This window comes from Schistocerca americana, chromosome 2 (genome assembly GCF_021461395.2).
Source record: "Schistocerca americana isolate TAMUIC-IGC-003095 chromosome 2, iqSchAmer2.1, whole genome shotgun sequence".
Classification (NCBI taxonomy): Eukaryota; Metazoa; Arthropoda; class Insecta; order Orthoptera; family Acrididae; genus Schistocerca; species Schistocerca americana.
In genome coordinates this window covers 430,238,512-430,310,600 of record NC_060120.1, presented here as the reverse complement: position 1 = coordinate 430,310,600, position 72,089 = coordinate 430,238,512, and the positions used below count along the sequence as shown (strand labels likewise).

General features: G+C 40.3%; 1 protein-coding gene across 1 annotated transcript; it reads left to right on the top strand.

The window, feature by feature from the left end:
* Positions 1-19,945: 19,945 nt before the first annotated feature.
* LOC124594071 lies at positions 19,946-64,600 on the top strand. Its single transcript, XM_047132421.1, has 5 exons — positions 19,946-20,074; positions 27,966-28,106; positions 28,387-28,511; positions 55,817-56,101; positions 63,640-64,600. The coding sequence occupies exons 1-5, from the start codon at positions 19,946-19,948 to the stop codon at positions 63,863-63,865; spliced, it is 906 nt and encodes a 301-aa protein (XP_046988377.1). The 3' UTR covers positions 63,866-64,600.
* Positions 64,601-72,089: the final 7,489 nt, after the last annotated feature.

Here is a 72,089-nt window from a genome sequence, read left to right as displayed (position 1 = left end):
AGACTATGTATCGACCTGAAGCTTTTATTCCGTTACGGCTTGATCACCCCAAATTTCTTTTTGGCCCACTACTACCTGTATATGCTGCATTACATTACTGACCAGTAGAGCGGCTCAACCTTTTCTAATATACCTGTCCTTACAATAAACATCATATTATTCCCATAAAATGAGTTTGTACCAAATTTCGGTTGTTGCGGCGAATGCTACTTACCTCAACCATAGTTCACGATGTGGAACCTATTCGTCTGCAGAAACAGATTTGACATTCTGTGGCAGCTAAGGTCCATTACTGAAATACAGCGCATTTGGTACTTTTTGATTATGAGGCCTCTAGTTAATATTATCTGATGATGGTTATCAGAGCCTGTCTAAATACTGCCACAATTCAGGGAATATACAGATTCTTAAATTTTGATTATGAGGCCTCTAGTTAATATTATCTGATGATGGTTATCAGAGCCTGTCTAAATACTGCCACAATTCAGGGAATATACAGATTCTTAAATTTCCTCCTCCAGAGAACTGAACGGGTGTGAAATTAGTACTAATTGCTGACTGGCATCTTAGAGGGAAACAAATTAGCCTAGAAACTTGGATTTTGTTGTTGGTCGATTTGTACTTGCTGGTAAAGGGTAGTCCATGGTCACTGCAGCACTCACTGATTACGAGGTGCTATCCAAAATTTTCGGGACTGGTGCTGCCATCTGTTGGAAACCTTACCTTTGGACTAAAGGTCACCATCACCCTCGAAGTAGTTCCCATCTTCATGTACACACCAGTCCCATCACTTCTGCCACTGGTCAAAAGTTTTCTGGAAGTCCTGTCCTTTGAGGGTGTTTATCACTGCCAGCAATGCTTCTTGAATCCTCTTTAGTGTCGAACCAATGGCCTTTCAACTTGAGTTTCAGTTTGGGAATAGCGCCAAGTCGCAAGGTGCCAAATCTGGTGAGTACGGTGGGTGGCTTACAACCGCCATGTTGTTTTTTTGGCAAAAAGGCCCTAGTGAGCAAGGACATGTGACAGGGTGCATTGTCGTGATGCAGCAGCCAGTTCCCTTGACGCTAAAGTTCGGACCATCGTCGCCACACGTTTTCATGGGGCCGTCGCAATACGTCACAGTAGTACGCGGAATTCACTGTTTGGTTGGGTGGGACGAATTCTTTGTGGACAATTCCCTTGGTACCAAAGAAAACGATGATCATGCTCTTCACCAGTCTCGCTTTTTTGGGTCTTGGAGAGCCCGGTCTCTTCCACTGGGACGATTGTTGCTTTGTCTCTGGGTCATACCTGTAAATCCAGCTCTGATCACTGGTGATAACCCGTGACAAGAAGGTTGGATCATCAGATGTGCTCTGGCGAAGGTCCATGCACACTTCAACACGCTGTACCTTCTGATTGGCAGTCAAGACCCTTGGCACAAATTTTGCGGCGACACGATGCATGCACAATTCGTCAGTCAACATTCATTGACACGTCCCATAACCAATACCCACTTCATCCGCAAGGTCTTGAATGGTTCGACGTCGATCCTCACGAACCAATTGTTGAAGTTTGGCAACGGGCCTTCCAGTGTGAGCTTAATCTTCGACGTCTGTACGGCTGGCCGTGAACTGAGCATGCCACTCAAACACATGTGTACGGCTCATGATCTGTCCCCCAACGACTTGTTGAATCGTTGAAAGGGTCTCCGTACCACTTTTCCCGAGATTCGCACAGAATTTGATACACATGTGCTGTTCTGTTCGCGGATCCATCGTAAAATCGCCACACACAAAACACAGAGTATTTCGGAAATCACTGTAGACACGCAACACGTCCTCCCAGCAGAATGCCACTCTGCACACTGACTCATCAGATATGCGACTCTTGCCGCATAGCGGTGCAAAGATCTACTACTCCTACTTTCCAGATGGCAGCAACAGTCCTGAACATTTGGGATTCCACCTCGTAGCTGTAGGAGCCTACTGATGGAGAGTGCGTTGTTATGTGTAGTGAATATCATGGGTGAGAATTCATGCACATTTTGAAAGTCAGGCGAAATTTGTTGGTTAATAAGAACCGATACCAGGTTAATAAGAACCGATACCACCTTCATCGTAATGGGGCCACTGGCGGGGTAGAGGCAGGGATGAGTGATCACGATTTCATCATAGCCACGACGGTTACACAGTCCATAAATGTATGTTTGAATGAGCAAATAGTCAACTGTTAGCATTTTACGCAGAGAGTGAATTTACGCCATTTAGTTCCTACGTGACGGGCCTAGAGGAATTATGGTCAAAGTTTAAACTGATGGTAAGTCGCATTCTGGACGAATATGTGCTGGGTTAGTGGATTAAGGATAGAAAAGAGCAAAAATAACAATAAAATCGAAAAATGCAGAGGAAATAGAGATTGTTGTTTTCTTGATTCTAAAAAGAATGCAGAAATGTCTACATGCAGAAGATAACGGAAATTAGTGCTCCTATAAAAAGATTGTTGCGCGATGCATACAACTCCCATCGACATACTTTCGCAAAAGATCTTGCTGAGAGTCGTAGAAAATTCGGGCCCTATGTAAAATCACAAAGCGGATCGAAGGCTTCTTTTCAGTCACTCGTAGACTAGTCTGATGTGACAACAGGAGACAGCCAAAGGGGAGCTGATGTTTTAAATCCCATGCTTAAAAATCATTCACGCAGGAGGATCGCACAGACGTTATCATCGGTTGACCACCGCACAAACTCCCGTATGGAGAACGTAGAAATAGGCATCACAGGCTTTGAAAAGCAGCTGAAATAGGTGAAAGAAAAAAATAATAAATCGCCACATCAAGATGAAATGCCAGTTTGGTTTTACAGAGATAACTCTTCGGGATTGGCTACATACTTGGCTTTGGCTTAATGTCGATCACTCATCCAGCGGGAAAAAAAGAAAAGGCCTAGGAGACTCACATATACAAAAAAAGTAAAAGAACTGACCTGCAAAATTACAGCCTAATATCCTTAAAATCTGTTTGCTAGAGAATGATTGAGCATACTCGAATGTAATAAATTTCCTTAAGGGAGAGAGACTTAGTCCACAAAGCATCACAGTTTTGAAAAGCTTCGCTGTTGCAAAACTTAGTCTGCCCTTTTCTCATACTATGTCCTGCGAACCGTAGATGAAGGGCATCAGGTGAATTCTATATTTCCACATTTCTCGAAGGTGTTTGACCCAATGTCATAATACAGATTGTTAACGAAGGTGTGAGCATGCAGTACAGGTTCTCAGATACGCGAGCGGCTCGAAGAATTTTTAAGTAATAGAACCCAGTACGTTGCCCTGTACGGCGAGCAATCATTAGAGACAAGGGTATCATCAGGAGTGTCCCAGCGAAATGTAATAGAACCGCTCTTGTTCTCTGTATACATAAACTATCTGATGGTAGGATGAGTAGCAAATGCGACACCTTGCTGATGCTTTAGTGTATGCCTATCCCAGATATTATTGAATCTGTATATTGACCAAGCAGTTAAGGAAACAAAATAAAATGCGGAGTAGGTACTAAAATCCATGGAGAAGAAATAAAAACTTTGAGGTTCGCCGATGACATTGTAATTCTGTCAGAGACAGCAAAGGACTTAGAAGAGCAGTTGAACGGAATGGATAGTGTCTTGAAAGGAGGATATAAGATGAACATCAACAAAAGCAAAACGAGGATAATGGAATGTAGTCGAATTAAGTCGGGTTATGCTGAGGGAATTAGATTGGGAAATGAGACACTGAAAGTAGTAAATCAGTTTTGCTATTTGGGGAGCAAAATAACTGATGATGATCGAAGTAGAGGGGATATAAAATGTAGACTGGCAATGGCAAGGAAAGCGTTTCTGAGGAAGAGAAATTTGTTTACATCGAGCGTAGATTTAAGTGTCAGAAAGTCGTTTCTGAAAGTATTTGTATGGAGTATAGTCATGTATGGAAGTGAAACGTGGACGATAAATAGTTTAGAAAAGAAGAGAATAGAAGCTTTCGAAATGTGGTGCTACAGAAGAATGCTGAATATTAGATGGGTAGATACATAACTAATGAGGAGGTATTCAATAGAATTGGGGAGAAGAGAAATTTGTGGCACAACTTGACTAGAAGAAGGGATCGGTTGGTAGGTCAAATTCTGAGGCATCAAGGGATCACCAGTTTAGTATTGGAGGGCAGCATGGAGGGTAAAAATCGTAGAGGGAGACCAAGAGATGAATACACTAAGCAGACTCAGAAGGATGCAGGTTGCAGTAGGTACTGGGAGATGATGAAGCTTGCACAGGATAGAGTAGCATAGAGAGGTGCATCAAACCAGTCTCTGGACTGAAGACCACCACCACAACAACAACAACAACAACAGGAGAATACAAGATGGCCTGGATAGAATTTCATTTGGTATGGCGATTACTTTAAATGTGGGAAAATATGAGGTAACGAAAGTGAGTAGTAAAAACCATCCTGTAGTGTTGGAATACAGTGTTAGTAGAGTGCTCCTTGACACATCTATAAAATATGTAGGCATAACGTTGCAAAGCGACATAGGATGGAAAGTTCGTGTAACGTCAGTTGGAGGGAAGGCGACTACTCGACTTCAGTTTATTAGGGGGAATTCTAGGAAGCTGTAGCTGAGCTATAAAGGAGACAACATACAGGAGCAACCCATTCTTGAGAGTTGCCTAAGTGTTTGGGATCCTCAGAAAGTAACAATTCAGAGACGTTTTGCTAGATTTGTTATCAGCAGGACACGTAAATGCTCCGTGAGCTCAAATGGGAATCCCTGGAGTGGAGATGTTCTTTTCGTGAAACACTGTTTGAAGAAGCTTAGAGAACCAGCATTGGTGACAAAGTGCAAAACGATCCTACGCCACTAACATACTTTTCGCATTGCGAACGCGAAGACAAGATAAGAGATACTAGAACTCGTACAGAAGCATATAGACAATTGTTTATCCATCGCTGCATTTGTGAATGGAACAAAAGGGGGAATGATAACAGTGGGACAGAGTACTTCCGCCATGCGCTGTATGGTGGCTTGTGGAATATATACGAGGGTCATTCAGTAATTAAAGCGACAAATTGCACTGGAGAAAACGGCATATATTTCTACAAAACAATACTTTTTCCACTATTCAACATAATCCCCTTATCATTTATGCACTTGTTCCAACGGGCTACAAGCTTTTTTATTCTAGCTGCAAAAGACTCTTTATCTTGATAATTGAACGAATTTCCCACAAACTTTTTCACGTCCTCGTTATTGTGGAACCTCTTCCCATGTAATGCCTGCATCAGTGCACCAAACAAATGGAAGTCACTAGGTGCTGAATCAGAACTGTGAGGGGGATGAGGCAGTACTTCCAAGCCCATTTTGTCGATGGTTTCATGGGTTAGATCCACAACATCTGAGATCCACAACATCTCTCCCTCATGGCTGGTTTCACCTTGTTTATTCTACGCTGCTCTTCGAGATAATCATAGAAAACTGGACCTTCAGCATTCCAAAACACCGTCAACATGACTTTTGCTGCTGATGCTTGGGTTTTGAATTTTTTCTTGACAGGTAAGTTGGTGTGCTTCCACTCTGTGCTTTGTCTTTTTGATTCTGGCTCGTTTCATCACAAATTAAAATTTTGTTGAGGAAGTGGACACCTTCTCTTTCATAACTTTCCCTTAACTCTGTGCACACTCTCAATCTTATTTCCTTGTGTAGCCGTGTCAACTCCTTTGGGACCCATCTTGTACATGTTTTGTGGTACTTCAGCTTGTTACAGATAATGTGAACTGTACCTGTACTAATTTGAACCTTATCAAGTATCATTTCCACAGTCACACGGCGGTCGGCACGAATGATACCATCAATTCGACTTTCAAGTAAGGGAGTTGAAACTGCAACTGTTCGACCAGAATGGTGTTTTATTCAGTCACTGAGTCGTGACCATTTTTGAACTGCTCTGCCCACTTGTAAAAATTTGCACGATTTACACAACCTTCACCATAAACCTTAGACATGCTACAGTATATATTCACTGGTTTCTTGCCTTCAGCAAGTGAAAAACGATTAACAGTATGTTGTTCAACTAATGTGGATGTTTCAAGCGGACTCGCCATCTTGAAATGTATTTTTGAGGTTATAAACAAAACAATGTTGATACATCAACTGATCAGGGCTCATACCAGTGATGCCAACTTAAAGCCATAAAAGTGCCAAACTTGCCCTACTGACAATTTTTTCCCCAGACCAATTTATCTCCAATCATTGAATGACCCTCGTATAGAGATGAAGATATAAATGTTTAAAACTTAGCCAGCGATGTCCGTGTATGGTTTGGCACGTCAAGTGTGTCCCACATTCAGTGCTGAGCTAGAGCACGAAAGGCGACCAGTCGATGAGCGACAACTGTAGCTTTCTTATGTTCAGCTGTATAAACGAAATCACCAAACGTAGAAGCCATTGCTCGCCTGCCGAATTCTCACGCCCCATTCTGTCCTGTTGTCGCTGAAAATCGTTCAAACCAAACCTTGAAGCAAACTTGTGCTTTCCTACGCCATTGTACCAAGTGCCTCTTCACAATCTCCAAAAGCCGTAACTACCTGTTTGATCCAAGTCTGCAAAACCCGTCTGTCAACTATAATGGTGCGAAATCAGCCTACTCCAACACATACGTAATAAAGTGCACAAAATAAATTTCCTGCACGCAAAATAATTGCGCAGTAGAGGAGGGGACAATGGTAGTGTTGTGAAAGGCCACCGTGCGACAGGGGAGACGAAGTACAACAGCTGAAGTATAAGCACAAACACATATCTTGCATAATTTGTAACCTACATCTAGCAGGTCTACAAATGATCGTATTAATATGCTATGACATTAAGACCAATATTTCGACGATTATAGACATTCAAAGTCGATAGTTATCGTTAGTGTACAGAAAAAACAGTTGCATAAACAAAGGATTGACCGAAGCAAAGCATATCTAAGGACTGCCAGGAGGAAATCTCATAAAACGAAAAGGGGTAAAAATGTAGTGTAGCTGCTGATGTTGCTTAGTAGGATACTGACAGAGTAAAATGAAGAAAATGTATCATGTGGAAGTTCGGTCCCCTGACAACCTGTTCATCTATATTACATATACAGTGAGATTCAGCTGCCCCTGCTGATGAGTTTTATGCAACCCGCAACACCTTCAAATCCACGCGATAGATTTCCACATTCTCTCGCTCGTTATGTGCAAGTTATTAGTACTACAGAAAAATAAAGATGCCCATTTTTGTATGAAGTTTAATGTAGTTAAAGTCTGTACTGGGATACGATTTCACTAGAGTCATAGTTTTCGAATTATTAAAGAAAAACATATGAAAGTGACCTTCAAACGCGTTTTTTTTTAATAACTCGACAATCATGGCCTCCAGCGAAAATCTATCCCAGAACAAAATTTAACCACATTACATTTCCTACAGAAAAGTCTTGCTCATTTTTTTCTGTAGGAGTAATAGTTTGTGCATAGCAAGTGAGAGAATACAAGAACACTACAGTCGTTTTTGAAGTCGTTGCATGTTCTGTAAAACCCAGCGGTAGCGGCAGCTGAAACACTCCAGATACAAAATTTTCTTTGCCTTCTTCCACATATTTCCCAAGTACTTGTAGCTACATTTGTTCCCCTGCCCCAGTTTCTTTTCTTATTTTCTTTGTTGTATCATTGGAATAAATTAAAGTACTATGCTTGTTAAATTTTAAAGATGTATAAGTATTTGAAACCCTCCCCATCACAGTTTTTAATGAAGTTTTTGCTTCTTCATTTGTCCTGTATACTGTAGTTTTCACTGTTAACTGAAAACTGATATGAGTTTTCACTATCCTGACTTGTGTGAAGCTGTCAAAAATGTTTTAAAGGTTTAAGTAGACGAATAAGAGATGTGCATGTATGTCGGCCCTGAGTAATTTGGTTGCATTCCTCTGTGTCGTAATACAGGTGATACAAACAGAAAGAACAGATATGTCAGTTGTTTATTGCCAACAAACCATGAAAGTTGGAAATACATTGCGCATATCACTGGAAGTTTTAAAGTTTTATGTTTGCGCAGACACTATACCATACACTCAACGTCACCACCATGCATTGCTCCAGAAACATCGAAATGGTAGTCCATTCAATCCAGACACGAATCAACAGGTCTCTGGTGATTGAATCGACAGCTTCAACAATTCAATTTTTCAGCTCTTGAAGAGTAGCTGCCTAGGCAGAACAAAGATTCTGTCTTTTACGTACTCCTACAAAAAAAAAGGGGTAGATCGCAAGGTGTGACAGGAATGCACGTTGCACTTTAACAGTGGATTGACTTTGGGCAACTTCCAACACATAATGATTTATCTCGTAGTGTAGTGGCCACGTTGCTGCAAACAAGCAACAGCACAGCTGTGTCAAAACTTTGAACTTCCTGTATCTAGTGATATGCGTAATGTGTTTCTGTCTTTTGTAGTTTGTAATAAACGACTGAAAACTATTCTTTCTTTTTAAACACCTAGTACCTAAAAGCCGATCTCCTTACACATAAAATTATGGCAAGCATGTTAATGAACAAAGGTATCCTCAGTATGCCAACTTTTGACCTATCAATTTCCTAAGACTAGGTATTACATTTATACGAAATGTTGTACGTTTAATTATTACCTGCCAAGCCATGTTTAAGGTATACATACTAGTAAAGGGATTTTACTTGTACACACGAAATGAGTATTTCTTTGATGAACCTTATAGTTAGGGGTGAAAAAACTTCTGGCAATGTAAATTAAACAGCAAGATCTTATAAAAGAGTTGTTCACTATACTGTTGTAGTCTGACAAAACTGAATGCACATATTGGATACACTTTAAAATTATGCTTGAACTCAGCGGTTTGCAGAGCAACACAAGGTTTATGATATACTACCACCGTCTGAGCAATGGATGCCATCGCCAACCACAAGTCCGCCTATCACGATCAGCCATTCAGCTTTGGCTCAGCTATGGCGCCAACAAGCCAGGAATGCGAAACGTCTGCAGCCATCATGTTATCTCAGCGACCAAGGATATATGGTGAGACATCTGCACTGAGTGGTACGACCTATCCTTGTAGCATATTTTACGTAATGTTATCTCTTTGCTAGAATATTCATTGAGTAATTTCAGTCATTAACCTTATGTCCAGAATGAAATTTTCACTCTCCAGCAGAGTATGCGCTAATATTAAACTTTCTAGCAGATTAAAACTGTGTGCCAGACTGAGACTCGAGCTTGAGACCTTTGCCTTTCGCAACCCAAGCATTACTCATGACTGTTCCCCACAGTTTTACTTCCGCTAGCACCTCCATGTCTCCGTAATGCCCTTTCTTCCAGGAGTGCTAGTCTTGCAAGTTTCGCAGGAGAGCTTTTGTGAAGTCTGGAAGGTAAGAGATGAGGCACTGGCGAAAGTAAAGCTGTGAGAGGACAGGTGGTGAGTTATGCTTGGGTAGCTCAGTCGACAGGACTTTCCCGCGAAAGACAAAGGCCCCGAGTTCGAGTCTTGGTCCAGCATACAGTTTTAATCTGCCAGAAAGTCACATTTATCTAGTGGGCGTACATGGCCACATGTCCACTGCAGTGGACAGCTGTTAATGATCGCTTTTTCCATGTTTTCAACCAGTCCTGTGGCTGCAAATGCATGCAGTCCACTCCAGTGGACACTTCCTAATGGTGCTGTGCCCTGCATGCATTCGAGGCCTCAGAACGAATGAAAACGTGAAAGAAGCGCTCATTAATAGCTGTCAGCTTCAGTGCACGTGTGCACCTCCTGCGTGTTGGTTTTCCAATAAAAGTGCAACAGTACGGTCATTAGCGGTAGAAAATTTTCGTTTGTTGTCGATATTGGTTACATATAATAGAAAATTATATTTAACTGTGAATATTCATTATTTACTCACTACCTTATGGCACGTGTTTTTCTTACAAGCTGGAAATAACCAGTTTACGCTGATGTTTTGGTTCTCTCTCTCTCTCTCTCTCTCTCTCTGTCTCTCTCTCTCCGCAACGTTGTACATCTTTGGGCACTACGACTGCATACAGTTTCAGTTAATACGAGGCCTGTTCAGAAAGTAAGCTCCGATTGATTGCCAAATTGAAACCACAGTGAACATCAGAAATGTTTTACTTGTAACAATTAGCTACACTTTTCAGCTACTTCTCTACGTAGTCGCCGTTCTGACTTAGACTTTTGTCATAGCGTTGTACCAACTTTTCAATAGCCTCATCATAGAAGGCAGCCGCCAGTGCTTTCCGCCAATTCTCCACGCTGGCCTACACCTCGTTGTCTGTGTCAAAATGTTGTCTTCAAAGACAGCGGTTCATGTGACCAGAGATGAAACTCAGGGGGAGACAATTGCGGACTGTATTGTGGGTAATCTCACATTTCCATTTGAAAACGATGCAGGAGCATCTTCATTGCCCCTGCAGAATGCGGCTGAGAATTGTCTTGAAGAAGAAACAGCACGACAGTTATGTAATGTTAGCTGCATAGCTTCAGGCGAAATTTCTCACCAGGCCCTCGTACTTGGCGGCAGACACTATTTTCTAGACATCTTTACGCACTCACTGCGAGCTCAGAAATGAGAAGAGCGACGTGATGCTAACTGGGGCTATACTAGAGACACTACCCAACACATCTGTGCAAAGCTTTATCGGATTTTCATAGTCGTTTCCATTTCGCGACCGATCGGAGCTTACTTTCTGAACGCCCCTCGTACATTGCATCTGTTGATTTTTGCGATACTTACTCCGCTTAACATAATCTTGCATATTCTGCCACTACGAGCAAGTATGAAAATAGTAACATTATCCCATGGACAACAACGCTGATCTTCTCCAAATACCTCTCATTATATGAAAGCGAGCCTATGTTCAAGAAATTACACATTGGTACAGTACTATGATATTTGCTACCACACAATGTGATTTTCAACTTCAATTCTTCACATTATGGCTACGCTTCATATTCCGGAAAACATGTTGCTGAAACATTGCTCCAGCTTTACCCATATCAAAATTAAGACTTGCTACGAATAGCGACGACTGTTTGTTTTACTTTTTTTCCTTTTTTCTAAAAGGAAAAAAAGAAAAACATGAGGAATACTGCACTTACAGTTCGCGAAAAATATAATGATCACAATAATGAATAGCTCCCCACGAATTCATCATAAAACCCTAATGACATTATCTTGTGCAGACAATAATTAATGAGATAAATGCATTTATGAGGAACCCACATTCACAGCTTGTGAAGCTGGCACCTATCTTTCCACAAATACACGTATTCTTTCAGAATTCTTGGTAGATACGCAATATTTATAGACTTTTCTGTGCAAAATTTGAATTATTCTGAAGAATTTCGTGAAAAAAATTATGATCACAACTCTGAATAGCCGAATGGCTGTTATACATTAGAATGCAGATCATTTTAAGCTTTCGCAGTTGCTCGTGGGTTTTATAGTATACATAAATTAATCAGTTTTTGGAAGACAGGATGAATCGAAATGCTGAGAATGCCTCCATCATCGATCACTTTATATTCTTCCAAGCTGAGAAGATGTTTCAGTTCCAGTAGAGTGTAGATAGTTGTTATGGTTCATAAAAAGACTAAAAAAATATAATCACACTGTTCAAATGAGCGTGAGTAGTGTTGTTGCATTTACTCCTCACATCCTTTTAATAACACTATTTGTCTCGACCATGGTGTTTTATTGACTTTACTATCTGACTGCCCTGTGCTGCCTGGGTTTGTATTTATTCTAGTTCTATAAATCCATCTCCTCATCATTCCCTCTGTCCATCTCCTTCTGTCCCATCTCTCTGACTACTCCCTCCTCCCATCAATATCGATCCCCCTTCTCCTCTCACTACTCTCTGTCCACCTCCTCCTGCATCTCTCTCTGTCCATCTGCTCATCTTTGTCCATCTGTTCCTTCCCTTTTTCTCCATCTGCCCCCCTCTAAGTCTATTTTCTCCTGCCCCCTCGTCACTCCTTCTAAGGCTATCTCCTCGTGCCCCCTCTGTCTCGTCTTCACACTATCCAAGCCCGTCTCCAAAATCTCTAGTCCCTCCTCTTTCTGTATATCTCCTCCCCCTCTCTGTCCATCCCTTCCACCCCCCGTCCCTCTGTCAATCTCCTCTTCCTTCTCCTCTCTCTATCTCCCCCCTCCTCCTTCTGTAAATCTTCTCCTCCCCCTCTCTTAGTCCATCACCTCTCCTGTCTCTGTCCACCTCCTCCTATTGCCTTTCTCTATCCATTTTCCCCTTGCCCTCTGTCTGTCAGTCCATCTCCTTCTCCCCATAACTATGTCCAGCACCTTCTTCCCCCCCCCCTCTCTCTGTCCCTCTCTTCCTCACCCTCTCTCTCTCCACATTATCACCCCCCACCCCAAAAGGACATTGCTGGTTCTTACCCCCCACAGTATTTCTTTCTGTGTAGTAAGCAGTATGATCACTGAGTTTAGTTGAAATCAATCCACGGATTTACTAGGAGTTTTTTACCTGCAGCTTTGCCCACACACACTCGCATATTTTTTAAACAAATAAACTTCCATTTGGCTGTGTATTACTGTGTTTTATCTTCTGCACGATCTACATTTCCAAAGCAGCTGCTTTGGACTACTTTAACAGATGTGAAATGTTAATGGTCTAAGAATGTTTAGCATTGTACTCGATAAAGGCATAAAAGTAAAATCTAGATAATACAGAAGATAAGTACAGTAATACACAGCCAAATGGCGGTTTATTCTTTCAAAAAATATTGCATGACTGTCACTGAGCACCATCGGAAATATGCCACGTATATCTTACATATATCACACTTTTCAAGAAGGGTCGTCGAGCAGATGCGCAAAACTATAGGCCTATATCTCTGTCATCGAACTGTTGTAGAATTTTAGAACATGTTTTTTGTTTGTGTATCATGTCATTTCTGGAAACCAGAATCTACTCTGTAGGAATCAACATGGATTCTGGAAACAGCGATCGTGTGAGACCCAACTCGCTTTTATTTGTTCATGAGACCCAGAAAATATTAGGTACAGGCTCCCAGGTAGATGCCATTTTCCTTGACGGCGTTCGATATAGTTCCGCAGTGTCGCCTGATAAACAAAGTAAGAGCCTACGGAATATCAGACCAGCTGTGTGGCTGGATTGAAGAGTTTTTAGCAAACAGAACACAGCATGTTGTTCTCAATGGAGAGACGTCTACAGACGTTAAAGTAACCTCTGGCATGCCACAGGGGAGTGTTACGGGACTATTGCTTTTCACAATATATATAAATGACCTAGTAGATAGTGTCGGATGTTTCATGCGGCTTTTTGTGGATGACACTGTAGTATACAGAGAAGTTGCAGCATTAGAAAATTACAGCGAAATGCAGGAAGATCTGCAGCGGATAGGCACTTCTGTGCAGGGAGTGGCAACTGACCCTTAACATAGACAAATGTAATGTATTGCGAATACATAGAAAGAAGGATCCTTTATTGTATGATTATGTGATAGTGGAAGAAACACTGGTAGCAGTTACTTCTGTAAAATATCTGGGAGTAAGCGTACGGAACGATTTGAAGTGGAATGATCATATAAAATTAACTGTTGGTAAGACGGGTTCCAGGTTGAGATTCATTGGGAGAGTCCTTAGAAAATGCAACAAAGGAGGTGGCTTACAAAACACTCGTTCGACCTATACTTGAATATTGCTCATCAGTGTGGAATCCGTACCAGGTCGGGTTGACAGAGGAGATAGAGAAGATCCAAAGAAGAGTGGCATGTTTCATCAGAGGGTTATTTGGTAAAGGTGATAGCGTTACGGAGATGTTTAGCAAACTCAAGTGGCAGACTCTGCAAGAGAGGCGCTCTGCATCGTGGTGTAGCCTGCTGTCCAGGTTTCGAGTGGGTGCATTTCTGGATGAGGTATCGAATATATTGCTTCCCCCTACTAATAACTCCCGAGGAGATCATGAATGTAAAATTAGAGAGATTCAAGCGTGCACGGAGGCTTTCTGGCAGTTGTTCTTCCCGCGAACAATACTGAAACAGGAAAGGGAGATAACGACAGTGGCACATAAAGTGCCCTCCGCCACACACCGTTGGGTGGCTTGCGGAGTGTAAATGTTGATGTAGATGTATTTGTGCACATATTCCAGAAAGTTAATCAAGAGCTGAGCAAGCCTTTAAGATCCAGGCTATAATTTTTGTGCTCAGTGGACTGGATAACACGAATAATTTACAACCTTAGCTATGTATCCTAATGTGGAGAATTACAAAGAAATAAATTTGGTATGAATGGAAGGTGTTAACAAAAACAAGCTTTGGATTAACACATTACTTTACTGATCTGTGTATAAGAGAATATTGACATTACAAATGTCCCTTACAGGAATTCTGTCAAGTAAAGTTATTAGTGTTCAGTGTTATTGGAACGAACAAGAAACTATATCTGTTAGATGCAACTGACTTCATGAAAATTACTCAAGAACTTTTGTCTAAACAAAAGTCGTGACTCATGCAGCTACTAAAGCATTATTGGACCTGAGACTAATGATCGCAATGACTTGAGAAAATGCAAACCAAGAGTTCTCCTATGATGCCAGTGCTGCTAATTATGCCATCATAATTAATCAGCATGAGAGGTGCAGAACACCATCATCATGGATGTGATTCTGCAGGTACAGGATGAGGGCTGAACTTCTGTCAAGACGAAGTCTGGACCCCACTTGTCTGCTAAGATGCACACCAAAGGCACACAATTCTCCATCTCCAAATGAAAACTAATGATGCGCTCAAGATGCACACTTTTCTTGTTTCCCTGCGAACTCCTTGATTTTTAGCTGAAATATACAGTCTTCCATTCCTTCCTGCTAAACAGGACATGCCTGCCAATCACAGAATGTGAACACTCAGCTTCCCAATGGTGAGGGTTCTTCATACACAAAAAACCTCCAAAAAGAATGTGCCATGACAAATATGCCAACGACTTTTCCATTCACCCATCTTCTTCCAGTAAGCTGCTGCTTCTGTTTAGTCTCTGTGACATCACAAATATTTTTATGAACCACACATTTTTGCACCCAGTAACTAGCCTCACATGAGAGGTCATCTCAAAGTACAAAACTGTGCTTGAGGCTAAGCTCTTATCTTTCTGCAAGATGTGTTTCCTTAGGAAAGTTTGTCTGCCCCAGATCCAGCATTCTGTCCATTCCCAGACACATAAAACATAGAGAAAAACAAGGAAGACCAGCACCATGTTAAATATATTTGGCCTACCTTTTACAGGGAAGTGGCTCTCATCCTGACTATTTCTTTCCAGGCAGTATGTGATATACAGGGTGTTACAAAAAGGTACGGCCAAACTTTCAGGAAACACTCCTCACACACAAAGAAAGAAAATATGTTATGTGGACATGTGTCCGGAAATGCTTACTTTCCATGTTAGAGCTCATTTTATCACTTCTCTTCAAATCACATTAATCATGGAATGGAAACACACCGCAACAGAACGTACCAGCGTGACTTCAAACACTTTGTTACAGGAAATGTTCGAAATGTCCTCCTTTAGCAAGGATACATGCATCCACCCTCCGTCGCATGGAAACCCTGACGCGCTGATGCGGTCCTGGAGAATGGCGTATTGTATCACAGCCGTCCACAATACGAGCATTTGGTACCCGGGTTGCGTAGACAAGGGCTTTCAAATGCCCCTATAAATGAAAGTCAAGAGGGTTGACGTCAGGAGAGCGTGGAGGCCATGGAATTGGTCCGCCTCTACCAATCCATCGGTCATCGAATCTGTTGTTGAGAAGCGTACGAACACTTCGACTGAAATGTGCAGGAGCTCCATTGTGCATGAACCACATATTGTGTCGTACTTGTAAAGGCACATGTTCCAGCAGCACAGGTAGAGTATCCCGTATGAAATCATGATAACGTGCTCCATTGAGCGTAGGTGGAAGAACATGGGGCCCAATCAGGACATTACCAACAATGCCTGCCCAAATGTTCACAGAAAACCTGCGTTGATGATGTGATTGCACAATTGCGTGCGGATTCTCGTCAGCCCACACATGTTGATTGTGAAAATTTACAATTTGATCACGTTGGAATGAAGCCTCATCCGTAAAAAGAACATTTGCACTGAAATGAGGATTGACACATTGTTGGATGAACCATTCGCAGAAGTGTACCCGTGGAGGCCAATCAGCTGCTGATAGTGCCTGCACACGCTGTACATGGTATGGAAACAACTGGTTCTCCCGTAGCACTCTCCATACAATAACGTGATCAACATTACCTTGTACAGCAGCAACTTCTCTGACGCTGACATTAGGGTTATCGTCAACTGCACGAAGAATTGCCTCGTCCATTGCAGGTGCCCTCATCGTGCTAGGTCTTCCCCAGTCACGAGTCATAGGCTGGAATGTTGCGTGCTCCCTAAGACACTGATCAATTGCTTCGAACGTCTTCCTGTCAGGGCACCTTCGTTCTGGAAATCTGTCTCGATACCAATGTACCGCGCCACAGCTATTGCCCCGTGCTAATCCATACATCAAGTGGGCATCTGCCAACTCCGAATTTGTAAACATTGCACTGACTGCAAAACCACATTCGTGATGAACACTAACCTGTTGATGCTACGTACTGATGTGCTTGATGCTAGTACTGTAGAGCAATGAGTCGCATGTCGACACAAGCACTGAAGTGAACATTACCTTCCTTCAATTGGGCGGTGAATTGAGGAAGTACAGCACATACTGACAATACTAAAATGAGCTCTAACATGGAAATTAAGCGTTTCCGGACACATGTCCACATAACATCTTTTCTTTATTTGTGTGTGATGAATGTTTCCTGAAAGTTTGGCCATACCTTTTTGTAACACCCTGTATGTACCAAGATTGGTGGAAATCAAACCAGTGGTTTAGGAGTAAACATGGAACATACATACATACATGCATACATACACACACTTTTATAATATGTATGGATATGGATTATACCTTATGCATTTCATTATTTTGCCATTTTCAAAAGCTCTATAATAAATTGAGTATCCATGAGAAACATATGATAACATCCAAAAATCGTGTGATAATATCCAAAGTAGTAAGAACACCATGATTAGTGAATGAAACTTAACACTTACCCAAACAAAAACACATTGTTTTATGGATTTTAAACAGCTGAATGTATTTGTTTGTACGGAAATCTCAGTGTGCGGGTCTTTCTGGCATTTGACGAACTCCATCACTACAAAAAATCAAGCTGTGACCATGCGAACGTGATGATGGTGTTAATTGTTTTCTACAGATTCACCCTTTAATGTGTTGTATTTTTCCCAAAGATGAATGACATACTAGAACCTTGATTGTAGAAGTCAGCATTTTGGAAGTCTTGTTCAGGAAATGCTCCACCTCAAAAGCCACCCTGCTATTCTTGTGGAAATTCCATTCGCACCACAGTTTCATCATTCAAGGAAAGAGGAAGAATTCACTGTGTGCCAAGCCAGTAGGATAAAGACGTGAAGCAAAATTAGACAGTGTAAAGAAGCAGCATGTGTGACTGCCCTGTGTAGAATAAGCTCACATGTGTTTTGGAGCAGAAACACCTTCTTAGACAGCTTCCATGACACTCGAATTGACAGGATCTCGTAACCTCATCAAGAGACTTCCATTGTATGTTCCTGTGATGGTTTGCTCCTTATTTGCATAATCTGTTAGCATCACAGCATGGTAGTTCCAAAACACATGCAGCCTCATCTTGCCCAATGACTGCTGGGTCTTTGCCTTTTTTGTCAGTGATGAATGTACATATCCACTGCTTGTTTTACTTCTTTGTCTGCCGTCAGACTGATATATCTAGTGCTCATTCACATCTTTAGGCAGTTAAAGAAGTGATCTGGATTGGCTTGACACAGCTGCAACATTTCTGCTGTTGCCTAGGTTTCCAGTGTACTTTTTGAATGGATGTGAGCACTTGCTGAACACTGTGGGTGGCGACCTCTGTTAAGCTGAAAATGTCATGCCAGGTGATGAAAACAGTTCTAAGACTCAGTTTTACTTTTTCACCTGTGATGTGCTGGTCTTTGACTGTTGGAGGCTTCACTTTCTCTTGCAATTACTGTGTTTCTTCACAGTGTGATGGTTTGCTACTTCATTTCATCATCATTCAGATTTGTTTGAGCACACTGTCAACCGATCCACACATGGAGTGACTCAAATGTAACCCACTGCTGATGCAGATTGATAACCAGTTGACTGTGAAACACTTCCTGTTTAGTTAAAAAAGGGCTCTGCAGTTGGCATGACTGCAGAATGACTCACCAGTAAATCGCAGTGTGGTACCAACTAGTTGCCAGTGGCCTAGTGATCACATCGCCAAGTGATCTGAGATGCGCTATTTCCTTGAGTACAGCCATATATTGGCTTGGTTTGGAAATGAAGGAGCAGGTTGTGAACATTCATATGGGAAGTGGAAAAATATCCTATTTTATACAACTACAAGCTCTCAGGCTACTGAAAAAAGTTCATATGACAAGTATGTAGTGTACTATATATCTGCTGTTTAAAATAAAATTACTGGCACGTCAGTGGGAGCAAACGTACAAAAAATGTAAATAATACTGAGACTATTCTGACAGCGGTTTTGTCATTCCATAAAATTACATTGTTCTGTGCAAACAAATAGTGAAAAGACAGGAAAATGATGGAAGAGTCACACTTCTCCAATACATGTAGACACAATGGTGTTCACATACTAAAATTCAAGGAGCAGAAACCACCATCACCATGTCTGCTTGCACATAAATCTCAAGATATCTGTGGCTGCTAGGGCGGCAGCTCTGTATCCTTCCAAGCAGTGTGTCGGAACTGCCTTTCGCCAGCAGTGTGCCACCTTATGAAGACAGTTGGTGGATGTATCTGCCTGAACTACTTGCGATCATGCGCCTGGCGTAGCAAAGTAGTTCCTAGGCTAGCTGCGACCTCTGGTGAAGCTGTTCTGCAGGCTCTGCAAATGGGTAGTGGTCCCTGGCAGCCATTGGTGGAGACCTGGTGGTGTGTTTTGTTGTGGCTGTCGGTAGGTCTTTGTTTTGACAACACAGACAACATAAGTTTTCCTGGTGAATATACACCCTGTGATGCAGGCATCCTTTGATGGTCGGAAGTAAAGTGGGATGCCAATGCAGTAGGCACTACGATGTCTGAAGTGTGCGGCCACACCAGACCTCCTCCCCCCCCCCCCTCCCCCACCACCACCACCCACGCCCACCCCCAGGGGGGGAGTGGAAGGCCCATCTCAATGTCAGGCCCCACGGCCATGGGCAACAGGAGTCTGGGGGCAGGCACAGGATCCATCTCCATGGGCGTAGGGCCCCCTGCCAGAGGGTCCACCTGGGGTGTGGAATAGTAGGAGGAAAGGAAGATGGTAAGGACATAAACCAGGGAGTGTTGGGGACACAATTTCGACATCTGGACTTTGAATGTCCAGACAAACTGCCCTTTAGATGCAGTATGAAAGGGAACACTATGAATCAATTGGATACACTGGGAGGTGCAGGAGGAGGTAAATTCAGGCTTTGGTCGGTCAGCAACGTCTCCTTCAGTGGCAGATATGAAGGAAAGAAGGAAATGGTATAGGTGGCGGTCATGGAGGACACGTGGGAGACATACGGAAACCCACTGCCAGCGTCCATGAGGATAAGCCAAGAGGAGTCGAGAAACGGGCCTGCGAAATCCCAGTACAAACGGGACCAAGGAGACGGAGCAGGAGGCCACAGGAACAGGTGGCAATGGAGTACCTACTGGTGCTGTTGATAAGAGGGATATGAGGCCACCATGCGGCTGATGATGGTGTCCATCCCCCTCCAGTAGACGTGCTGGTGGACAAGCCATTCCGTCAGAACAATCCCCCAATGACCAACATCAAGGAGCTCCAAGGCCTGCTTGTGGAGAGAGAGCGGCAGCACCAACCACCAGCGATCATTATCACCCAAGATGAGGAGGACCCCATCTCTGACAGACAGGTCATGGCGGCAGTGCCAGTACGCCCTGCCTCCGGCTGCAGCAGCAGACAACAGTCTGACGGCCACCCATGATGAACGTGGTGCATCAGGACGAGGAGGGTTGGTCATCCGCCATGTGATGTGTGACTAGCTTGGCATCCAGTGGCAAATCAGCGACTGCCTCAGCAGTGGCATCATCCAGGTGGAAACAGGCAACTGGCTGAGCATCGATCTCTGGGTCTGCACCCACTGGGAGACAAGAGAGAAGATCTGCATTGGCATGGAGAGCTATGGCCCAAAAACGGATGTTGCAGGAATATTCTGTGAGGAACAATTCCCAGCACTGGATACGGTGAGCAGTCCTTGTGGGGATGGCAGCCATAGCGCTAAAGAACGAGATCAGAGGCTTGTGATTGGTGTATAAGGCAAAGCGACGGCCGTAGATGAAATCGTGGACGACAGCCGTAGATGAAATCGTTGAATTTCTTAAACCCAAAGATGATGGCCAAGGCCTTCTTCTCAATTTGGCTGTAGTTACACTGAGGCGGGGATATCATTTTGGAGACGAAGGCCAATGGGTATTCGACTCCGTCGATGATGTGAGATTAGATGGTCCCAACACCATAGTCTGATGCATTGGCAGCCAAGGTGAGAGGCTTGGTGGAGTCATAAGGGACAAGACGAGCTGGCGTCGGGAGAGAAGACTTCTGATGGTGGAATGCCGTATTACAAGTTGGCGACCACTCCCAGGGAACATTCTTACAGAGCAGGTGGAGGAGTGGTTCCATCAGAGCTGGGGCATGTGGGATGAAATGCGGTAGTAATTGAGTTGACCCACGACTGACATGAGCTGGGAGATGTCCTTTGGGGGGCAGCAGCTGCTGAATAGCCTCAAAATACAAGGGCGTTGGTCGAATACCATTAGCACTCAAAACATGGCTGAAGTAGGTCACATGAGGAACAAATAAAAGACATTTCTCCTTGTTGCAATGTAAGCCGGCACCCTGAAGGGCCCTCAGCTGCCAGGCGACAAAGCTCCTCCTATAGTTTGTCGTGCAGGGCAAATGGTACCAAGCGAGCCTTGTGGAACTTCGGGATTGCTAAGGGGAAGTGTTCGATATGGGCTTTGAATCTGGACCCCCGGAGACATGGCAGAGAACACGTCTAGGATATCAACCAGAAGCTGCTGCAAGTGACGGCTGGGTCCAAGTCATGTATCTTGAGGCCCAGTAAGGGAAAAAGATCCATTCCCAATAAATTGGTGGCCTTGGGGGCAAGAACCAAAACCTGAGCTGTGGCATCGTGAGTGAGGTACTGGACCCAAGTCAAGAACCACTGCTGTAGTCGTTGCTGTAGCTCTTCAGAGAAGGATGGAACAAATGAAGTAACGGTGACCCCAACTGATGGTGGGAATCCCCATCGATGATGTGTCCTTCCTTTTCAGAGCACACTTGATTAATTACACAGTGATTAAGGCTTCCCTGTATTAAGTGACACTGTCAGCGAGGATGGCCATGAGATACATCATGTTAACTGCTGTGGCCGCACACTTCAGACATCATAGCACCTACTGTATCGGCATCCCACTTTACATACAACCATCAGGGGATGCCTGCATCACAGGGTGATGGTCATGGAGGACCTCATATCCAATGGAAAAGGGAGAGCAGTGCCGTTTAACTGCACGGTCAGAGTGATTGCCGCTGTCATGTGTGGAAAAACTGACTGCGTGAAGGAAATTGGCGGCAGTGGGTCCATCTCATCCACCACAGAGTCAGAGGCATCAACAGCAGTGTGTGGTCCTCAGTCATCAATAAAGATGACCGACAGACCTTGGCTCTCTGGCACTGCTTTCCGCAGACCCTCCGGAAGTGGCTATCTTGCCTCTGATGTGTGACAAAGCAATGACTACAGGAGGGCAACCATTGTTACTGCTGCTGCTACCACTGCAGCCACCGTTGGTTCAGGTTGGGGCCGGCGCTCTGGTCCTGGAGGGTGGGCACAGCCTCAGGAGGGGGCCCCCGGCACCGCTGTGGTGACGGGAACCAGTGACGCAAGGGGCGGGCGGTGAAGACCTGCACCGGGGACTGCAGCATGGAAGAAGAGCGAAAGGACTGTTCATGAGCATGGATAATGGATAAACAGGTGTCTAAAGAGGGATCTTTCAGCTTCAGAAGATCAGTCCGTAAGGTATCATCAGGGGGCATGGACAAGAATCATATCACATATGAATGCCGAACCGTAAGACTGCTTGCAATGGGGATTGCCACAAAAGAAACGACAGTCACGGGAGAGACCTTGCAGTGTAGCAATCCATTCCCTGTATGACTTTGCGGGAAGTTTCCGACAGGAGAACAACTTGTGACTTGCCACTTCCACATGGAGCTGAGAGTCAAAATAATCCAATAGGCTAGAAGTCAACACCTCATAGGAGAGAGCATGAGGTTCCGTATCAGGCTGCAACTGTTGCAGAAAGTGATAAACTTCCGTGCCCACATAGTCGAGGAAAAATGTGCGTCGCTGAATGTTGCCAGTGACATAATGAGCAATAAAGTGTCGCTCCAGATGAGCCACATAGTTGCGCAAAGGCTCAATGGATATGTTCAACTTGGGAAACGCAGGGGGCAGGCCACAGAGGCCCAGAAGTGGGGAAGCTGGGTGGGACCCCTGCATAGGCACCTCAATGGGGAAGGTGGATATCACCTGTAAGCGCTGAATAATGAGCTCGTTTGTTTGTTCCATACATTCCAACAGCGCTATGACTAGTGCTGAGGGTTCAGCAATACCTGAAATACCTTTTGCCATAGCGGATAACAACCGAGCAAATGTGAGAAACTCGTAAACCAACTCGTCGCCACTGAAGTATCTGCACTAGCAGAATAGAAATGCAGATAACACAAGTCTGAAAACAATTTATTGGACTCACAAAAACGAAACAATAATACAATATCCTAAAGAACAACTGACTTAATCCCAACTGTGGAGCGACACAAATAGAAAATAACAAATAATAATGATAATAAAAAAAGACCCGACTCTTCACGGGAGTGAACACAAACAGTTGTACGATGTCGAGAGGTTTGTCGACTATGCCAAGAGATTGGCCAGCTAGAAGAGGTGTCTGCCCATGGCTGCAGCTCTGTATCCTTCCAAGCGGTGCATACAACTGCCTTTTGCTGGCAGTGCACCGCCTTATAAAGCCAGTTGGTGGATGTATTTGCCAGAACTATTTTTGCCTGGTGTAGCAAAGTAGTTCCTAGGCTAGCTGCGACCTCTGGTGAAGCTGCTGTTTTGCAGGCTCCGCAAACAGGTAGCGTCTGTTGGGTGAGACCTGGTGGTGTGTTGTGTTGTGGCTGCCAGTAAGTCTTTGTTTTGACAGCACAGCCGACGTAGTTTTTCCTGGTGAATATACACCCTGTGATGCAGGCATCTCCTGATGGTTGTATGTAAAGTGGGATGCCGATGCAGTAGGTGCTATGATGTCTGAAGTGTGCGGCCACAGCAATTAACACGATGTATCTCATGGCCATCCTTGCTGACAGTGTCACTTAATACAGGGATGCCTTAATCACTGTGTAATTAATCAAGTGTGCCCTGAAAAGGAAGGACACATCCGAGATGTACAACTGTTGTATGACTGGAAGCTGTAGCTTAATGTTCACTGTGCGGTCATTTTGATTACTTGATACGGACGTTGATATCAGGTGACTTAATTTTTTAGCTTTTCCCTTTGGCGTGTACAGACTTGTTAACATAACCCAATGCTCTGCACAGAACTGAGGTAGCTTTGTACTGCACTGCCTCACTCATTTCCGATGTTTGAGGGTCTTTGTATTGGCTTTGTTTACCTGCTTGCACCTCTCATCATGTCCTAAAATTTCACACTGACTTTCCATTCTTCCCCACTATAAGTATGATTATCTCAAATGATGACAGCATCTTACAGCCATACACTAATTTGTATGGTAATAGATCTATACCTGTGGTCTAGGGGTAGCGTCTTTGATTCATAATCAAAACGTCTTCGGTCCCGGGTTCGATCCCCGCCACTGCCTAAATTTTGATAAATAATCAGCATTGGCGGCCGAAGACTTCCGGCATAAGAAGTCAGCCTCATTCTGCCAATGGCCTTGTCAAAGAGGGCGGAGGGGCAGATAGAGGTTCAGGGCACTCTCTTGTCCTAGGGGTGGGAAATTGCCCCTAAAGGCGGAAGAATCAGCAATGATCAACGACATGAGGATTCAGAAGGCAATGGAAACCACTGCATTAAAGACACGTAATGTGTATCCACAGGACATGTGGCCTGTAATTGAAGAAGTGTCATGATGATCTCTCCATTGGCAAAAGATTCCAGGATAGTCCCCCACTCGGATCTCTGGGAGGGGACTGCCAAGGGGGAGGTAACCATGAGAAAAAGATTGAATAATCAACGAAAGGATAACGTTCTACGAGTCGGGGCGTGGAATGTCAAAAGCTTGAACATGGTAGGGAAACTAGAAAATCTGAAAAGGGAAATGCAAAGGCTCAATCTAGATATAGTAGGGGTCAGTGAAGTGAAGTGGAAGGAAGACAAGGATTTCTGGTCAGATGAGTATCGGGTAATATCAACAGCAGCAGAAAATGGTATAACAGGTGTAGGATTCGTTATGAATAGGAAGGTAGGGCAGAGGGTGTGTTACTGTGAACAGTTCAGTGACCGGGTTGTTCTAATCAGAATCGATAGCAGACCAACACCGACAACGATAGTTCAGGTATACATGCCGACGTCGCAAGCTGAAGATGAACAGATAGAGAAAGTGTATGAGGATATTGAAAGGGTAATGCAGTATGTAAAGGGGGACGAAAATCTAATACTCATGGGCGACTGGAATGCAGTTGTAGGGGAAGGAGTAGAAGAAAAAGTTACAGGAGAATATGGGCTTGGGACAAGGAATGAAAGAGGAGAAAGACTAATTGAGTTCTGTAACAAGTTTCAGCTAGTAATAGCGAATACCCTGTTCAAGAATCACAAGAGGAGGAGGTATACTTGGAAAAGGCCGGGAGATACAAGAAGATTTCAATTAGATTACATCATGGTCAGACAGAGATTCCGAAATCAGATACTGGATTGTAAGGCGCACCCAGGAGCAGATATAGACTCAGATCACAATGTAGTAGTGATGAAGAGTAGGCTGAAGTTCAAGACGTTAGTCGTGAAGAATCAATACACAAAGAAGTGGGATACGGAGGTACTAAGGAATGACGAGATACGTTTGATGTTCTCTAACGCTATAGATACAGCAATAAGGAATAGCGCAGTAGGCAGTACAGTTGAAGAGGAATGGACGTCTCTAAAAAGGCCATCACAGAAGTTGGGAAGGAAAACATAGGTACAAAGAAGGTAGCTGCGAAGAAACCATGGGTAACAGAAGAAATACTTCAGTTGATTGATGAAAGGAGGAAGTACAAACATGTTCCGGGAAAATCAGGAATACAGAAATACAAGTCGCTGAGGAATGAAATAAATAGGAACTGCAGGGAAGCTAAGATGAAATGGCTGCAGGAAAAATGTGAAGACATTGAAAAAGATATGATTGTCGGAAGGACAGACTCAGCATACAGGAAAGTCAAAACAACCTTTGGTGACATTAAAAGCAACGGTGGTAACATTAAGAGTGCAACGGGAATTCCACTGTTAAATGCAGAGGAGAGAGCAGATAGGTGGAAAGAATACATTGAAAGCCTCTATGAGGGTGAAGATTTGTCTGATGCGATAGAAGAAGAAACAGGAGTCGATTTAGAAGAGATAGGGGATCCAGTATTAGAATCGGAATTTAAAAGAGCTTTGGAGGACTTAAGGCTCAAATGAGGCAGAAGGGATAGATAACATTCCATCAGAATTTCTAAAATCATTGGGGGAAGTGGCAACAAAACGACTATTCACGTTGGTGTGTAGAATATATGAGTCTGACGATATACCATCTGACTTTCGGAAAAGCAGCATCCACACAATTCCGAAGACGGCAAGAGCTGACAAGTGCGAGAATTATCACACAATCAGCTTAACAGCTCATGCATCGAAGCTGCTTACAAGAATAATATACAGAAGAATGGAAAAGAAAATTGAGAATGCGCTAGGTGACGATCAGTTTGGCTTTAGGAAAAGTAAAGGGACGAGAGAGGCAATTCTGATGTTACGGCTAATAATGGAAGCAAGGCTAAAGAAAAATCAAGACACTTTCATAGGATTTGTCGACCTGGAAAAAGCGTTCGACAATATAAAATGGTGCAAGCTGTTCGAGATTCTGAAAAAAGTAGGGGTAAGCTATAGGGAGAGACGGGTCATATACAATATGCACAACAACCAAGAGGGAATAATAAGAGTGGACGATCAAGAACGAAGTGCTCGTATTAAGAAGGGTGTAAGACAAGGCTGTAGTCTTTCGCCCCTACTCTTCAATCTGTGCATCGAGGAAGCAATGATGGAAATAAAAGAAAGGTTCAGGAGTGGAATTAAAACACAAGGTGACAGGATATCAATGATGCGATTCGCTGATGACATTGCTATCCTGAGTAAAAGTGAAAAAGAATTAAATGATCTGCTGAACGGAATGAACAGTCTAATGAGTACACAGTATGGTTTGAGAGTAAATCGGAGAAAGACGAAGGTAATGAGAAGTAGTAGAAATGAGAACAGCGAGAAACTTAACATCAGGATTGATGGTCACGAAGTCAATGAAGTTAAAGAATTCTGCTACCTAGGCAGTAAAATAACCAATGACGGATGGAGCAAGGAGGACATCAAAAGCATACTTGCTACGGCAAAAAGGCATTTCTGGCCAAGAGAAGTCTACTAATATCAAATACAGGCCATAATTTGAGGAAGAAATTTCTGAGGATGTACGTCTGGAGTACAGCGTTGTATAGTAGTGAAACATGGACTGTGGGAAAACCGGAACAGAAGAGAATCGAAGCATTTGAGATGTGGTGCTAGAGATGAATGTTGAAAATTAGGTGGACTGATAAGGTAAGGAATGAGGAGGTTCTACGCAGAATCGGAGAGGAAAGGAATATGTGGAAAAACTGATAAGGAGAAGGGACAAGATGATAGGACATCTGCTAAGACATGAGGGAATGACTTCCATGGTACTAGAGGGAGCTGTAGAGGGCAAAAACTGTGGAGGAAGACAGAGATTGGAATATGTCAAGCAAATAATTGAGGACATAGGCTGCAAGTGCTACTCTGAGATGAAGAGGTTAGCACAGGAAAGGAATTCGTTGGTTGTTTTGGGGAAGGAGACCAGACAGCGTGGTCATCGGTCTCATCGGATTAGGGAAGGATGGGGAAGGAAGTCGGCCGTGCCCTTTCAGAGGAACCATCCCGGCATTTGCCTGGAGTGATTTAGGGAAATCACGGAAAACCCAAATCAGGATGGCCAGACGCGGGATTGAACCGTCGTCCTCCCGAATGCGAGAAGGAATTCGTGGCGGGTCGCATCAAACCAGTCAGTAGACTGATGACCAAAAAAAAATATCTCTAATTTCAAAGGTCTTAGAGTTATAAGCTGCAACGGTGTTTGGCAATAGAGTATCCCTATAATTCTGATGGCTACTCGCATAGTGGCTTAGAATTTTTCCTGTTGTCCAGTGTAACCTCTATGTCCTTCCATTTGCCTTTTAATGATGTCACATTTGCGTGAGGATGGTCTGTTTCTGACAGAAATGGGTTGCTTGATAAAGTGATGATACTGTTGTGTGCAAACCATGATTTTCCAAAAGGAAAACTGAATCTGTTCTGCAACATAAAGTAACTGCATGAACCAATAACTAATAATTAGCTATCTAAAACTGATATTATTAACATTTTGATACCATCAAAAATTATTGGTACCTCATTTAGCTCCCTATGAAATGTTGAGAACCACATACACAATGAAGTCACTAATTGCAGGAAAACTGGCGTGAACCTGATGCAGATGTGGGCATAGGAGCAGCTGTAGCAACACCACATGGCACAATATCACTTTGGCTTCGAGAGCGAGTCAGAATTGACATGACAGTTGATCAGGCCATAAGGATTATTAATCCAAAGGTACCTTATATTTCATATAGCTTGTAAGAAAATCTTCATCAATGTGTAAGTTTGTACAACTAGTTCCTTTGTAGGCATGATCTATTGTTCAATTTACAGACATAGAAAATGAGGACTAGCTTAATGTGAAACAAAAGATGAACACACTATCTTTCAAGCAAAAATCATAAGTACCACTATATGTATTTTAGTGTCCTCTTTCAGAAAGCTGAAATGTCATTTTAAAACACGTTAAATTATTTTTACAACACAATTTCTTTATCTAAGTTTTCTTTTCCAGAACAATATTGTCTTGACACTCAGCAGCAGTGGCTCTACATCTTCATTAATTCACCCAAATGGACGTGTTTACCAGTATGGTAGTCGTGTTGAAATTATGGCTAATGACCCTCATGGAAACAACAAGTAATACTTTTGTCCACTTTTCCTCTACTTTAGTATATAGTATATTCATGTCCAATGTGTTTTGTTCTAATGCTGGGTCTGCAAGTGAAATGTTGAAGAACTTGGTGATTTCAAGGAATTATTTCAGCCAGGAATTCAGATCTAACAGTGACATAAAAACAAGCTTTCAGATGTCATATGAAAAATGCAATGTAAAATACATAAGATACTCAGATTTTAAGACACTGAAGAGAGTCTGCAATTACTTTGTTTCTTCCAGGTTCACCAGACTATTCGGTTAGCTCTGACTTCTCAGAGAGTTATTCATGTATATTGCACACTTATATATTTGCCTTTTTTTGTCTTCTGTCTGTGCATCTCTTCCAGAAAGAAAATCCAAGAACTGGAGATTTATTACTTGTCATTTATACAATCATGTTTTCACAGTAAAAGTAGAAACTTTAGTATTCATAGTTATTCAGATAAATTCAATCAACATAAAAACTTGTTGGTGTAAATTATGAAATATAGTAATTTGTTACTGTTTTTAGAAAACAAATGCTATAATATCACAAATGATTCTAGGTGATTTCCCTGCTGAGAATAAAACACCAAGCATTTATATTCAGATTTGCAAAAAGAAAAGTAGTGCATAACAAAATTGTAAAAAATGACTGAGTCATTCGTTTAAAGTGAACTTACTAAAAGAAAGTTGGGAAGAGATTCACAAAGATGGTATTGCTACTGAAACAAACAATGGAAAATCCAGGATGGAATAATGCCAATATTTACTCACTTTATAAAGGAGTTGTTGAGTCACAGAGAGGGACAACAAAAAGACTGCTATACATTTGAGCTTCAGCCAAAAGGACTTCCTCTAAAGCAGAAAAAACACACACATTCACATAAGCACAACACACACACATGACCATTGTCTCTGGCCACTGAGACTTACCTGAGTGGCCAGAGACCGTGGCCTTTTGATTGAAAGCTCAATTGTACAGCAGTGTTTGTGTTATGCCTGTCTGCAACTCGCCATCTCCTCTACATGGTGAGTAGCAGTCTATCCCTTTAATATTATTGTTAATAAAAATTATGTCAAAAAGTTATGATGGTGTTTCTAGCACATAATTGAAATCTCATATTGGTGTGGTTCCTGTTGATTCTCTCAGTAGGTGGGACTATACCAGGCATGGCCTACATATCAACAGGAAAGGGAAGGGGAAACTGGCTGGGGTAATAGCAGGAAATTTAAGGGGGGGAGGCACTGCCATGAATGGTAAAATACCGGTGGTTACAGGTGTTGGAGCAGCACCTCTTTTAGGATAGGTAAGGCAGAAAGATGTCAAGTTCTACAAGAGGTCAGGATTGAAACAAATCTTCAGTTTAGGAAAGAAATTAAACAGCACAATTCTAGCACATTGGATCACCAATCACAGCTGTCAATTATAATTTTTCACCAATCACCAGAAATTTTATCTCCACCAAGTTGTATCTCAGTCCTAGGTAATTGTATTGATGAATTAAAGTCACCCAACCCAGTTGACATAATCTGCCTCTGTGAACACCATGTGACCACTGGTATAGGAACTAGGCCTAAGCACAATGAGAAACTCAGACAGTAGAGTACTGCAAATGTTAGAATAAGGAAAGGTTCTCATAAAAGTATAATTAAAAATAATGTAAGTATATTTCATCAAAATATTGGGAGTTTAAAGAATAAAGTAGATGAGCTTCTGGTTTGTTTAGAAGATTTAGAAGCTGAGGATGAAATAGATATACTATGCCTGTCTGAGCATCACATTGTTACTGATATGGATAAGGTAAATGTAAGTGGATATAAGCTCTCTGCACATGTAATGAGAGAAAATATGGAGAAAGGAGGAGTTGCGATATATGTCAAAAGTTATCATTGTGCAAAAAGTATAGAAACAAAAAAGTTTTGTGTAGAGAAACATATAGAAGCATGTGCCTGTGAGCTTAAATTAAATAAAGGCACATTTATAATTGTAACTGTATATAGGTCCCCATCAGGAAATTTTCATCTATTTCTGAAAAATTTTGACTCCTTGTTGTGCTATCTGTCAGACAGGGGGAAGCAAATTATTATTTGTGGGGACTTCAATGTAGATTCTCTGAAGGAGGGTAATGGGAAAAATGACCTTGAAGTATTACTCGGTTCTTTCAATTTGACACCCGTTATTGATTTTCCTACTCGGGTGGTAAAGGATAGCAGCTCACTGATAGATAACTTCTTTATAGACCAAGATAAGTTTAACCAGATAAATGCTCAGCCTGTTGAGAATGGTCTTTCTGATAATGGTGCACAGCTAGTTACAATATATGACATAGCTCCATTCAGCAATACTAAACAGTTCTCCAAAGTAATGCGTTCAGTCAACGATTTAACAATTGCAAATTTCAGGGAAAGTCTACAGCAGTTAGACTGGGATGAGGTGTACCGTGAACCTGATGCCAATTTAAAATATAATTTATTTCATGACATTTTTGTAAATGCATTTGAAAACTGCTTCCCCAAGAAAATAGTTAAATATACTCGTAAGAAACTCTGTAACAAACCATGGCTTACTAAGGGTATAAAAATATCTTGTAACCAGTAAAGGGAAATGTATCTGACAGCAAGAAAGAGTAGTGACCCAGAAACTATCAAACATTATAAAAACTACTGTGTTATTAAGAAAAGTTATTAAAAAATCCAGAAGTATGTGTATCATGTCTGAAATCAGCAACTCTGATAATAAAATTAAAACAATTTGGAATATTATTAAAAGAGAAACAGGTCAACCTAGAGCACAGGAAGACAGTATTACCATCAAATTGAATAAAAACTTTATGAACAAAAAGTCAGAAGTTGAAAATATTTTTAATAATCATTTTCTAAATGTTGTGGATATAGTAGGATCCAGGTGTTAAGATGCTAGGCTGTTAATGGAAGAGGCCATACCTATGCAATTTGATACAATTGAAATCTCACCCACTTCTCCCTCTGAAATTAGGAAAATAATAAACTTGCTTAAAAGCAAAAACTCACATGGAATTGATGGCATTTCCAGCAAAAGACTAAAAGTTTGTTCTCAACAGATAAGTAAGATTCTCAGCCACCTGTGTAATAGCTCTCTGGAACAGGGCATTTTCCCTGATAGGCTGAAATATGCTATCGTTATACCTTTGCATAAAAATGGGGATAGATCTGATGTCAAGAATTACCGTCCAATCTCCCTTCTAACAGCTTTATCCAAAATTTTTGAGAAAGTAATGTATTTAAGAGTAGCTTCACATATCTGTAAAAATGAAGTACTAATAAAATGTCAGTTTGGTTTCCAGAAAGGTTTTTCAACAGAAAATGCCATATATGCTTTCAACAATCAAATTTTGAATGATCTGAATAACCGAACACCACCCATTGGGATTTTTTTGTGGTCTCTCAAAGGCTTTTGATTGTGTAAATCATGAAATTCTGCTAGACAAGCTCAAGTATTGTGGCATGAGTGGGACAGTGCACAAATGGTTTCATTTGTACCTAACTGGAAGAGTGCAGAAAGTTGAAATAAGTAGTTCTCATAATATGCAAAGATCAGCACATTCCTCAAACTGGGGAACTATCAAGAATGGGGTTCCACAAGGGTCAGTCTTGGGTCCTTTGTTGTTCTTAATATATATTAATGACTTGCCATTCTATATTCATGAAGAGGCAACGTTAGTTCTCTTTGCTGATGATACAAGTATAATAATCACACCAGACAAACAAGAATTAACTGATGAAATTGTCAATACTGTCTTTCAGAAAATTACTAAGTGGTTCCTTGTAAACGGACTATCACTGAAGTTTGATAAGACACAGTACATACAGTTCCGTACAGTGAATGGTATGATGTCATTAATAAATATAGACCTTAATCAGAAGCATATAGCTAAGGTAGAATATTCCAAATTTTTAGGTGTGTCCATTGATGAGAGATTAAATTGGAAGAAACACATTGATGATCTGCTGAAATGTTTGAGTTCAGCTACTTATGCAATAAGGGTCATTGCAAATTTTGGTGATAAACATCTTAGTAAATTAGCTTACTACGCCTATTTTCACTCATTGCTTTCATATGGCATCATATTTTGGGGTAATTCATCACTGAGGAATAAAGTATTTATTGCACAAAAGCGTGTAATCAGAATAATAGCTGGAGTCCACCCAAGATCATCCTGCAGACATTTATTTAAGGATCTAGGGATATTCACAGTAGCTTCTCAGTATATATATTCTCTTATGAAATTTGTTATTAACAACCAAACTCAATTCAAAAATAATAGCAGTGTGCATAACTACAGTACTAGGAGAAAGGATGATCTTCACTATTCAAGATTAAATCTAACTTTGGCACAGAAAGGTGTGAATTATACTGCCACTAAAGTCTTTGGTCACTTACCAAATAGTATGAAAAGTCTGACAGATAACCAACAAGTATTTAAGAAGAAATTAAAAGAATTTCTGAATGACAACTCCTTCTACTCCATAGAGGAATTTTTAGATACAAATTAAGAAAAAAAGAAAAAAACAGACAAAAAAATTATAAAAAAAAAGTAAAAAATAAAAAAAAAAATAAAAAAAACGTAAAAAATAAAAAAAGTTGTTATATTAACTTAAGTATGTTGTTAAATTAACTTAATTATGTCATGTATTGGAATATTTGACCCGTTCCACATCATTACGAAACATCGTATTCATGATCCATGGAACTAGTATTAATCTAATCTAATCTAATCTAAGTGAGTAGCTTAAATGAAATACTGACTCATTTACACAGCATAACTTGTCAACTACGTTTCCACCTCAATTCCATCAAAGATTCTCTTCAGAGAAACCCATATATGATCTCAAACTTTAATTTTGAAAATTTGAGGTAAGTTGTATGGGACCAATCTGCTGAGGTCACTGATCCCTAGGCTTACACACTACTTAATCTAACTTATGATAAGGACAACACACACACCCATGCCCAAGGGGGGAGCTGCGAGAACCATGGCAAGGCGCCTCAGACCGCACAGCTACCGTGCGGCTCCTCAAACTTTAAATCCTGGCAAAACTAAACAACAAAACCTATCCTGTTAGTATATTCTGTAACCTTATCAAGGTCTTTGATTGTATGGAACAACAAGCACTGATGGGATCCCTCTTGCATAGATGGAGTCTTACCTTCATAACTGGCATCAGACATTACAGTGAAAAACTGCACCTCTTCCACTTCTAGTGCAACTAACAGGCCTCACCAAATAGTTTGGGTGTCTAGTAACCCTGAGGGAACTAATAATAATGTTGTACATCAGATTCTTCAACAGCACGTTTTTACTGAACACCAGTTAAGTTTAAATATCAGACTGGTGTGTAAGTTGATAGCATTTTTCCATAAGTTTCATAAAAACAACAGATACGCACAAGAGACTTTACTCATCAGTAACATATTCTCCTCCACTATTTTCAACAGTCTGCCAAAGCTGGATTAACTTTTTGATACCACAACAGTAGAAATCATGTGGCTTTGAGTGAAGAACTTATTGAACAATGTTTGTAGGGCATTTTCATCCAGAAAGAAAATTCCTTGAAGGCTGTGCAATAAAGAGCAGAAAAGGTGAAAATCTGAGGGTGCAGCATCAAGTGAATAAGATGGATGTGGAGTAACTTCCCAACCCAACTCCTGTAAAGTGCAAATCTAGCAGAATACAGGCAGGCACTATCATGGTGTAGCATCACTTCACTCTGTCTTCCTGGTCATTGTTCTTGGATTGTGCCTGCAGGACATCTCAGTGTTGACAGTAATTGTCAGCAGTGATCGTTACACCTTGGGGAAGCAATTCGCAATACATCACACCAACGCTGTTCCATCAGATGTATAACATTATCTTTTGTGGACGTGCGCATGTCTTTGTACAGGGTTGCTGCTTTGTTCAGGCTCAACAATTCCTTTCTTTTTCATATATTAGCATACAGAAACCATTCCTCGTCACCAGTAATGATGCGGGATGGAATGCTTGGTGCTGTTCACAACATAATTAATGACAAGCAAGCAGAAATACACGCATTGCCACAGACTGATTTTTGTAACTTTAGCTTAGAGCATGCATTAGCCATACTCCTGATTTTTTAACCTCCCCACTGCATACATATACCACATGATGGTGGAATGATCACAGTTCATCACATTTGCCAGTTCTCAAATATACTGATGTGGGTCATTATGGATTGATTGATTCTTCAGTTTCTCCAGTCTATTTGTTGATCGAACAGTTCACAGATGTACTCTCAGTTCATAGTGTCCAACGGGCACAATATTTCAGTCATCAGACATGTTGCCATTGTTAAGTCCACTGATGAACTGTGTTCCTAAGGGTGCATGGCTGACTTATATCCTCTGCCCTCATGAGCTGCTCCGTGTACACCTGTGACCGCATGCCAGTGGTCGCAGAGAGACTAGCATCAGTGTCTGCGATGGTGTTGATGTAAGTTCTCTGTCTGCCTTGGTCACCAGATTGTTTTGTTCACTGAGAGTCTTCTTATTTAAACTCAATGCTGGTTCCCAGGCCTTGTTACAATTACAGCCGCAATCTTGGTTGATGAGATTGGTCTTGGTACAAATTTTCTATGGCCTCTCTAATGACTCTGTCCCATTATCTAGAAGTCTGTGCCAAGATCCTGGTACACTTGCACTCTATGGGATGATTCTTGGACAAACAGTGTTCTGCAACTGCTGACTTGTTGGGATAAATCAGTCGTGTGTGCCTGCGGTGTTCTCAGATCTTCAATGGTGCACACTGGCTGTCTAATATATGTCTTCCCCCATTGACATGGAATCTGGTATAAGCCGTCTTGCACAAACTGAGATCACCTTTTTGACTTCCCAGTAATGCTCATGTCTTATTGGGCAGGCAAACAATGGTTTTTACTCGATGCTTCTTCAATATGCCTCTGATTTTTTCCAGTAATATGTCAGTGTAAAGTATTAAGACAGTGGCTGGATCTTCCTCCATGGCTTCTTCCATCTCCACAGAGTGTACTGTTGTGTTGGGTGGAGAGCGCGCCTAATCTGCCATTCTGGGTATTCATTTTCTGGGAATACAGTTCTGAGATATTCCAGCATCTGGGGCAGACTCTCTGCATCTGAGTGGTGCACACCCTGTGTAATAGTGTTTTAGTACCCTATTCCTCTGTGAAGGGTGGTGGCAGCTCTCTGCATGCAAATACAGGTCAGTGTGTGTTTTATTCTGATACACACTGTGGCCCAGGGTACCATTAGCTCCTTCTCCTGACCATGACATCCAGGAATGGTAATGTTCCTTCTGCTTCGGTCTTCAAAGTGAATTTGATATTGGGATGTATGGAGTTCAAATGTGTAAAGAGGTCGAGGAGTTCGTCCAATCCATGGGGCCAAATGACAAATATGTCATCCACATAACAGAAAAAAACACGTGGTTAGTTAGTTAGTTGGTTGTGTGTTCCATTGATCAATCCAACGGTACAGAAGCCGTTATGATGTGGAACGTGTCAAGTGCACAAGAAATGCACATTTGAAACAAAATTTTTTAATATATATATATATTACAATACAGAGTTAAAGATCAATATTTCTATTGTTAACCCCATTCCCTTAAATGGCACAAATGCGTATACTATATTTATAGATTTAATTACTCCTATTCAAGAATTCATCTATAGTATAGAAGGAGTTGTCAAGGAGATATGATTTCAATTTATTTTTGAAGCTATTACCACTGTCTGTCAGACACCTTATTTCATCTAGTAATTTGTCAAAAATTTTTATAGCAGCATATTTTACCCCTTTCTGTGCTAAATACAGGTTGAGCAAAGGATAGTGTACGTCTTTCTTTTTTCTGGTATTATAATTATGAATGTCACTTGTTTTTAAACTGGTCCATATTGTTGAGAACAAATTTCAATAGTGAGTAGATGTATTGTGAGGCTGTTGTAAGAATTCCCAGTCTTTTAAAAAGATGACTACAAACTGTGTGACTATGAACCCTACACATTATTCTAACCCCTTTCTTTTGAGCAGTGAGTACTTTTTGTCTAAATGTTGAGTTACCCCAAAATATTATTCCATATGACATCAGAGAGCGAAAGTATGCAAAGTATGTTAGCTTACTAATTTCTATATCCACAAAATTGGCAGTTATTCTGATCACAAAAGTTGCATAACCTAGTCACTTTAGGAGATCCAAAATATGAATTTTCCGATTAAGATTCATGTATCATCTATATGTACACCCAAAATCTTAGTATGCTCTATCATGTCTACTGACTTCTGTTGATGTGTTATATTTATTGAAGGAACTGTACCTTTTCCAGAAGAAAATTGGCTGTACTGTGTTTTTTCAAAGTTTAGAGCAAGCCCATTTGCAGAAAACCAATTAATGACTTTTCCAAAGACCTTATTTGTATCATTTTCAATTGGACTTCCTTTTACTGGATTAATAATGATGATGCTTGTATCATCAGCAAACAGTGTCAGTTGAGCTTCCTGTTTCAGATAGGAAGGGAGGTTGTTCACATATATCAAGAACAGAAGGGGACCCATGATTGAACCCTGTGGAATACCTAATGTAATTTCACCCCCTTTAGATGAAGTGGCAAACTTATTTAAATCTCTTGACCTATATAAGGAGACTTTTTGCTTACTGTTCTGTAGGTATGACTTAAACCACTCATATGCTATTCCATTTATACCAAAGAATTGTAATTTCTGTAACATAATCTCATGGTTCACAATCAAATGCTTTGGACAAGTCACAGAAAATTCCTATTGGTGACATTTTACTATTTAAAGACTCTATTATGTGGACAGTGAAATTGTATATTGCTGTCTCAGTGGAACAGCATTTTTGAAATCCGAACTGTGATTTACTAAGTATCTCATTACTGTTAGATGGCTCACCACTCATGAGTACATGACTTTCTCGAAGATTTTGGAGAATGCTGTAAGCAAGGATACTGCCTGATAATTATTGACCTCTGCGATGTCATCCTTTTTGTAGAGAGGCCTGACAATGGCATATTTTAACCTGTCTGGGAAAATATCTTGAGTTAGTGATGCATTACGTATGGCACCCAGAACATCAGCTGTAATTGCTCCACATTGTTTTAATATCTTATTAGAGATGTCATCTACTCCAACAGAACATTTATTTATCAGAGATTTAATAATTTTACTCATTTCACAAGTGATTGTTAGGCGAAACTTAATCTGACAAATTTTTTTCAAAACAGACTCTTTCATGTACTGCCTAGCTTTTTCTTTTGAACTGGTCTCACCAATTTTTTCTCCTACACTTAAGAAATGGTTGTTAAATACATTAGCTGCTTGTGTACTGTTGGATAGGATAGTCTCGTTTTCTTTAACAGTAATACTACCTACCCCCGTGGTTACTTTTCCTATCTCTCTCCTAACAACATTCCATATTGATTTTATTTTATTGCCAGAGTTGTTAATTTCTTCTCTAACATACATTTTTCTTGATTTCCTTACAACTTTTCTCAGTATGTTACAATAATTTTTATATTGTAAAACTACTTCTGGATCTTTACTAGTTCTTGCTGTCTCATACAGTTTTCTTTTTCTTCCTGAAAACACTTTAATACCTGTAGTAATCCAAGGTTGTTTTGAAAAGTGTGTGGTGTTACACTTGGTAATTTTCTTTGGGAAACAATGTTCAAAGAGGGATATAAATGTATCAAGAAATATTTTGCACTTATCATTAGCATTTGCTCATGATATACATCTCCCCAATTAACATTTCTTAAGCTTTCTCTGAAGTGCTGTATAGATACCGGGTTGAGCGACCTCACATTTTTACTTAATGGTTTATGAACTGTACACCCTGTTAGGTTTTGTAAGTTAATTAGTTGTGCATCATGGTCTGACAATCCATTTACCACAGGGAAAGCTCGGGTTTATTTACATCCTCTTTCTGTACAAATACATTATCTATTATCGTGCTACTCTCCTGAGCTATACATGTAGGGAAATTGATCACTGATTCTAATTTATATGTTGTTAATAACACTTCTAGTTCACTTTTCCTATCAGAATTACTTAGAAAGTTTACATTGAAATCACCACAGATTAATAACTTCTTCTTTTTGTCTGACAGACAGCATAATAGGGAGCCAAACTTTTTTGTGAACATCTCCCAGTCTCCTAATGGGGACCTGTACAGTGTTGCTAATATCAATACTACATTATCTAGCTGAAGTTCACATGCACAAACATCAAAGTGCTGATCAACACAAAATTTGCTGATTTCTACAGTTTTGCTTTTATACCCTTGTTTTATGAAAATGGCAACTCCTCCTTTATCCATCCTAGATCTACAAGTGTAAGATGCTAAATTATACCCACTTATACTGACACTATCCATGCCCAGATGATGATGATTAGGACAAAACAACACACAGTCCCTGAGTGGAGCAGAGAAACCCGGGCCCTTAGGATTGACAGTCTGTCGTGCTGACCACTCAGCTACCAGGGGCGCTTGGATGGCACCAGGGCTTCCTCCTTAAAGTACTCCAGATTCAGATTCATGACTACAGGTGACAGTGAACTGCACTTTGTGACTCCTTTCATTTGTTCATTGTATTCTGCATTAAATACACTCCTGGAAATTGAAATAAGAACACCGTGAATTCATTGACCCCGGAAGGGGAAACTTTATTGACACATTCCTGGGGTCAGATACATCACATGATCACACTGACAGAACCACAGGCACATAGACACAGGCAACAGAGCATGCACAATGTCGGCACTAGTACAGTGTATATCCACCTTTCGCAGCAATGCAGGCTGCTATTCTCCCATGGACACGATCGTAGAGATGCTGGATGTAGTCCTGTGGAACGGCTTGCCATGCCATTTCCACCTGGCGCCTCAGTTGGACCAGCGTTCGTGCTGGACGTGCAGACCGCGTGAGACGACACTTCATCCAGTCCCAAACATGCTCAATGGGGGACAGATCCGGAGATCTTGCTGGCCAGGGTAGTTGACTTACACCTTCTAGAGCACGTTGGGTGGCACGGGATACATGCGGACGTGCATTGTCCTGTTGGAACAGCAAGTTCCCTTGCCGGTCTAGGAATGGTAGAACGATGGGTTCGATGACGGTTTGGATGTACCGTGCACTATTCAGTGTCCCCTCGACGATCACCAGTGGTGTACGGCCAGTGTAGGAGATCGCTCCCCACACCATGATGCCGGGTGTTGGCCCTGTGTGCCTCGGTCGTACGCAGTCCTGATTGTGGCGCTCACCTGCACGGCGCCAAACACGCATACAACCATCATTGGCATCAAGGCAGAAGCGACTCTCATCGCTGAAGACGACACGTCTCCATTCGTCCCTCCATTCACACCTGTCGCGACACCACTGGAGGCGGGCTGCATGATGTTGGGGCGTGAGCGGAAGATGGCCTAACGGTGTGCGGGACCGTAGCCCAGCTTCATGGAGACGGTTGCGAATGGTCCTCGCCGATACCCCAGGAGCAACAGTGTCCCTAATTTGCTGGGAAGTGGCGGTGCGGTCCCCTACGGCACTGCGTAGGATCCTACGGTCTTGGCGTGCATCTGTGCGTCGCTGCGGTCCGGTACCAGGTCGACGGGCACGTGCACCTTCCGCCGACCACTGGCGACAACATCGATGTACTGTGGAGACCTCACGCCCCACGTGTTGAGCAATTCGGCGGTACGTCCACCCGGCCTCCCGCATGCCCACTATACGCCCTCGCTCAAAGTCCGTCAACTGCACATACGGTTCACGTCCACGCTGTCGCGGCATGCTACCAGTGTTAAAGACTGCGATGGAGCTCCGTATGCCACGGCAAACTGGCTGACACTGATGGCGGCGGTGCACAAATGCTGCACAGCTAGCGCCATTCGACGGCCAACACCGCGGTTCCTGGTGTGTCCGCTGTGCCGTGCGTGTGATCATTGCTTGTACAGCCCTCTCGCAGTGTCCGAAGCAAGTATGGTGGGTCTGACACACCGGTGTCAATGTGTTCTTTTTTCCACTTCCAGGAGTGTAGAAAATGGTGGAAGTCAGGACATGGCTGGAAAGGTCAGTGGTTTTTCATCAAACTTCTGACCAATGAGCTCTAGTGGCTCTTGTAGAGGTACCCTGGTGAGTGATGAAACAACATCAATACTCACCTGGATATCTGAGTCTTTCACAGTGAGATTGTCGAGATGTTTTACAAAATCCACAGAATTGTGGGTATGATGAGTGCATTTACCCACATAAGGGCTTAGTATTTTCATCGGGCATTTTGCCAGCAAATGTGTAGGTGCCCTAATGTTGCTGAGTATGGAACGCAATGGTACCCCATCTCTGTGAACTTTAGGCAGTCCATAAAGTCTTGGTGGTACACGTCCTTGTGTAACAGTTTTCTGGCGAGACTGTATGGTAAATCAACATCCTCAAATGGGCCCTAGTCTTTTTCTCTACCTTCTTTGTGGAGTCAGCATTGATCTTCCTGTAGGAGTCATCATCCAGCAGGCCCTGCATCTTCTTAAGATAGTCTTTGTGGGAAAGAACCACAGTAACATCGTGTTTGTCAGCAGGTAAGATGGCAACCTCAGGGCACTCTCTCAGGTCCTGAATCGCCCTTGCTCTCTGCTGGTAATGTTTGATTTTATAGGCTTAGTTCTTATCAGAACACAGCATGCTTCATGATGTACTTCTTCCACTGCTTCAGGCAGTAGCCATGCCGCGACTTGTTCATCTGTACTAACCATGTCTGCAACCAGTATGTACTTAGAGATGGGAGCAAAGTTAAGTCCCTTCTCCAGAACTGAAACTGCATCATCACTCAGCTCCATGTCAGTCAGATTGATGATTAGACAATCATGTTGCATGGGGCCTCCACTGATGATTTGTCAGAGAGACTGAGAATTTTGATATTTGATATCCTGTGGCCTTTCTATGAGGAGACTGCCATCGAGGCAACACCACCAATCCAATCGCAGGTCCAGAAATTAAAATGGTCAGTTGTAAACATAGTCTATATAATTCTTGGGGATTGAACTCAGTGCTTCGGTGGGTAAAGTGCACTGTCTAACATACCAAAGCAAGGCTGGCCCACGTCTTAATTCTCCTGGTTGTTGCAGAATTGATGTGATGCGAGACCTTAGCAAAGTTCGGCACAATATGCTCAGCAATACATCTCTTCGGTAAGGCAAAGGCACTCTGCAGACAGCATCTTTGGTGGTGCAGCTTGTCGAATTTCTTTGTGCTTTGATACATCTCTTCCCCATAAAGGTATACTCTGTGATTCTTCAGTTTCTCCCAGTGTATTTGTTGATCAAATAGTCTACAAGTATACTGCCAGTTCGTAATGTCCAGCAGGCACAATATTTTGGCAGTCAAACATGCCATCACTGTCAGGTGCACTGAAGAACTGAGCTCTGAGGGCACATGGCTGACTAATATTCACTGCCCCCACAAGCTGCATTGTCCATGGTCTGTACCTGTGGCCATACTTTGGCGATCGTGGAGACACTAGCATCGGCGTCTATGGTGGCGTTGATGTAAGTTCTCTGGTCGCCCATGTTGCCAGATCATTTACCTGCTGAAGCCTTGAATGCAATTCCCAGGAACTGTTTAGGCTACACCCAACTGGCCAATCATTTTAACTCCTGGATCTGGGATTGGATTGATGGTGTTACCTAGATGGCAGCTGATTCCACACATAGAAAGTCCACAGGATACCGAATACAAAAATTCTCACATCTCTCTTGACGAACAATCACTGGAGGCCCCATGCAAGATGATCATCAGTCTGACTGACGTGGAACTGCTGGCAAAATACCTGACAGAAATACTAAGCCCTTATGCTGGTAAATGCACTCATCATGTCTGCAATTATGTGTATTTTGTAAAATGCTTCAACAACTTCAGGGTGAAAGACTCAGATATCCTGGTGAGTTTTGACATCATTTCATTATTTAAAATGGTACCCTTATGGGAGTCACTAGAACTTATTGGTTAGAAATGTTATGCGAAGACCACTGCCTTTTTCAGACACACCATGACCTCCACATATTTTCTGTTTAAGCAGGATGCTATGAACAAATGGAAGGAGTTGCAATTGGCAGCCCACTCTTGCCTGTGGTCATGAATTTGTCTGTGGAGTACTTCAAGAAGGAAGCCCAGCCATCATCCAAATGGAAACCCACACGTTTTCTGTGTTATGTGGATGACACGTTAGTCATCTGGCCTCATGGAATGGACAAACTCCTAAACTCCCGTACGTATTTGAACTCCATGCTTGCAAACATCAAATTCACTATGGAGACTGACGCAGAAGGAAGATTACCATTCCTGAACATCACGGTCAGGAGAAGAGCTGATGATGCCCTGGGCTACATTGTGTATTGAAAGAAGACACACACTGACCTGTATTTGTATGCAGAGAGTTGTCACCACCCTTCACAGAGAAATTGGTTACTAAAAGCACTAGTACACAGGATGTATACCATTTTAGATGCAGAGAGTCTGCCCCAGGGGCTGGGACACCAAACAACTGTATTACAAAAAAACAGGTACCCAGAACGGCAGATTAGGTGTGCTCTCCACCACACCAAAACGGTGAAATCTGTGGAGATGGAAGAAGCCACAGAGGAAGAGGCAGCCACTGCCTTTCTACTGTCCACTAGAAAACTATCAGGGAAAATCAGACACATGTAGAAGAAGCACCAAGTATAAACTGTCTTTTGCCCCCCAAATAAAACACAAGCATTATTGGGAAGTGTCAAAGATGACATCAAATTGTGGAAGGTCAGCATATACCAGATCCCATGTCAGTGTGTGGGGAGATATGTTTGACAGACAGTGTGCACCATCAAAGATCATTGCCAAGAACACCAAAGGCACACTCGACTGATTTATCCCAACAAGTCAGCAGTCGAGAATCATGCAATGGAGTACGAGTGAACCCGAATCTTGGCACAGATTTTCAAATACTAGGACAGCGTTGTTAGAGAGGCCATAGAAATTCATACCACGGACAATCTCATCAACCAAGCCTGCGACTGTAATCGTACAAGGGGAGGCCGCGACGTTGGGATCACAGATTTACCTCAAACTTTGTACACCTTCAGTAGGCCACTAAAACAACATAATATGCAAGTAGGTTCACTACTCTGGCAGTTCCAAAAAATTGCAATTGAAGTTTTAAGTGTCTGTTATGTAATTGATTCTGTGCATAGGTGCCGCATGTTATAGTTCATGGTGGTCAAGTGGTTAGCGTTCGAGTGTTGAAAGACGAACATGTATGAACAGATGGTTTGAGGGTCACTCAACTTAATTTTTTAATCTACTTTTTTTCATAATTGGTCATATTATTTAATGTATATGAGATTTGAGAGGTAATATAATTAAAAAGAAAAACACACACTTGTATTTGCGTGAAGTTTTAGTGAATTCATTATTTGACTACTTACTATTTTTAATTTAATTTTACACACATATTTATAACTATTGATGAGTAAATGAAGAAACACAAAGAGTTTTCCTGAGAATGCATGCCTGTTGTGATTTGCAAAAACCCGTGCACTTGCAATCTGGTAAGGTACCCGGAACTACTTTGCACCTCGATGTTTCAAGCTGCAGACATAGAGGTAGGCCCCATTTGGCAGTTATCCTGCATACTGGTGAGAAATTGCTAATGTAGTGAGAATGAATAGTGTAGGTGCAAATTTTTTGAATACTACAGAAATTACACTTGCACTACAAAAATGAAAGTTTGAGCGGGATTTTAACCACTGCCTCATACATGTTCGTCTTACAGAGTTCGAATGCTAACCACATGAACTCTAGCATGCAGCACCTACATGTGGATACATTAGTTACATAATAAATGCCTAAAACTTCTCTTGCAATTTTCTCGGAATTGCCAGAGTAGTGCACTTTACTACTTGCATATTATTTTGTTTTTATGGCCTACTAAATATGTACAAATTTTGAAGTAAATCTATGATCTCAATGTCATGGTCTTCCCTTATTAGCAAGGCTTGGGAACCAGCACTGGGTTTAATGAAGAAGACACTCAGCAAACAAAACGATATGGCGATCAGGGCGCACAGAGACCCTACATCAACGCAGATGCCAAAGCCAGTGTCTCCGTGACCACTGACACAGGGCTGCAGGTGCAAACCATGGATGGAGCAGCTTGTGGGGGCAGGGGTTATTAGTCAGCTGCACACCCTCAGAAGCTTAGTTTGTCTGTACACCTGATGATGGCATCAAAATTACACTTGTGCTACAAAAATGAAGGTTTAAGCGGCAGTCAAACCATTGCCCCATACATGTTCATCTTACAAAGCTGAATTCTAACTGCTTGACCACTCTAGCATGCTGCCCCTACACGTAGATACATTAGTTACATAATAAATGCCTAAAACTTCTATTGCAATTTTCTCGGAATAGCCTGAGTAGTGCACCTTACTACTTCCAAATTATTTTGTTTAATGGTCTACTAAAGGTGTACAAATTTGAAGTATATCTGTGATCCCAACATCATGGCCTCCCCTTGTTAGCAAGGCTTGGGAACAGGAACTGGATTTAATTAAGAAGACACGCAGCAAACAAAATGATCTGGTGACCAGGGCGCACAGAGAACTTACATCAATGCCGTAATAGACGATAATGCTAGTGTCTCCATGACCGCTGACACAGGGCTGTGGGCACCGACCACGACAGGCAGAGCAGCTTGTGTGGGCAGAGGATATTAGTTGGTCGCGTGTCCTCAGGAGCTCAGTTCATCAGTGCACCTGATGATATCATATTTGATTGCCGAAATATTGTGCCCGTTGGATCATTATGGAATCCTGAAGGTCTTCCTGAATGTGGAGAGTCATTAATGTCAAAATGATCATCTCTAAAACCAGAAAACCATTTGCTTGCTGTGCTGGGTCCAGTAGCATTATCCCCGTACATAGCACAAGTGTTTCTTGTTGTATCCATAGCTGTCACCCCTCTATTTAACTCAAACAGAAGGAGAAGTTAGAAATGTTCCAATTTCTCCACTTGACACTCCATTTTCTAGTGTCCACAGTTCTACTCATGATCTCCAAATGAGAAAATGACAATATGTCAACTCAAATAGCAACAGTGAACTACAAATAAAAAATGACAGACAATAAATAAACCACAGCAACCAGAATAGCAACATGCACAACGTAAACGCTACAAACTTATACACCAGCCTAATACATTACAGGAAATAATAGATCCTGAATCTTTTTGAATCAAACAAAAACAAAGATTTTTAGAGGTGGCCTCTGGAGATTTACTGAATAACTCTTGACATTAATGCTGAGGAACACTGTAGCTCTGTTGGGATGAAAATCACTCCAATAAAACTGCTCTCTCGGTGTACACACATGCCACCGATGCCTCATGGTCAACACAACGTGAGGTTGAATGGAGTACAGGAACCACACTGCATTAGGGAACTAGACATGTCCATGTGCAAGTCAAAAGTCAGTGACCAGAAATAAGAAGAGTCTGAATCAATGTCCAGTAAATAGCCAAGTATCACAAGGTTGTTGTAAATATGTTAGCCGGAAAGCATGTAGTATGCCTCAGCAAGCTGAGACAAGTGTGGCCAAGACAGTCTCCAGCAATCTTTAAATCTGCAGTTGTGTTTGTCCATGTGATTTGGGCTGGCAGACGTATCACACCTTGCTGCACATAGTGAGCTCAGTAGACTTAAGCTAAATTATAAATACTGAATAATTGATACATCGAGAGGGTTTAAAAAAAAACAACATGAAACCTACAATTGTCAACATGTTTTTATTATAATGGAAAGACAAAACAGGAAACTTGAAAATGTATCTCAAATCTACATGTACAGAAGTGTGAAGGTGTCCACTTTCTGGAACAGGTAATGTCCAGTAACTAAGTTCACAACCTGATGTAGAATAAATGTCTCATAGTTCTTCTTAACAAGTCCATATGTACCAAGCCATCTTTCGAGTCACTTCCAGTAGGTCCACTTACTGGCGGTGATACCAACCACTAATGACTGCCATAGGCAGTAGTTTGTTGACTTCTCAGTGTAGACCAACTGTGGACTGATCATGCATGAACTCACTGTGAACTGACTGTAGAGGCCTACATTCAATCTATGTGATTGGCTGCCATTGGCCAGGATGATGAGCTTCTTGCTCATTGGCTCTCCATGTAACATGATGTCATCCAACAGGTGATCGGTGTTTACAGAAATCATGGCAAAGGAGTTCCATCAGCTGTGGTGACCTCTTGAGGCAGCTGTCACTGTCAGATTTGCCGAACAGCCACCTCTGCTGATTATGCAGTCATTGACACCACATCATACGAAAGGATGTTATCTGGAGGACAAAACAGACTGTGCAATAATCAAGATTTGTGCATGATAATTCTCCTCAAAAATGCCACATCAAATAAGTCCTTTCCCTCTAACTCTGTACATGCTCTTGTAACAATGACTACAGCTCCACTAATTTAATGGTCTCATCACATAACTGCACAAAAACTGGCAGGCCAGATGGAGCGCTGGCAGAGCACTGCTGTACCTCAGGAGGGGAGTCAGGAGAACCAGGAGCATCGTCACAGTGGAGCATAGGCCCAGATGAAGCTGGTAATTGAAATAAAGCGTGTAGTAAATCATTATTACCAAAAGTCCTACATCAGTAACAAAAATCTCACTCCCTGAGTCTAAAATAATGGGAGCTGTTATATGGTTTAGTGAGCCATCAACTTTAGGCTTAAAATACTCTTTCAGTATATATTCTTTCTCCTCTGCTGAGGATTGCTTCTTATTTTCATCAAACCTAATGAATATACTAATGCTTGTTTGTGGCTCATCTATATATGCTTCTGGAGACTGAACCACTACCCAGAAACCTAAGGGTTTTCCTCTTTGTCATTACCTCTACTGTAAAGTGTGTTATCTGGGTTGTCTCTTATGTATGGTATTCCTCCACCATGTCCTTAATTGAAGTATTCATTCCTACTGTTTGTTCTTGTGTCAGTTTGTTGGTTGTTATCATTCATATTTCATTTATTGACGTTATTATTTTGCCATCTGAAAGATAACTGTTATACTATATCTATTTGCTATAAGTACTGTATTAATGATGACACTTTTGCCCAATCATTTCCTACAAGCTTATCTTTGACTCTCCAAGGTAATTTACTAATGATTATCTCTACTAAATGTTCCTCCCAAATTGCTTTATTTAGGTGCCAGCCTACAAATTCTCTATATCATTTCCAATTGCCACTTTTGTATGGTTTGAACCAAATAATTCCAATTTAAACTTCTTTTGAGCACCCTCACTTCAATACCTGGACTTAAGCACTATCTCAAAACTGTGATATGTTGTGAAATCCTGTAGCTGTAACATTCTCCACTGAGCTATATCACCATGCATATGACTTAACACAAATCTTATTTTATCATAATTGTGCATGTGTCAAGCAACATGCCTTTGAATGACTTTAGAGATAATACTGGGTGTATGTGTCTAGATAGTATAAACTTGGGAAATTTGTGTTTGATCCTTTGTTTAATGTGGTATTAAAATTGTCACTGCTAGTAGGTTGTATTATGTTTCCATCTAATAGATGTACAAATTCTTTTCTGATTTCATTTTTGGCGTATTCTATGTATAAACTATTAGGAAGTGTGGCTTCTTTTAGAGTACACTTAAGAGTGTTATTATTATGTAATATGGACTTTGCATCTAAGAGTATTGTGTTGATTGATGATGACTTATTACTTTGTAGTTCTCTCTCAGACTCTACTTTCTCTAATCATGGTTCCATTTTGTTAATAATTATCAAAAGAACATCTGTATTTTTATTCATACACTTTTGTAAACTATTCTTGGTTTGTAATGACTATTTCTCTAAAGCTTCAGTTCTTGTTTTTCATTTACCCTGTTCAGATTTAACAATGTGTACATGTTCTACTTTACTATCTAGCTTTACTTCTACCTTTTCAATATGTTTATCCATTTCTTCCATGTAACTAAGACCTATATGTAATTATGTGAAGATGGTATCTGTTCTTTCGGACATGTCCGATGCACACACATTGCCTGAACTCTTACGGGACTCGGTAAGATTGTCTGCTGCAAATAATGAGTGTTGAGGGCAGGGGCACTACGAATGTAGTGTGTGGACATTAAGTTGGGAATGTTGGTCTCACTGGGAGAGTGCAAGGGATAAATCCCTGCAGTCGCACTATCCTCTGTGCCCTTGGTGGCTCAGATGGATACAGCGTCTGACATGTAAGCAGGAGAGCCTGGGTTCGAGTCCTGGTAGGGTCACACATTTTCAACTGTCCCCGTTGATGTATATCAATGTCTGTTGGCAGCTTAGGGTCTTGATTTAGTTATCATTTCATTCTATATGTAATTGTTTCTCTGACCTGTGCATCCAACCATTTACTTGAGGGATGAAAATACTTATTGCCATTATTTCAATAAAAACAGTATTGATCACATTGAAATTGTTTATTTTCTTTGATGATCAGCTTTGATGTCTTATAGCATTATCATCAGGCCACATTTACGACAGCAGGAAATGGTGGCATGGAGCAGGCTGTTCTAGAGAGGTGTGAAGAACACTGATGACAATCCTGTAAGATATCAAAACTGGTTACAAAATGAAATGAGTAGCTTACATGTGAGCAAGACTGTTTTGAAATAATTTTATTATAGTTTCATAGACCATTGCTATTCCATGGAAAATGATCCAAAAAATACTTGACCATACTGGATTCCAAGTACCTAACATAGTTTCAATTTGTAGAAGGTTTTTATTCGTAACACCAAAGTTGTGTCCTATTTGAACAAATCTACTATTAGTGTTGGCCAATAAATTCTTCCATTGACATATTGTCAAAGCCATGTTTGCAGTCTAATCAATTCTTCATTAAAATAGTGAAAAATAAATAAATATGCTGAAATACGTGCATATATTAGTACCATCATTATTGATGTTATGCATGTTTGTATTATTTATGACATAGCACTGACTCTTCTGTAAGGGGCTTGGTTATTTCTCCAAGTATTTTTGTTTGATCCATTCAGATTAGAATTTGTCTTGATGATAAGCAATTGCAAATGACTTGATTATAATAGCTGTCTTAAAATTTCTATCTCATGCACAAAGGTCAATAGTTCTGTAACAACATCATCACAACACTTCACTTTGTAAATTAAATTTTGTTTGCACCCAGCAGATAGTACTGCTATTGGCAGGTGTTTGCTGTGTAGTGGTGTCATAAGCAGTAGCTCTTGTCACGGTGTGTAGGCTGGTGGCAGCTAACTGGGTCATATCAATTGTAGTTCTCACAGCATTCACAGCTGTATGTGGGTTGAACTACTACCACTGGTGGTGTAATGTGTTGGCCACAGTTATCTTAGCGGTCGTCATTGCATGTTCGTATTGCCTCACAGCAAGTCATTACACTGCAACTGTGTTGCCTGTTGTCAACTTGTGCTTGCTGTCATAATGCAAACTGTGTTGCCTCATAGTGATGTTGATTATGTTATGCTAGTGTGTACTACTAATTACAAGCACTAGCTCTTCTATAATGTGCTTGGTTATTTCTTCAAATATTTTTGTTTGAGATACTTGGATTACTATCTAATGATCCCTGTTCTTTTTCATGTTCTACTTCCTTCCATAAACTGCACTTGCTGTGACATGATTATCATCAGCTGCTCTGCTCCGATGCTGCCTGTAGCCCAACAAATACCTCAAACAGAATGTGCACAAAGCCAAACTGAGAAAAATGTCATATTCAGTATACAACTAAAACATGAGTTTACAAAACAACATTAAAGAATACAAGAGCAATGCTGTAGCTTGATAATGTTTACTCATTCATTCGCACATATTTTAAAGTTTCTGTAGTCTCTAAATTTCTGCACCCTTTCAAAGTGTTCAACAAATTCAAAAGCAAGCAAGAGGCCCAAGAAATTTTAATCTTAGATAAAGTTAGGAAGTTGTCTGAAATCATCTATTCAGTTACTCTCAGTTTCTGTACTGGTATCAGAACTGAAGAATGCAGAGAGACGGTTGAAATACTGAATTTGGTCCCCAGAGATTGTTTCACCATGGAAGATTGTAATACGATTCCTGCTTTGACAGATGATGAAATGGAAGATATTGAGATAAGTAATTGTTAATTAGAATGCCATTAAAACTGCTAAATAGTGGAAAGGAATGTAGACTGCACAAGGTATGTGAGAGACTCTACAGAGATTATGTGAAAGAACTTGCTCGCCTTTGACCACTAGTTTACTGTAGATCTTTGGAGCAACAAATATTAATTAATAAATTGAAAAAGTGCTATTTATACTCATGACAGAGGCATATAATTATAGGCTAATTTTGCTGGCGTCAATCTGTTTTAGAATTGTGGAATATGCTGTATGTTCACCCATTAAAACGTTTATGGAGAGCAAAAACTTTCTCTGTAAAAATCAAGTTGGATTTCACAAACAGAGATCTTGTGAAAACTCAGCTCACTCTGTACATTCATGAGAGCCACAGCACTGTAGATGATGGACCTCATGTTGATGTCATATTCCTTGACTTCAGGAATGCATTCCAGTCAAGTTTGACACAGTTGTTTAGTGAACAAAATACAGGTATTGGATGACATTTTTATTAGATTCAGGACTGCCTTGCAGAAGGAACTCAACACATTATTATTAATGGAACAAAATTGGCAGATTTCAAGGAGTACCCCAAGAGAGTGGTTTGATGCTGCTCTCCATGATGGTCTATACTGTGCAGGCCCCTTCACTTCTGAATATCTACTGCTAACAACCTACATTCATTTGAACCTGCTTACTGTATTCAGGCCTTGGTCTCCCATTACAATTATTAACCCCTCCCCCCCCCCCCCCCCCTCCCCTGCCCCAACCTCTCCATTCTGTGAAGCCTCAGGATGTGGCCTATCAACCTCTCTCTTCTTACAGTCAAATTGTGCCATAATTTTTTTTTTCCACCAACTGATTCTGTACGTCTTTTGGTATTTGATTTACCCCCCTAATTTTCAGCATTTTTCTATAGCACCTTATTTCAAAAGCATCTGTCTTCTTATTATCTGAATTGCTGTCATACACATATCACTTCCATACAAAGCTACACTTCAGACAAAAACCACTGGAAAAGACTTCCTCACATTTAAATTTATATTAAATGTTAACAAATTCCTCTTTTCCAGAAAAACATGTGGCGACCATCGTCTGCCAGCAATTGCTGCCTGCCAGGTGCAGAGTAAATTGTCTTTGGACTTGGGATTCTTTGGAAGGGGTGTGCTTTTGGCTCTAGCGGAGATTGAGTTATTATGGTCTGTAATGTTTTTCCTGTGTCTGGTGTAATTTAATGAGCCGTAATAAAAGTGCCTGATCATAAGAAGTTGGGAGTTTTCTGTGGACAGTTAGTTGCTATAGCTAGAAAATCCACAAACTTCTCCTGCGAGTGCCAATCAGCATTTTACACCTTCCCTACTTCAGCCATCTTCAGTTATTGTGTTGCAAAAATAACAAAACTCATCTACCTTTAGTGTTTTATTCCCTAAGTCCCACTGCTTTGCCGGATTTACTTCAGTTTCATTCCATTGCACTCATTTTACTTTTGTTGGTGTTCATGTCATAACCTCTTTTCAAAATACTTTCCATCCCTTTCAACTGCTCTTCCAAGTCCACATTTGCTATTTCTGACAGAATTTCAATGCCATCGGCAAACATTAGTTTTTATTTTTTCTCCCTGAATTTTAAATTCCCTTACCAAATATCTTCTTGCTTTCCTTTGCTGCTTGATCAATGTACAAATTGAATAACACTGGGAATAGACTACTCACTCTGCCTTCCTTTCATGTCCTTTGACTCTTGTAACTGCAGACTGGCTACTGTATAGGTTGTAGATAACTTTTCACTCTCTCTATTTTGTCCCCGCATCCTTCAGAATTTTAAAGAATGTACTCTAGACAACACTGAAATCTACAAATGCTATGAATATAATTTTGTCTATTTTCAACCAATATTTTGAGATCAGTCATAGGGTTGGGTCAATATTGCTTTGCAAGTTTGTGCATTTCTTCAGAAGCCATACTGATCTTCCCCAAGTTTTACTTCTACCAGTCTTTTTCCATTCTTCTGTAAATAATTTGTGTCAATGTTTTGTTACCATAACTTGTTAAACTTCAGTAGAATTTGCACTGTCAGCACTTGTACTCTTCGAAAATGGCACTATTACATTCTTCTTGAAGTCTGATAGTATTTTTCCTGTCCCATAAATTTTGTACCACATGTGGAATAGTTTTGTCATGGCCGTCTCTTCCAAGGATCTCAATATTTCTGCAGCTGTGTCATCTACTCAAGGGGTCTTGTTTCAGTTTAGGTCTTTTACATAATGGTCTCTCAAATTCTTCTTGTAAGTTTCATGTCTTCCATCTTATCTTCATTTACTTTCTCTTTCTGTTTCTGAATAGAAAATCTGTGTATATTAATGAATGGATTCATAGGCCAGACGTAGACATTGTCAATTGCTGATGTGAATATCTTTGGGAATATCTTATATCTTTCTTCCTTGGAATAGTCTGGATGGGATTTGTGTGTGTGTGTGTGTGTGTGTGTGTGTGTGTGTGTGTGAGGGGGTGGGGGGTGCATGCAGGGAGTCATTTATTAATTTTATTACTGAATACAGTACTTCACTTCATATTGATGGCTACCTGCTGAAGACACGTGCCAGATCACATCAAATCCAAGGCAGGGAGTCATTTATTAATTTTATTACTGAATACAGTACTTCACTTCATATTGATGGCTACCAAGAGGACATGATGGGACTTTGAATAGTGTTGTTGTTATTATTATTATTATTATTATTATTATTATTATTATTATTAGTAGTAGTAGTAGTAGTAGTAGAAGAAGAAGAAGAAGAAGAAGACTGATTTGATCTGTCTCTACATGTAACAACTGGCAAAACTCAAAACTCAATGTCCTCAGGAAATTTTACAATTGTAGTTTCCCCTTGCTGTCACCTGTACCACAGTATCAAACTGACAGATAATTTTGACTAAGGTGCAAAGGGCAGATCACTCAGTTGTTCAGAATGTTGTCTCTGTAACTGTTGAGAGGGATACTGCTCATCTACAGGAATCATAATTATGTCAGTCTTTCACCTCCACAGGTAAACCCCTGAAATCACCTATGGTTTGACTATCTATATCACTTAGTCTCCCCACATTAATGTGGTCTATAGTTTGATAAAAACTATAGTTTGAGAGGGTGATTATATCACAGAGATTAAGTTGTAGCAAATTCACATTTATTCTGCATTTAGTGAAAAAAACTTCATATTATAATGCAGATATACTGCTTTCATTAAGAGCTGCATTTATAATGTAAACTGTTCACATTTTTATGACTAAGTAGTTACAGCTACAAACCCAAGTTCCATAATACATAACATAAAACATATGACAGGTAGAGGAAAGAGCAACACAATTTCAACAAAAACAATACACAGCACTTGCTTCTGCTGCACTACCTACAGATCATTTCCAACACAAGAAATAAACTGTTATTCATATATGAGCTCCAGAAAGTGCAGCATTACTTTATTTCTCTAGAGATGCATTACAAAAATGTTGAGAATCCCCTCTCCTCGAGGTTCTGGAGGGAGAGAAATTGTCATTATCTCTCCCGTGGAGGCTCAGAGTCATGCATTTCAGATCCTCTACTGTTCCCCCGTAATCAAAGATATGTTCAACAAAATCTTTAGCTATTATACAGATAGTCATTTCCACTAGTCTTTTCTTTTACTCGTTCTGAAACATTATGAAATTACACTGTAACTGTCTAGATGTATTTATTTAATTCCATAAACTGTTAGATGATTTTCTAGTAAACATAATCCACATACTGATATTCCACTTGTTTTTTCATTTCCACATTCATGTCCAAGCTTCAGTATTTTGATTTGGTTGTCGCTATTGGAACTAACTACTATATTAATTCTGCACTTTTGTCTTTACAAATATTTAACTCAAGAAATGTCATAGTTTTGGTGAGATTGGATGCTTCTGAGACTTAGCCACAAGCAGTTTTTACCAGAAGCATTCAGATGTAGATTATGTCCTGTAGGAAGCAACTAACGGAGGCCTTATGTATCATTCATCCTGATGTGTGGATATCTCTGACAGATGTGTGATATTTGGTGAGACACAACATACATTAATATTATTCATGATTCCTCCCAAAAGGTGGTGGTATAACGAATTTATTAAACTGAAATAGTATTATACTCATTTTGATTGCCAAGACTTGAATATTTTATTAATTCTCTTAACATGGTTGATGTTACAAGTGGCACTTTCTTACAAAGACCTTTCAGGTCTCATTAACTTTTTTTTACATTTCATTTTCATTTGCTTTTATTAATTGGAGCCTTGAAGCAGTTCTTAGCTGCCATCAGAAACTTTATGATATAAAAAACAAATCCAAAGTTTCATGGTGGTACAAAATTTTCCAGACTTCTTGTTGTGTCATGTGGTTTCAAGTGCACAAACTTCTTGAAGGTTTTTAGCACCTGTTGTCATGTGGTAAGAATGCCTTGTTTGAGAACAGTTACCCTCACATATTCATATTAATGGCTGTGACATTACTGGCTGTTTACTGTATCCATTTTATGGAAATGTCTTCAGCACATAAGGCAACATATGTGTCTCGTGCTGTAAACATGCCCCAAGTACTGAACAATCCATGAAAATACATAATACAATATGCAGATGTCTCCAGCAATAGAAAAACAACTTAAGAAACCAACAAAAATGTTCTAGCAATGAACAGAGTGAGACACCTGCCCTTTATGCACTCTTACTGATTGAGAACAACTTAGGCAAAAGCTTGTGGATTTTAAGCTGTCTTTCATATCTGGGGGTACAAGAACAGTTTATTTATCATAAGGAGTTCTCAGTACCATCCCATGTCTCCATGTATTTGGGGTGTGATATCATGTACCCCCCTCCCTCATCTTGACTTTCTTAGTAGAGAAGCAGAAAGTACAAGACACTCTTGCATTCTGTTGGTTGGTGTGGTACTGCTAGTTTACGAACAGTTCAGCATAAAGCATAATCTTACATGTTGTTCTCACAGATATCATGGCCTGTTGACTTTTCAAGCATTTGAGAAGAATATCACTAATAATGACCATTTCCCTTCCTTTTTTTGCAGGTACGCTAAGATGTGGTACAAGGGAGTCAGCTTCACATCAGAAAAATGTGCTCTAGTTTATCTAGTGGATTCTGGTGGTACAAGAAGTACAGCTGATAACTTCTTGCAAATGACCCAGGACTTTTCTGTGTCAGTATTTTATACAGGATCACGTCACGGGCCAAACTGTTCACAAGAAGTAATTTCAGTTTTGCAAAATGGTCAATATTGGATGACAGATGATCTCACACAAAACTGGATTATTAATGGAATTCGCATATCTCAGACACGGGATGGTCTGGTCAGGTAAATATCATCGTTACATCTAAAAGTTAATGAAAATGACATTTTTGTTGTCACTACTTTTAAAAAAAATTATAATTCCTGGACTCAATATTTATTTTGAAATAATGGTTCTCTACAATCAGGGCTCAGCTTTCCATAACTATGTATTTTTGAATAAGTTGCTTCTGTGTATATTGTACAGGAGAGAGACAACTCCAAATTGAAACCCGGAATTGCACTTCTGTTAGGCGCAAGTACAGTCCAACTAGAAATGAGCGGGAATTGCCTGAAGCCAACCTGACTCTGCACATCATGTATTTTTCCTTCTGTGGAACCAGTCAGCTAGGCTGAGAGGGTGGCACGAGTAGTGGGCAAACTCGCCGTCACCTAAAAACTGCGTCCCACGCACAGTAGTATCCACAGAGAGGACACTCCATTCATGTGAAAACAACACAGATAGTGGCAGTTCCTGATCATAAGCTTGCTCTAGTGGGCATAGGAGTGGGCGCCAGGGGTTGCTATTCACAGTGGGAGGGCCCATCATAGGTCCACTGACCAGTCACCGCCCACTTCAAGCTCGGCAGCCCTCAGTCAGTCAGGTACTGGCCCGCCCTGGTGCTGATTGTTCCATTGGGTGTATGGAACACTTAGCACTGCTTGAAGTCATCACCATGCTATTGACAACCGCTGCTACAAAAATAAAAAATAAAATAAAAAGTAAAGATATTTCATTAAGCATCATGGAACATGGAACATCCACACTATGCTGCAAGGCTTCCTGGACACCACCAGAAGCTCACAAGAGCTATGCAAAATGGGAGCTATCGACTTAGAGCTAGTCAGACTCAATAACACTATAACAGCACTGCAGGAAACCAGGCTGCCAGAAGAAGGCTCAATACAGGGAAAAAACTACACTTTTTTCCGCAAGGGCAAAGATATTGCTAGCCCCAGACAGCACGGAATCGATTTTGCTGTCTGCAGTGACTTGTTGTGTTGTACTAAAAATCCAGTTGGGATCTCAGAATGCATTATGACTCTGCATTTCACAACAAATAGTGGACCAATGATGCTCACATCTGTATATGCACCAACAATTACCTCAGTTGCAGATGCCAAGGATCAGTTTTATGAACAACTTAGCTATGTGGTACAGAGAGTGCACTCTGGGGACTGTCTTAGCATTCTTGGTGATTTCAATGCTCGTATTGGTAGTGATTTTGCCGCTTGGCCTGACTGCCTAGGCAAGCAAACATGGTGTGGGCAAGATGAATGAAAATGGCTATGGTTGCTTGAATTCTGTACAAAGTATCAGTTGTGAGTCACCAATACATACGTTGAAGGCAAACCGAATCACAAGGTTTCCTGGATGCACCCCCACCCAAAACGTTGGCACCAATTAGATCTTATTCTAACTAAAAGGAAAGATCTGCATTACTTTCTTCATACATGTTCTTTCCTTAGTGCAGACTGACACTGCTAGGGACAAAAGTGTGTTTCATGACTAAAAAGTTTCACTCTGCCAGAACACCTTGCAAAACAAAAATCAATCCTTGCCAAACAAGAAACACTGCCACAGTAGAAGTATTTAGTGACAAGATATGAAAAGAGGTGGATCCCTGAGACTCAGCCATTACTATTTCTGAAGACTGGCAGAACATAAAATTGCTTCTTACCGTTACATCTGGAAATGTGTTCAGTAAACTGGAAGCAAAATCCCAGGATGGGTTCATCTAGAACCTAGATGTCCCGAAATCTCTCCCCGAGGCTAAGCATCAGGCCACTGGCATCTGGCAAAAAACCCATGCAATTCTACACGCAGGGAGCTAAGCAAAGCAGAGGCAGCTGTTCAACACACTGCCCACAACTGCATCAATTCCTATTGGGAGCAACTTTGCACTGGCACACAGGAATGTTTCAATGCTGGCAACATTGGTGGTTTGTACTCTGGCATCAAATGGGCCATTGGACCCATTCCACAGAAGAGCATACCACGCAAGGATATAGATTGAAAAGTCATCACAGATTGAAATTGTCAATTGCACTGTTGGGTAGAACATTACTCAAGCCCCTACGCACATCCCATCAACATTAGTCCAAATGCAATGGATGACATTCCTCAGATGACACCTTACCATGACTTGTATGTCAAGCCTACTATGGAGGAGCTTCAAAGAGCAATTGCACAGTTTAAATATGGGAACTGTCCTGGCAAAGATAACACCTCCACAGAAATTGTAAAACTAAAGCCAGTTTTTCCGCTGCTTTTCTACCTCTTAATGAAATGTTGGGCTGAGGGTACAACAGATATGCCCATGTGGTGTTAGGCAGACTTCAGAAGTTTGCTGAGCGCATGTACCCTCAGGAACAATGAGGGTTTCATCCCCAACTATCTACAGTTGATTTGATCTCCACACTCCAGTAAATTCAGGAAAAGTGCTGTGAGCAGAAAACCCCTCTGTTCATTGCCTTTATCGACCTAAACAAGGCTTTCAACACAGTCAGGAGAGAAGGATTGTATGCAGTACTTTTGAAGACAGGGTGTCCTCCAAAGCTCTTGAAGATAATCATGGCTTTTCACCAAGATATGGAAGGTGCTGTGGTCTTCGACAGAATCACATCTGACCCATTTGCTGTGAAAAGAGGGGTTCATCAAGGCTGCATATTGGCACTCACTCTGTTAAATATATTTTTCTTAGCATTCCTCAAAGTTGCTTTTGGCGAAACTAACCTTGGCAGTCATTTGTACACCAGAGCTGATGGGAAGCTCTAAAACATTTCTCTATACTCAGATCCAAGTGCTCCTGAGAAGACTTGCTTGTAAATAGCCTTTTAATCGCTGATGATGCTGCATTTGTAGCGCGCACTCGAGACAATCTGCAAGACCTTGTGGATAAATTCTCTACTGCATGCATGCTCTTCTCCATGTCTATAAACATAAAGAAGATGGTTGTCATGCCGGCCGCGGTGGCCATGCGGTTCTGGCGCTGCAGTCCGGAACCAATGGACTGCTACGGTCGCAGGTTCGAATCCTGCCTCGGGCATGGGTGTGTGTGATGTCCTTAGGTTAGTTAGGTTTAAGTATTTCTAAGTTCTAGGGGACTTATGACCTAAGATGTTGAGTCCCATAGTGCTCAGAGCCATTTTTTTAGATGGTTGTCATGGCACAAGGAGACACAGATATGCCTGTTATCAAACTGGATGGCTCCTTGTTGAAGGTAGTCGATAAATTCTGCTATCTTGGTCCAATAATGACAGAAGATTGTGAGATAAATGTACAATTAGGAAAGGCTGGCAGCACTTTCGGAATGTTCTGCACATGAGCATCCGACAACAAACATCTTACATTGTCAACAAAAATACTTGTATATCAATCATGTGAGCTGAGTACTTCCTGCATGGAGATGAGACTTGGACATCGTATGTGAAACAGGAACAAGAGCTCAACGCCTTCCACCTACGGTACTTACGGAGCATCTTGGGAATATCATGGAAGGATCATGTTACAAATTATATGGTTCTGAAAACTGCAGAACAACAGAGTATCACTGCCCTGCTCAAGCAATGTCACCTGAGGTGGTTAGGATATCTGCATCGTATGGACCACTCTTGTGTGCCGGTGCACATTACTCAGTGAAATAGCAGGAGCAAAGAGACCTTGTGGAAGACCTTCACTATGCTTTAGGGATTGCGTCAAGTGTGATATGTGTGCTTTTAATATTGGCAGTGACAAGTGGGAGCAACTCGCTGATGATGGCAGCAAATGGAGAAACTGACTGCAGTTGAAAGCAAGATGCACAATGAAGTATGGCTTAACAACTTAGCTGCAAAACGATTGCGCAGACATGAGCTTATGACTAACCTTCCTGCTGGAGTGATTCATATTTGCCTCGCTTGTGGGCGCCAAGTTGGCTGTTGCATCAGACTTCTGAACCACCAGCGAAAATGTCTCTAGGATGCCACTTGACTCTTTCGACAGGAAAGGCCATTATATATAGTCATTATTTTCTTCATTTAAATCTTTAACTTAACTTTTAAAGGAAGCTTGTATAACCAGTTGAAACATAGATTAAAGGCTATTATGTCTTAGCTGTGGCATGAGGCAGTTACAGAAAAAAAAGAAAAAACACCAAATATTCTATAAAGCGAAGAACAGTAAGTCATAAGTTAATACAAAATGTAAGACTGGAGCAGGGAGAATCAATGGAATGTAATAGCCGACATTTGTGTTCTGAAGACCACTGAGTGAAAGTTAATTCTTGTTCACAAGAATGTATACTGAGAAGCAAATATTAGTATGTGTAATGGAGGAAAGTATGTGACATTATTAGTAATGGGCCATACTTCTGTGCTGTAGAGGCATCTTTAACCTCCAGCCTCCTATGACGCCAAGATAGCGACTATTCCAACCTTGTCACATCCATTTCTGTAGCAAATTTTCCTGTACAAATTGCTAGGAGCCAGTGAGCTCTTGTTAAGTGGCTGTTAGACAGCCACAGCACTGAACCAGATAAGCTAGTATACACATACACCATGCTTGCACTAAAGGTAACAGCTCAGAGAATGAGCAACATTGATACTTTAGCATTAATCCACAAAGGAACCATAACAAAATAAAACGAGGGATTAACTCAAAATAAGTTGGATACTGGAACTGCACAGAAGATTTGGTTTTTCTATACAGAGTTCTGAAGGTCTAGTAATGGAAACATGTCACATTGTGATCCTACAGTAAAACAGATAAGTCCCTGCTATTCTGCTGAGTGCATGGTTGATGCTGCTGTATTTTTTCTCTTCTTTTAACCACACATTATTGGGCAATCAGAAGAGATAAAAAACTGAATTTAATTTTTGTGGAAAAACATCAATGTTCTTTTCAATTGTTCACATATTGTTTGTAGTTCTAAGAATGAGAGACGAGGACAGTAGGCCAAACTTAACATTCAGCAACCTCAACAGGCGTTTAAAAAGAATTAACTTTAAACATAGCTGGCTAGGCCACTGTTTTGTCTGCGTCACAATACTATTTATATCTCTACAGTTCAAAGAAGCATAAGACAGATTGCCCCCCCCCCCCCAAAAAAAAAAAAAAAAAAAAAAAAAAATTAAGAACACTGTTGACATAGTTGAATTCATGAGAAACATATTAATTTGAAAACTAAGTCCAACTGAGGTCTGAGGAAACTGCAAATCTTTGTATAAACCATGGCAGGCAGCTCAAATATGATCACTATAATTCAGCAACAAGTCAAGTACTAATGGGCAATAAATGAAGCAGCTGTTGTACAGGAAGAGAGTTTACAACCGGCAGCCATGTCGTATTCAAGCTTCAGTGATTAGCTGACTTAACTTTCACAGATGTAACTGTGCGGGTGGTACCTCCAGCAGGAAATTCATCATCATGTATTCCAGTGGGATATCCAGGTCTCTTTCAGGCCAGAAAATATATCGTTTGTGATATACAGCACTTTTTCGAGCTAATTTTTGCTTTGACGACTTGCTATAAATCTTAACATCTACCTTCTTTGCTGCTTTTCTGGCTAGTTTGTCTCTGTGTCATGTTTCAAGCAGTCATCCTACAAGTCATATCTGTTGCTTTGATCTTAATTGTGAAACTAGTTTGTTTAGTACTATTTTAAACACAAGTAGTATCTACTTATTTTCCAATGTAATATAAACAAACAGAGCAACATAGGCATAAAATAAACGTTAAAAAGAAACAACTAATTGAATCTCTATCTTTTATCATTTCTAATAAAATTAAATTTCAAATACTGCCAATGACAATTTAAAAATAGAAGGAAAAAAACTATGCAAAAACTTTCAGCTTTCTGTAATGAATCTGTTTTACACTAATGATGTGTGAACATAATAACCATTATTAATAAATTTGTTGAGCTGTAGTTGTGGTCTTTAGTACCAAGACTGGTTTGATGCAGCTCTTCATGCTTCTCTATTCTGTGCAAGCCTCTTCAATTCTGAACAACTACTGCAATGTACATCCATATGAACCTTCTCACTGTAGTCCTCTCTTGGTTCTCTTCAGTACTAAATTGATGATTCCTTAATATCTCAGAATATGTTGTGTTAACAAGTCCAAAGTTTTAGTGAAGTTATGCTACAAATCTCTTTTTTGTCCCATTACATTCAGTACCTCCTTATTAGTTATGTGATTTACCCATCTAATCATTAGCATTCTTCTGTGGCACATTTCAAAAGCTTCTACTGTCTCCTGGCCTGAACTACTTATTGTCTACATTTCACATCCATACAAGACTACAATCCAGACAAATAGCTTCAGAAAAGACTTTCTAACACTTAATTTTATATTCAATGTCAACAAAACACTCTTCTTCAGAAATACTTTTCTTGCCATTACCATTCTACATTTTATATCCCATCTACTTCAGCCATAATAAGTTATTTTACTGCCTAAATATCAAAACTCATCTACAACTATTAATGTCTTATTTCTAAGTTAAGTCCCTCATCATTATATTGTTTAATCTAGCTACATTCCATTACTCTTATTTTGTTTTTGTTAATGTTCATATTATATCCTCCATACAGGACACTGTCCCTCCCATTCAACTGCACTTCCAAGTCCTTTGTTGTCTCTGACAGAATTACAGTGTCATTGGCAAACTGCAAAGTTTTATTTCTTCTCCCTGAACTTTAATTCTCTTTCCAAATTTCTCCTTACTTTCCTTCACAGCTTGCTTAGTTTACAGACTGAACACACATGTAAATAAATGTAATCATAATCTTAGCAAGTCCTACATCAAGGGTTAGCTCTTGCAACTGTATTTCTTTCCTAAGGAAGCACAGGTGGACCAGTTGATGAAGATTGGGAAAGGGGACAGGATGCAGGTCATGCAAACCTCTGGTTGAGAGGAACTCATCTGTTGAGCTTTAGCCTTCCCTCATCCTCACAACAGGTAGCTTCCCCTCAACCTGGAGTCTGAGTGAACTGCACCTGTCCCCTTTCTCAGTCTTCACCAGCTGAACCTTCTTTCCTCCCTAAGAAAGGACCTCCAGTCATGAAAGCTAGGTCAAACTGAAATTTTTTCTACTTTTAAATGTTTATATGACAGTACTTGGAATTTAACCTCCAGGAAGTAAGTACTGCCCAGCCTTTATTCTCCTTGTCAATTTAGTTTTCGTAAGTCCTTTATCATGATAATGGAAGAGGAACAACATGGGTACAGGTGCTAGAGGGATGTAGCAATCAGTATAAACACTTATTCAGAAACAGATAAGGCGAAGGACTGAATAGCAAGACATTTATTTCTACTTTGATTAAAATTATTTGGACAAGTAAAACTTTTATTTTTATGGCAAAAATGCATCTTGTAGTAATTAAAAATTCTAGAGAATAAATTAAGTTTTAACTTTGCAGTTTTGTGTTTGTATTCTCTAATCCAGTTGTTTCTGTTGTCATAGATTGTTAATGCTCATATACCTCTTCTGTCTCAAACATTACTGCTTCTTTAATACAATGTGATAATTTACTTAAATAACTTAATGTGACAAATTAACATACTAACTATTTCTTCCAGAGTTGCATGTAACAACAATAAATATCAACTTCGTACTTCACCTTCTAATGGCAATGCATCATTATCAACACCTTTTGTACACTGCACTGCTTCTATGGGACAGACGTCACACCTTTTTGTAAGACGTGGTGAAAGGCGCATGCATTATGATGGTTCCAGCTTTATTGTGCGCAATGCAGGACATTCAGCTGGATTTGATGAGAAGAATCAATTGAAAGTATACTGACTGATACACTGTAACGGATAGAATAGTTATATTTTTTGATGAACATATGATATTATTGGCTGTTGAGTCAGAAGAGTAATTTTTCTGGCTTCTTTTTTGATAGAATTTAATAATCTAGTACAGGGTATCCTGGTATACAACATATAGCATTAGAGTCAATGAAACTGCAATAATGTGTATGTTATTGTATGGCACTACAAAAATGCAACAATAAACAGTAGTGAGTCACTAAGAGTATTACATATGATGAAGTGTGCATGAAGTGAAATATGTTTGCTGAGTATAGTACATGTGGAACTATCAGCTACAGATTTACTTTATAGATGTATGTACGGCAAACTCAAATGATTGTGTTGTCATATGGAACTAAAATTAAAATATTTCAACTTTTGTTAGGTGACTTGATAGTTACCAAAAATCACATTACTGTATAAGGCAACTGTTGTTGATGTACTCTCATTAAGCACGCAAAGTAGTAAAACCAATATTGGAAAAGTAATCACAGTATTCTTCATCGTAATAAACCATAAATTCATTTTTAGCTTTTACTTATTTCTTCAAATTTATATAAATTATCAAAATGATAATTTTATTTCATTTAAAACAGTGATTTCATATGAATTGTAACTTTTTTCAGTGTGTAAGCTTGTATTAATTATGTTTTGTTCCATATTATGTTAGTTAAGCTGAAAATTGACATAATAATTTATTTCAAGGATTTAATTCATACTGTTATGGAAAATTACATTTTGTTTTGTATTTATGTTTCATTTGCATTTATGACTGACAAATTTAATTGAAAGCCTTGTAATCAATAACAACTTATTTGTGAATTTACAGACTTATACTGCGAATCACAAAAATAGCTCTTAGAAATTGCCGAAAGTTTTAATTGTATTTTGTTCATTAAATTCATTATTAATGTGCTACAGCGGTGACTTCATTTTATTTGTTATTCCTTATTTTTGATTTATGCACTGTCATTTAAGCATGCTTATAAAACCCTCATTTATATATGGCACATTCATGTTTGTACATTATGTCAAGAATTTTACGTTACTTCCAGTTCCCTGTCATTCATTAGCCATGGCTGAACAGACATTGTCAGTTTTACAATAACATTACCACATTAAAATTAATAAAAAAAATTGCAATTTAAACTGGGATAATGAAGTGGGAACTATAAAACATATATTTAAGAACTAGATTACATTATACATTACAATAATAAGACAATCATGTAGTAAAGTAGCAGAGTTGCTGCTGTTTTAGTAGCATAGTTGCTGCTGTTTTCATTGGCACTGAGTTGCAGCTCAGGTAGACACTGTTCTATCACCAGAGAAGTATTCTTCTGTACTGTACATGGATTGCTCTTTTAGTACACACAAAATTTTAGGCCTAAATTGTTTTAGTGGTAATGACTGAGTATTCTTAGGTAGAGCATTAAATAATTTTAGGGCCACCATCAGGAAGGGGTTCTGCATCTTAATTAATCAACATCCTGGCCTGTCTATACTGTCCTTGAGTGCTGTATTGATGAATTTTGTTTCTCTTTCTGCATGATTTGACTTTTTGTGAACAAGGCAGCTGCAAATATATTGTCTGATAACAGTCAGAACTCATAATCTGGAAAATATTTTCTTGCAATGGTCAATCTTTTTGCTTGAGGTAGTGAACCTTATTGCTTTCTTTTGTAATGAAAGCACATTCTTGCAGCCTACAGAATGGCCCCATGGTAACAGCCCATAGCTGACGTGACTGTGGAACATTACATAGTATACTGTTAACAGGTACTGGAGTTGTATAAGACTTCTTAGTGTAATGTTGTTCTGCCAAGAACCAAAAGATGATTCAGTTAACTGTTTAGTTTCCTAAAGAGGTGTAGGGCCCGTGACAGTTTGGAACATACATGTTCAGAGTATCAGTTAGGCTGTGTATCATCCTCTGGGGTTTGGCATAATTAATTTTCATTTTTTTCATGGTGAATCAGTCCTTGGCCTCACTGAATAAGACTTCTGCTTGTTGAACAGCTTGAAGTATGTTCTCCCCCTTTTGAGAACAAACATGTGTCATCTACAAACTGCAAGGTGTGCTCATAGTAGCCTGTGTCATTAACAAAAATTAAGAACAACATGGGTTCTATTAAGGATTCATGTGTCACAACACGTTTTAACTTTATTTCACCTGATTCTGCTCCTTGCACTGATACAATCTGTTGCTGTTATTTAGGTAGGATTTGAGAGTTTGGAGAACAGCTCTCCCAGTACCATATGATTTTAGCTTACTGAGCAGGACCTTATGTGGGATGCAATCAAATGCCTTACTAAGGTCACAGAGTATCAGTGCTGTAGACTCCTTGTCTTCAAAACCCTGAAAAGGGCAAGTACTGCTGTTGTGATTGACTTGCCCTTTTGAATGTGGATTACCTTTATTGTAAACTGGTACTGTGTGTGCTGCTTTCAGGAAGCCTGGAAATTCTCCAGCATGGAGGCATTTTTATTTATTACAACTGACAGTGATTGACCAATTTTGCAGACAGTAGTGTTTAATATATTACAGGAAATGCCATAAATATCAGAGCTCCCTGAGAGTTTGTAGTGTTTTACTATTTTTATCATGCATTTTGGATACACTCTCTTCGACATCACCAAACTGCATTTATTTCCAAATTTCACAGAAACTGCAGTATCTGTTCTGAAGCCAGTAATTTTCACCTACTGTGCTCTGTACTATATTTATACAATATTCATTACATTCATCTGAACTGCAAGAGTTAGAGCCACAGATGGGTAGTTGCCTATATTTATTAATCAGATCCCTTGCTGCCTTGCAAGGATTAACTGTCATTGCTTTCCTTCTTTGTTTTCTCTACATCCTTTTTGCAGATAACTGCAGTATAGTCTGTCCTTGATGCCAATATATTCGGCGTCTTTAACTTTATCATTTAGTAGTTGTACAATGCCTTTTATTTTAGCTAATCTAGGGGTGTACCAGATCTTTACTTTGACAGTTTTCTGTGCGTATTTTGTTTTGGCAATTGGATATCTCTTGGGTTTTAGTTGAAAATTTTCATCCAGTATGGCTTTAAGAATCTGGAACATGGAACTGACTGCATTATTTGGTGAAAATTCTTCACACATTTGATGCCAGTCTGCATTTAAAACACTGCAATTTTGAAAGTATCTAAATTTTTCTTTGTAATAACCCTACATCTGAAGACATAATTTGAATGCCAGCTTGGTAAGTAGTTATTGAGTTTGCCCATAGCTTCATGATTGCTGTGATCTGCAAGTATAGGGTCAACCACACTTGCTTTGAAGTCCCAACAACTGTATCAAGACAGACATCTCCTTTTATAGATAACTTGCCACAAATAGTCCACAGCTGCTTACTAAGTTCATAAAAGCTCTCTCTCTGTCACTACCTTCCTGATATGAATGCTGAAGTCACCACATAAGGCAGTTTCTGCTCCAAGGTGCACTAGTGACACAGACAGCTTTCCAATTTGTTGATGAAATTTTCAAAACTGTCATTTGGGGAATGGTACACAGAAGCAACAATTAAGTTAAAATCTGGCAGTCGCAAAGCAGTCAATTCTGGATCCAAGTCCACACTAAAGTTTCTTACATTAATTTTCTTGGCACAGAGCTTTTGCATATACAGACATACCACCATGTGTAGCATTAAGGATACTAACAGTCGCTAACACACTAGTCTACACTGGAGCTTGAATTCAGGGTAGCCAGTTAATGTCGGTGAAAGACCTTCTCAGTGCCAGTATTTAATCAGAATGGGGAGGAAAAGTTCTTGAACACAAGACTGTGTGATGATATATAACAATGTTAATGCTGATCCGTAAAAATGGGGTAGTGAGATGTACAACTAGTGGCATTCCAGAAGAGTAGGCTACATGCCTGCCTTCTATCTTCTCTGAGTTACACTTATCATCATGGACTACAGAAACAAATGTATCAGTCATACTGTAAGAAAATCATGTGCTTAGGAATGATTCCTCTTTCAAAATTTAAAATAGAACACGCATTTGATACATATTTTAAAAGCTGTTCAGCAATACACACAAAAGTTGTAAAAAGTGCCACACTGTTAGAAAATGAAATTTTTAAGAAAGAAATGTAATAAAATGAAAGCTAGCTTTCACAGCCGGTATTTATGTTTTTGGTGATTTTCATTTTATCGGTATTGTGTTGTCCCAGGTATATTCCTCTGCATAACATTTTGTCTCCCAATTTGCTGAAGATATCATCAGAGGCTGTAGCAACTCAGAAAGCACTTACAATCCCAATCAAGCTCAGCTTGCCAGACTTTTATGCATATCCATTCCAAGCTCCATTTGTGACATCATTCAGACCACTGCGTAAGATTGAGGAGTTACACCAACATGTGTTATGGAGCTTGTAGTGGAGCACACTTGGCACAATTTGTTTTATTTAGCACTAAGGCCCACAACTTGTCTATTTTAAATCCCCCACCCTGTCTCTCTGTTTTTTTTAATTTTTTTTTTCAGTTCCATGCTAAGTTTATCCTACAAGAGAAATCATTAGATGTTGATAAAACCAAAGTATCAGCAAAATGAATTCAGTGATTCCCTGGTCCCATGGTCTGATCTGCTACTGCCAATTTATCCATGTTGTGCTCAGACAACAAAAGACTGGTGTTAATGCATCTTCTTCTAGTTCCTATGTACACTGGACTGCATGTGAAAGAGAATTTATGTGCGCCTATTGTGGCAAGCAGCTATGGCAACCCACTTAGTGCAGTTGCAGCAAAGAAGAAACTGTCCATTCATAAGGCTAGATGCCCTCACTTAAGATCCCATAACCATCACAAACAGAGAAGAGCAGTGATAAAAACATCGGTAGAATGGGCTAAAAGAATCTGTGAACCACATTACCTGGAGGACAATCTTGATCATTTAAGAATTGTTTTCAGAACACATGGATACTCGGACAAAGAGATAAATTGGGCACTACACCCTAAAATATCTGGAACTTCTACTGAAAAAGAACCAATTAGATGGCAAGTTTTCCTTCTATTAATAAAAACTGTCACAGATTGCATCAACAAATTACTTAGAAGACACAGTATTGACACAGTGTTTAAAGAAGCTTAAACAAGAAAGGTGCACAATATTTTAACACTGCAAAGGACTTATGTTCAAAGCTTTCCACAGCAGGAGTATATAAAATTCCTCTGCAAATGCTGTCAAGCATACATAGGATGTTCAAAAAGAAGCATTAATGCCTGGCTTAAGAAACACATGAGCAATTGTCATCTGTAAAACATGGATAAATTGGCAGTAGCAGATATAGACTTGGGACCAGGAAACTACCAAATTCATTTTTCTGATACTATGGTTTTATCAGGATCTAATTATTACCATGCTCATTTTTACAGAGGGGCCATGGAAATTCAAAACAACTGCACATCAGTGCAACTCCACAATCTTAGACAGTGGTATGACGATGTCACAAACTGACCATTGTACAGGCAAATTTAAACAGTTCTACTTGCTGACCTTGTTTTAGATTGTAACTGTTTTCTGAGTCATTACAGCCTCTGGTGATATCTCCAGACTGGAAGATGAAATGTTAGAGACAGAAATATGCCATGGACACAGTCACCGAAAATGGGAAAGTGAACACAAAACAAATATGTGGCACAATATTTTCCATGTCAGCAAACATAAAGGAGTCTTGCAATTAAGCTACGAAATACTCTGTGGGAGAAAATAATATACCAGGTTTGGTTAAAAAATATGAGCATACATTATCTTGTAAATTTGTCTCTCTCTACTGGCATCTTTCCAGATTAAAAACTGCAAGAGTGAAACCACTTAAAAAAAAACATGAAAAGGTGACAAACTGCCGACACATTTCAAGAATGAATTTTCACTCTGTAGCAGAGTGTGTGCTGATTTGAAACTTCCTGGCAGATTAAAACTGTGTACCGAATCAGGACTTTACTCATGGACCTCTGCTTTCAATGTGCACGTCCTCTACTAAATGAGCTATACAAGCATGACTTACAACCCATCTTAGTAGCTTCACTTCCATGAGTAGCGCATCTACTAGACCACTAATTTCACTGAAGTATTCTTGCATACTTTGCAGGACTATCTTTACTGGAGGAAATGATGTTGCAGAGACATGGCTCAGCCACAACATGGGTGATGGTTTTCAGAATGAATTTTAGCTCTACAGCAAAGTGTGCGCTCATTTGAGCCCCGGTTCTGCACACTGTTTTAATCTTCCAGAAAGTTTCAAATCAGCACACACTGCATTGCAGATTGAGTATTTGTTCCGGAAACAAACCCCAGACTGTGGCTATGCTGTGTCTCTGCAGTATCCCTTTCTTCCAGGAGTGACAGTCCTGCAAGGTATGTAGGAAAACTTCTGTGAAGTTACAAAGATAGGAGGTCAGGTACTGGTGGAAGTAAGAATGTGAGAGCAGGTTGTTGCTCATGCTTGGGTTGCTCAGTTGGTACAGCACTTGCCCACAAAAGGTGTAGTCCTGGTCTGGCATACTGTTTTAATCTGCCAGGAAGCTACAGACCTGTTTCTTTACATTAGTTTCAAAAATACTTGAAATTTCTTAAAAATTACACTAAGATTTCTTAAATAAATGTGACATACAAATAGAATTTCAGTATGGCTGTAGAAAGAGTTACTTAACTTAAACAGCTTCATGTTTTCTGGATGAAATACTGAAGGCATTAAGAATATGAATTAGGTTAGACTGCTATTCTCCACATAGAGGAGATTTGAGTAGCAGCTACGCACATTTAAAATAGACTGTTGGATGCTGTAGTGTGTCCTCTGAATGTGTGAAATAACTTAATATCAAACAGTCTACTTTTAAATGTGCCTCTCTGCTGCTTAACACCTCCTCTTATGTAGCAAGAAGCAATACATTGTAATACAGTGTCATTCCACATATTTTATTGTTTGACCAGAGGCTTTTTCACATCATTAATCATTATAAGCTACTTAGAAATATTTAGCATTATGTGTCATGTCATGTTCCATAAACCTCATCAAGGAGAGTGATAAAATATGTAAAATGAGCAAGTTCACACATTAAATGGCGGAAGCTGCCACTATAGGTAATTTGTGAAAGCTATACAATAGCAAATTATGACTTACAAATTACTTGTATGTTATATATCTGCACTGTTAGCTATTTTTACTTAGTACTTCACACTGATCTTTACACAAAATGGCATTACCAGCCTATAAATTTGAAGAGTCACCTCCTATTTCATACTATACAAAAGTACCTAACTCTTAGAATATGACGCCTGTATGCCATACAGGTGCATACACTCTGCTGTTTCAGACACCATCCTTATTCCACAGAGGCAAGAATCTATGTATTGCATGAAGGATGTTTAGCATATCATCACAGTCATTTTGTCTTGTGTTACTAGAGGGCTGCATTTATCTGGTAACTTGCTCTAGTGGCCATGACCATTTAGAGAGCTACAAAGAAAAGATTTTTTTTAGTTTTTTCTTTTAGTTTATTCACATGTATGTACACAGGAAAAATGGTGAGCAGAAAGCTCAAGAAGAAGAAGAAAGTGTGAGCAGTAATTCACATAGGTCTGTGTTTCAGTTGTTTACCGGCAATTAGTTTATTCATATGTTTTGTACCTAGTTTCTGTTTGTCTCTTCAGAGTACTGATGCAATCATTCATTCTCTGTCATAGCTCTAAGCAGTTGTGGATTGCTTAGCTATGATACCCAGGAACACTCAATGGTGGCTGCACTGTGGCTTGAAATTATCTTTGTGTCTCAAATGGTTATTAAAAAAAATGCTAACAGCCTTTTAAATATCATTCTTCTCTGATCAATAATTGATGGGTAATGCTGTACTTTCCATAAACGGTAACTTACAGGTCCTTTTTCTGTCATGACACATTATTATTTGTAAATTATAAAAACCAGAGAGCACTATAATGTTGTAAATTTCTGTCGTGTCTGAACTTCAATTATAATTACAGTTTATCAAGACTTTAAAAAATATTCTTTCCACTGTCAAAATTCAATAATTTTGCTAAAGGTTTTCAAATAAATTAATTATATGAACACTTAGTTATAACACTTTCAGTTATTTATTGCCACTCAGAATAGACATTCTACTGAAACTTAAATAAAATGTTACATTAATCCACAAAGGTATGCAAGCAAATGTGGCTGTTCATGAA

Coding starts and splice junctions, on each gene's coding strand:
- LOC124594071 (XM_047132421.1), top strand. CDS start 19,946: ATGACCAACATCAAGGAGCTCCAAGGCCTGCTTGTGGAGAGAGAGCGG. Junction 20,075..27,965: donor AGGTCATGGCGGCAGTGCCA/GTACGCCCTGCC, acceptor CACTAATTGCAG/GAAAACTGGCGTGAACCTGA. Junction 28,512..55,816: donor GACCCTCATGGAAACAACAA/GTAATACTTTTG, acceptor CTTTTTTTGCAG/GTACGCTAAGATGTGGTACA.